This window comes from Melanotaenia boesemani, assembly GCF_017639745.1.
Source record: "Melanotaenia boesemani isolate fMelBoe1 chromosome 2 unlocalized genomic scaffold, fMelBoe1.pri SUPER_2_unloc_2, whole genome shotgun sequence".
NCBI lineage: Eukaryota > Metazoa > Chordata > Actinopteri > Atheriniformes > Melanotaeniidae > Melanotaenia > Melanotaenia boesemani.
This window is the reverse complement of record NW_024580583.1, coordinates 23899-95987: the sequence shown is the minus strand read 5'-3', so window position 1 is coordinate 95987 and position 72089 is coordinate 23899. Positions and strand designations below refer to the sequence as shown.

Here is a 72089-nt window from a genome sequence, read left to right as displayed (position 1 = left end):
TTCACATTCCCTTGCAGCATTGACAAGTGGGATGTTCAGCAGAAGCTCAAATCTGTGAAGAGATTCAAATGCAGATGATTTGGTGCTCATTTTGGATTTTTTATTTTGTAGGATATAGGTAGGATGTAAAGTAGGATGTTAAGTTATAGGCCTAGTAGGCTGGATCTGTGAGGAGTAAGAGTCAGTTAGGTGTTCATGTGACAGTATAGGCTTAGCGAGAGATCCTTCAGCATGCTTTACAAGATTTCTCCTCTGTCCAACCCGATGAGCTTCTGGAGGTTCTTGACAATGATGCTTGCAGAAGAAGGGTCTCAGCAGACACCCTTAAAGACATTGTACTAGAAATTTCCCTCAAGGAGCTTGTGCAGAAGCCGGTGTTTGTTGTTGCTGCTGGAAGGACATCACAAAACCTTGGATCAATCTAAATAACGAACAGCTGACAATGATGTATGCAAACCTTAAAGCGACATCTAAGAATGTGTTAAAGATGTTGAGATTCCCAGCAGATTTGAGAGCAAAGCAAAAAGAGCTTGAACATCATCTTAGAAGATATATTGGAGAACTTGATGAAGAAAAACTTGGGAGGTTTTTGAGATTCTGCACAGGGTCAGATTTGATTGTGTCAGACAGTGTAACTGTGGAGTTTATAGTCATGTCTGATTTCACTAGACGGCCAATTGGTGGCACCTGTGGAAAGTTTCTGCAGCTACCTGACTGCTACGAACGTTTCCCAGACTTCCGTGCTGAGTTCAATGACATCCTTGAGAGCAATGTTTAGGTGATGGACATTATCTAGGACACAGTATGTTGCTTCATAGCCATGGCTGTAGCCATATTGTTGCCAGGCCAGGGTTTCTAAAGCAATGACAAGGACCAGTTTTTCTTAAGTGATATATTTCTCTTACTAAGTTACATGGAACCTTTAGATGAAGCTTGTTCAAAGCGTTCACTAAGTTCTCTAAGCTGTAGGATGTTATCATTTGCTCTGTGAAACACAGAAAACATGTTAATGTCATACAACGTGTCATGCATGGTGGAGGGTTTTTGGTTCTGGAAATGCTGTGATTGCCCACAATTAGGGAGAATTCTCTAAACGGAAATGGTAAATGGTCTGTACTTATATAGCGCTTTTATCCAAAGTGCTTTACATATACGTCACATTCACCCATTCACACACACATTCACACACTGATGGCGGAAGCTGCCATGCAAGGCGCTAACCACGACCCATCAGGAGCAAGTAGGGGTTCGGTGTCTTGCTCAGGGACACCTCGACATGAGCTCTCCGGGCCGGGATCGAACCGGCAACCCTTAGGTTACAGGACGACCACTCTACCCATTGAGCCATGCCACCCCAGTCTTGTTCTTTGCAGAGAGGATGGAGCTCATAACTTTGCTTTCTTTTAAACAGCCCACCCTGGCCTAGTCCTGTTATCACACTGTTTAGACTTTATTTTGTAAAATAGAACTGCATTAATGGCTCCAGATAGCAGTGCCTCCATTTTCCTTGGCAGTTAAAGGTAAAACTGTCATGCAGGAGAGTTTCATCTGACATTTTCGCCCTTTAAAGGTTGTTCATTTCTTTATTTGTACATTTCTACAAAGATAAGATGTGAATGGCATAGTTAAGTTTAAAAAGGAGCTATTTACTTAAAAACTGTGGCCAAAGACTGAATGCTGCTTGTCTTCAGGTCTCCTGGATTCACACTGCACACTAAGTGAAATGGAGAAACAAATTCTGTGTGAAATTCTTACAACCTAACATGCACAGGCATTTACAAATGAGTTAGTAAGCAAAGTTGTTCCATTTGGCGGCTGAGGAGGAAATAACCTGCAGTTTAAGAAATCTCAGTCTTCCTACAGTCTTACAAGACAAACTGTTTTTGTGAATGTTCAGTTCATTTTTTCATAAATATGTTAACAGTAATACATTTCCTAATTCAGTATGTTTACATTTCTGCATATTTATTTCATTTCATAGACCCATTGTAAATAAATTGGAAATGTAAGTGGTCATGCACATTAATTTCTTATAGAATTTGTACAGGTTTTGTTATTTTTCCATAAAACCTTTACTTATGGTAACTTTATTATGGTATATTAAGTATTGGTGATTTAAGTGTTCATTAGATTTTTCTTGCGTTTTGTATTTGAAAGGCTGTTTAAATGTTTGTTGGAAACACTAAGCAGAGGTATTTTGTGGGTTAGTCTTTAACAGAAGTTGACGAGAGAATGTCCATGCTTTGATATTAAAAAAGAAAGAAAGAAATTCTATTTAATCTGTGTGTGTTGTTTTTTAACAGTTCATCAAGTTAAAGGTGGATTCACCGACGCGGAGGCGTGAACCGGTTGCCTCCGTGAAGTCCTTTATTTTATGATGATGGCCACCTCGGAGGGCATTATCCCGCTTATACCATGGTCCATTAAGAAAGAAAAAATATTAAATAAATTATTAATGTGTTAATGTTGTTTTTTACCAGTAAAATTGTAAGTTTTTCATAAGAAGCGGCTGAGTGGACTATTTTGTTGTGACGCTTTGCCAAGGTAACCGGCTCTGACACAGAACCTGCAGCTCGGTCGGCTGCAGTTATGTTACGTGACAGAATCATTTCAGAGGCGGGTTCAGCTCTTACAGCTTGTGTGTGTCCAGAGGATGATGCAACATTTTGTTTCAAACAGTCAACGTCCACAGATAGTTTCCTACATGTACAGTAACCAATTCACTGAGCCTGACCAACTCAGCCTTACCAAACCAGCTACTAGTGCCTCACTCTGCTCTTTCCGCTCTCTAAATGAGGACGAAGTCTCTAAACTTCTAGTCAGCTCAAAACCCACAACCTGTCCTCTTGATCCTGTTACCTCTGACATCCTGCAGAGCATTTTACCTACAGTCAAATTTGCAGTAACTCATATTATCAACTCCTCTCTTAAATCCGGTGTCTTTCCTTCTGCCTTCAAGCAAGCTCGGGTTACCCCACTGCTGAAGAAACCCACACTCAACCCAGCCCAGGTTGAAAACTACCGGCCGGTCTCATTGCTTCCATTCATGTCTAAATTACTAGAGTGTGCCGTCTTCAGTCAGGTTTCACAGTTCCTCCAAGACAACAACCTGTTTGATCCTATGTCTACAACATCAGGAGGATCAGACCCTACCTGACTGAACACACAACCCAGCTCCTGGTCCAGGCTCTGGTCATTTCACTCATTGACTACTGCAACTCCTTACTGGCTGGCCTGCCTGCATGCTCAGTTAAACCTCTGCAGATGATCCAGAATGCAGCAGCACGTCTGGTCTTCAACCAGCCCAAAAGAGCTCATGTCACTCCGCTGCTAATTGCTCTTCACTGGCTTCCAGTTGCAGCACTCATCAAATTCAAAGCTCTGCTTCTGGCTTACAAAACAATAACCCAAACGGCTCCGGTCTACCTTCACTCCTTAATCCAGAGCTACACTCCCCCTCGAAAGTTACGCTCTACCAGTGAAAGACGCCTAGTGCTCCCACCACAACGTGGCGCAAAATCAGTAGCTAGACTCTTCTCCTCTGTTGTTCCCCGGTGGTGGAACGATCTACCAAACTCCGTCCGATCCGCAGAGTCCGTATCCACTTTTAAGACCAAGCTAAAGACTCAGTTGTTTAAGGAGCATTTCCACATTTAGCTTAACTAAATGAGTCAGAAAGATTTGTCCAGCTTTTTGGCTCAACCAAGTACTGAAGAAGCTGTGTGCACTCATGCCCAAGATGATATTGTGTGATGAAATCATGCACTTATGACCAAGTTGATATTGTGTGATGAAATCATGCACTTATGACCAAGTTGATATTGTGTGATGAAATCGTGATCCTGTATTTAAATAAAATGACTAAGAAAAACAAAAATTATATGCACTGCACTAGCACTACATGACAGCACCTGGGTCCAACTGGACTCAAAAGCAGTCTGACTATCACTTAGTTATGACGTCCCATCTTGTTTGAATTCATGCTTGTGTTGTTCTTACTCTCAAATGTAAGTCGCTTTGGATAAAAGCGTCTGCTAAATGACTGTAGAATAGAATAGAATAGAATAAAATGTTCAATAAGCCTGCAGGCTGCTCTGATCTGGCGTCTGCTGCCCAGCGTCTGAGTTTCTGTTGCCACGGTTACCAACTACCATTTAGTCAGCACATGCATGTAAAGGACAGAGGGGGCTTGCTGAATAGGTATATTTTTAAAATAATTCCATTTCAGATGGAATGTCGCGTCAGCTATATTCTGCCTTTTATTTAATATATTATAGAGAAGTTTGCAAAAATGATGCAAAAGTTTATGAAGACAGGACATAGTGGCCGTGAGAGCTCTACTAACTGCAGCTTAGTAAAACACATTCAAACAGATAAATGATCAGTAAATTAAGAATAAATTTTCATCAACTTGACTGTACAACAGACAAGCTGGTGTTATGCTCCAGCCTGTTGAACTCTCTCTGCTGTCATACACCAGGGCCATTTTTACAGAAATAACACCTAAACACAGTCAAAGTAAAATGATGCAAAAGAAAAAAAAACAGATAGAGACAATGTGTTATGTGTGTTTGGTAAAATGTAAGAGTTAACAGGTCTCAGACTTACTGCGGATGGACTGAATCAGATGAGGAATGACAGGAAGGATCTTGGACCCTCCGCATTCCAGCATTTCATGGATTCTCTTACAGGCTAGGAGCTCCAACGGATGATCAGTTTCAGATAATCCGTCAAAGAACAGTGGCAGGTTGTAATCCAGCTTCTCAATATCCACCTGAAGACAGAAATGCTCATTTGTACATTTATGTTCAGGTATTCTTGGCAAATGTCATTTGCAGGGAAACAGAAAGAGGGGAGGGGGGCAAGAATCCTCATGATGAAGATGTTTTTCTTTTTGAACAAACCACAGACACATGCTTTCAGTTATCAGATTAATGTCATGAAGGCATAAGTCAAGTTTGATGTCACCACCCCGTCGCGCAAAATAGATCAAGAAAACTTTTTTTTCTTTAAGAAGAACCATATTAAAGAAAACTAAATGATATGATCAGATATGCTGAGTCAGCTAGCTTACCATGTAGTGGCAGCCATTTAATGTCAGAATTTACCACCCTGTCACATTTTTAATTGTGAAGGGTTGTGTTTATGAAGCATATTTACTTGTGTATTTGTGTTCAAGCTGAATTATGTTTTCAAATATTAATGTCTAACAAAGGACACTTTACTGGTATGAAAACATACAGTTTTTACAAATGATTTCATGTATTATTGGTCATTGTGTGCATGTTGGCCATAAAAGGGTGGTACAAGAATGACTCCCAGGTCTGAATAATTATAGGTAATATTAAAATTAAAGGTAATATTAAAATATTTTATACCTGAGGTGGGAAAATGTTTTTTTTTTTTTTTGTTTTGTTTTTTTTCTTTTGTTTTTTTGAGGTTTGACCTAAGTTTTGTACTGTGGATTTCTTACCTTTTGCCCTTGATGACATTTTACTAATTACAAAGTGGTAATGGTACCCATTTCATGGAATGACTAAACTAACAAACTGCAGTTCCACCATCAGCCAATAGAGGGCATGTAACTGGATTATTCTATGGTGCCATTTGAGTCCTCAACATTTGATGACATTAAAAATCCATAAAAATGTGTCCCACTGTATTTTAAAAGTTCTAAGCTGTTAAGATATGTGTTCTTAATCACATAATAAGAGGCAATGCTCATTTTAAAGAAAAATATACAATCTTTCATCATCTTTAATTAACACATGGAATATGCAGGAGACATATCAACAAATATATATATATATATATATATTTTAACAAATGTTTAATTGTTTTCAGTATAAGAGGGATGTTCTTGATACTATGAACTATATTTATTAAAAGAATAAATATTATCTTTATTTAAAAAAATGACAATATGAGTGAGTCCTTTACTATAACTTCTGCCCCCATCACACTTACTTTTTAGTCTGTAAAGAGTATACTCTTATTTTACATGGCATCACAAACAGAAAATGACATCATGTGAGCCTAGGATCCAAGTTCAAAAGCAGACAAGGTCCCACATTATCTGATATTTGATGTTATTATAGGTTGAATCGGGTCCGTCAAGCTTTATGTCACCACCCCAAAACGCAAAATAGATCAAGAAAACTTTTTTTTTTTCTTTAAGAAGAACAATATTAAAGAAAACAAAATGATATTTCAGATTGAAATCAGATATGCTGAGTCAGCTAGCTTACCATGTAGTGAAATGGCAGCAAATTAATGTTGAAATTTACCATCCTGCCACATTTTTTATTATGAAGGGGTGGTACTGATGAAGCATTTATACCTGTGAAGTTGTTTTAAACTTGAGTTATGCTTTCAGATATTAATGTCTAATAAAGGACACTTTACTGGTAAGAAAACACGCAATATTTAGAAATTCTTTAATGTATTATTGGTCATCGTGTGCCTATTGTCCGTGACGGGGTGGTACAAGAATGACTCCAAGGTCTGAATAATCATAGGTAATATTAAAATTAAAGGTAATATTCAAATATTTTATACCTGTGGAATAGTTTTATTAAAAAGTGGAAAATGCACATAGTAATTTTCAACTTTTCTACATTGTACTTGATGTTTTCCAGCCTAGAGTTTCTGACAACATGTGGCAACAGACTGATTTCAGCCAAACTGCAGCTGGACAGCAGCTGGATGCAGATCTGATACACAAAGTCTAGAAATGGAAAGTTGTGTCCATCAGACCAACACAGCGGATTCTGGGATGTTCTGCTCTCTTGGTGAAACAAGCTAAACATTGTCAGTCAGCACTAATCTTTGTAACGTCAGCTCTTCATGAACTTTCTTTAAACTTTGTGTCTATGAACAAACTGAAGACGTGTTAAATTTCTAGCGAGGAGTAAATGTGGGGCTTTGCTCTGGAATTTGACTGAGATCTAATAATGAGGGAATCTGGTGCTCTACAGAGATGCCGATCACCAAAGTCTGGACAACACAGCTTTTAAAGAAACCAACTGCTGACTTTTCACATACTTTTCAGTTTAATGTGTAAATGTCGTCTTTTTGTGCATTTTTACTGAATTTTATTTGAGTTTTTTTCTTTTTAAACCAATAAAAACCTCTTCAATCTGTCTGTCTCTGTCTTAGATTCAGAGATGGACTGAAAACACTTGGTGTGCTGGACTAAATCCAAGCTCAGCTCTTCTGTGCTGGTCTCCTGCAGCCTCTCAGCTGATGTGGCTGACAGTCTTTTCATTATCCGCCATCTCCAGCTGGCAGCAACAGAAGCTGCTGAGGAAGTTCTTCCTTTCTGGAGACACACACAGAAGTAAATCCATGGAATTTGACCATTTCTTCTTCTAAGTGAAATATTTAGCTGCATCTGGTCATTGTGTGTCAGTTTAGAATAGTAAGAGATGTTCTGCTTTCTGTTTATTGTCCAGTTTCTTTCTTCCTTTTCCACCAGATGAGGAAGGAACAGAAACTGGGAACGATCCTCGCCTTTTCCACAGGAGCCAACACTCCTTCACCGAATGGGTTCTCTCCTCCACAAAGGAGGAGGATTCAGGAAGCTGCAAAGCTGCCGCTGCAAACAGCTGCACTAACTGCTTGAAGCTACGCTGCAGACCTCATACGGAGACCTTCAGGAAAACAGGGGCTCTGCGGTGGGCGGGACCCTTGGTTTTAGCCCAGCGTAATATGTGTACAGGTCTGGATCAAAGTATTCTGTGTTAAGGTCAAGTTCATGTTCAGTTAATGACACAAAGCAACGTGAAACTTTTCTTCTTTTCTCTTGTTTTTATGTGGTTTTGTACAATAAATACAAACCTGCTGCATATTTGTCAAACTGAAGTTAATAGATGTGAAGAACGGTTCACATTTTCAGCTGCTTTCTGCAAGTAATGTTGAAATCGAACTTCACTGCAGCTTTTTAGTCAGACACTATTCCACTTTTAAATTTATCTACAGCTCACTATTTTCCTCTTGATTTTATCGCCTGCTTTTCAAACGGATCAACCAACAAACACTTTGAAATACTTCTTCTTTTGTTTGTTTGCAGTTTTTATGTTTTGGGAAAAGTTTTAGGGTTCATTAAGTCTTACTGCCTTTATTTTTACTGTACAATGACGTAAAATCCACATGAGCCACTAAGTGAAAGAATCTTCTGGCTTTGCAACAAACTGGAATGAAGTTTACAATAAGACGGGGTCTCCCAGGCTGCTCATCAGGGGCCATTATCCTGCAGGTTTTGGATGTTTCCGCTGCAGCACACCTGAATCAGGTTAATGGCTCAACATGCTTTGGCAGAACTTTAAAAACAAGCTGCTGAGAAAAGCCATTTAAAGTGAATTAGGTGTGCTGGTGAAGGAAATCTCTTAAAACCTGCACAAGTTCAGCCTTGGAGGACTGGAGCTGGACAGCCCGGCAATGACGAAGCAGAACTTTCAGTCTGATGAAACTCACATTTACATGAAACTTGTGTGCTTCTAAATGATCTGTATAATAACTGATTTCTGGATAACAATTAGAAGAAGTTCATGGATGTGATTTAATGTGATGTGCAATCCATTTCCTCTTACATGAACGTCTTCATGAGCGTCTGAGTGCAGCTTCTATGAAATGTAGATGGACACATGTGGCATATTGTACAGTAAGAAGGGCAGCTCATCTGGTAAGTTCTACATATTTGTGCTGCTTTGTGAACAATCTGAAACAAGCTTCTTCTAGCGGCTGAGGAGGGCTCTATTTTTCTCCTGCATAAAAGCTGAAGCTTTGTTTCTGTGGGTCGTTGCACATGTAATGTGAAATGTTTGTTTCTGCTTGACTCTTCAGCTGTTAGACAGTTTTTCTCCCAACTTCTAGTCTCACATCAGAGTCCACAAATTTAGCATTAATGATGTTTTTGTTTTAGTCTTTCTATTCATCAAAGGATGTTAAATGTTAACGTGATTATTTCTTTATGGCAGTTTAGTGAGGTCTCCAGAGCCAGAAGCTTCAATAAAATGTTTCCTGTGGGACTATTTTTCATACCAGGAACCTGTATAAAAGAAATATCTTTCAATGTCAACATGGAGGTTTGAGCTTGGAGTCACATTTAGAGACAAAGTTTCTGAACAGACCAATAAAAAACTTGAAATGGAGCCATTACAAAGCTTGGCACAGTGTTATTTGACTGGAACTTTATGAACTGGATGATATTCATTTTCTATTTGTCACATGATGGAAAACTGTTAAAAAGCTTCTCAGCATCAATCATATGGATAAAACCAGGAATTCCTCCTTCCAAGAAAATGCACAAGGCTACAGAATAAATACACCATGATTTCCATCATCTTCACATGGATGAAGGTGCTGAAGAGAAGACGTTGTGGCATCACTGAGAGGAATATTAATAGATGAATAACAATATTATTGTGTGGAACTGCTGCAGGATCATCGTTGCCAAAGCCACTAAGGTAAAAGTGCCCTTCATACTTGGGTTTTGTGTTCCTGCATTGTTGTTAACACCCTGCTGCCACAGCTGAAGAGGAGTTTGTCCTCCTTGTGGTGAAAGACGTGGTTATTCCACCCATTCTGAAACTCACTGGCAGCCCTTTGACTTGGTGGCAAATAGATGTAATGAAGACAAACGTAGTTCATGAAGAGAAACTAGTACACCTTGCTCCTCCATAAAACTGAACAGATCAGCAAAATGAAACCACACAACTGGATTCAGTTCTGCCCACAATCTCTCAGTTCTTCTGCTCTGACCTGCCAGTAACAACGCCGTCTATTTAATCCTCTCCTGTGATGCATGAAACGGCAACACCAGTGTTTTCCAGTCCGTCATCACGTCTCACTCTAGATGCTTTTCCAAAGTTCTGATGCCACAATGAAAAGGGACAAAACACTTGAGGCTCTGCTGCTGTCTGGACCAGCGAGGTAGATAATGGTCCAACTGAAGCATCAACACAGCCGTGAAACATCATCTTCAGTCTCACCAGCGTGTGCTTTCCATCCATGTGCCTGAGAGAAAGTCAGATCAGTGATTTATTAGTGGGAAAAGCAGAACAAGGCCCAGATTATACATCACAACTTGAAGACAAAACTATTTTAATGGCATTTTTATGTTGTTCTGTGTATTATTACTACACGTGGACATGCTTAGCGAGTCTTGTTAAAGGACTTCCTGGTTTGAGAGTCACTTCCTGTTCAGGGAAGAACTTCCTGTGTCAGTGAAAGTGAGAGACACCAAGCAAACAACAAAAAGGGTTAAATACACAATATGTGTGTCAGAGGAGAATATATATGTGTGTGAGGACAATATATTTGTGTAAGAGGGTAAATGTGTGTATATGTGAGAGGAGAATGAATCCTGGCCTCTACGGCCTCATAGACAGGTGAGGTAGACGTGGACAGACAGGTGAGGTAGACGTGGACAGACAGGTGATGTGTGGTCAGCTTCCAGATGAAAACAAGACTGATGGAGAAAAATCTGACCCTTCAGATTCAGATGAAATGAAGTCCTGGTCCAGGTCTTTGCAGGTCTGTTAATGAGTCCTTCATCTCAGCCTGGTGGGTTAAAGTGTGGAAACATGGAGACATGCAGGACGGGGTCCTGAGGACCAGGATGGAGAAACACTGCTGGAGAACATCTCAGTGGTGCAGGTGAGGCTGTTAAAGAGGAGGAGGAAGGTCTGATGTTGCTCCTCCTACCTGTAACCCCTCCTACCTGTCCTCCTCCTACCTGTCCTCCTCCTACCTGTCCTCCTCCTACTTGTCCTCCCTCCATCACAGGTAGAAATGTGACTCATTCCAGGAAGCAGCTCACCTGTGTATCAGTGGAGATTCTTCTTCTTCTTCTTCTCTGAACAAACTGTAAGTGTGAACTTTCCTCTTTGTTTCTGGAATGTTTGGAGAACGTGTTCACTTCTGATTTCAGCTCCAACTTTGATCTCTGCTGTTTGAAGACAAATCTACATGATGATCAGATTATTGATTATTGATCCTGGAATCAAAGTGTGGTCTGCAGCAGTAAAGTGGGAGCCATCAGCTTCCTGCTGCTTCCAGTGAAACATGGATCCTTGGATCAAACTGCTTTAGTAGATAATGAGGCAGAAATGTTGCTGCAGAACAACTTGAACTTTGAGCCTCTCTTTATGTTTCCAGTAACAGGAGTCAGAGAAGTTTTACAAGCTTCATGTTGCAACATCATTTCCTTCATCATCGTTCACCTTCATGTTATTTCAGAAACATCCGTCTTTTCTGTTTCATGTCTTCTTAAAAACCTCCTTCCATCTCACAAGCAGCCAGCAAGGCCTCCACCTCCACTATGTTTTACATCTACTTTACTTAGAGCTGCCAGAACACGTCCATTTATCTGTGGATCAGTAGAAATAAATTCATCTTTAGCTCATTTTTTCAGCTAGAAAAAGCTGGATATTTTACACTTGTTCACACATGACAGTAAACTAAATATCTGAAGCATTTCCAGCTAAATAAGGTGGAAAACATCACCTTCATCTCTAGAAATGATTCACACATTGTAGAAAACAGTAAAATGTCTGAAAGATGATCAATATTCTGGTGAATAATGAAGCAGTTTGGATGTAGTTTTAATCTAAATTCATGTGTAATCAGCTGAAGTGGCTGCAACCAGTCCCAGCACCAGGAGAAGCTAACAGGCCGAGCAGCTGCTGGTTGCCATGGATACGTGGCTCCTGTCTATCAATGAACTTTGACTTGTTTATAAGAGGATGAATCCCGGTTTAATCATTCATTATGTGGCTTTTATGAAGCAGATTAGATAAAGATGCTATAAAACATTTTCTCCTCTACTAAAGAAAAAAACCTTCATGCCGACACGTAACCCTCATGTTCTGTTAGAAGAAATTACGTTGGGACTGTTATCTACTAAACTTCCAGTTTGAACTTTAAGCTGTAATAAAATGATGAAAGATTCTCATTTTCAGTTTATTTTCTTTTCATTTATATCATGATTAATGCATCAGCATAAAGAATTAAGATGCCAGTTTTGACCAAACACCACTAGCAGCTTTATAGAAAAACACATTATAATTAAATATTGTAAAAACTAATTAGACCTGCATCAGTATAAGAAACACCAACTGGCCCATCTGATAGACACATGAGAAGATTCATTTAGTTTCATTATAAATTTTTTACTAATGTAAGATTGAACAAAAACTTGTAAAAACCAGATGTGTAGTGGGAACTAAAAACTGCAATAAAATCATCACAGATTAACCCCTTGATGCCTGTTGATGTAAATTTATGAGAAACCCCTTCTGGCCTTTATTTATTTTTTTGCTTTTATTCATTTATTATTTTCATTTATAAATTGCTATTAATTCATGTTATATTTCATAGTATTTTATTTTATTCCAGTCCTTTCCTTTGTGTTATATTTTCCTGTCTTCATGGTGTTTTTATATAACTGTAAATGAATTTGGGTGTTAAAGAGTTAATATTTAGTCACTTTTTGCATGAAAGGATTCTCTACAAAAATTTATCAGACTGAGTTTAATCCAGCTGCAGATGATGCCTCTGGAGACAGAGAGAGGAGGGTTGCTGCAGCGGTTGCTAGGTAACGGTCTAGGTCTTGTCTCATTGCTGGAATCATCCGAGCTGCTGGAAGTTGTTTATTTATGCAGTTAAACAGCTGATACATGTTCCTTTCGTCATGTTATTGTTTAACCACTTTCTAATGTCTTATTGTCCAAAGGTATCAGTCTATACTAATAACTAAAGCTAAGCAATGACTGAGCCACAAATACTCTGGTAACTTAAAGAACACACAAACACAACTTGCAAATATCTCTAGAAGTAAATTTTCTCACAGCTGAAAAATGACAAGAACTGATTCTAACTACCAGTAAAGTAACAATAATAAAAATAAATTCTAAATAACATAGCAGCTGATCTTTGTACAGCAGATGATGGAAAGGAGGATTTCAGTTGATGTTCAGATGAATGATGTGTGTTTCCTCTGCAGGTGAAGGTAGAAAGTGTGTGTGAGCTGATGTGAATCCAGCATCATGGATCAGGACAGAGAGGAGGGAGTCCCTCCCTCTAAAACCACTCAGAGGTGAGATGTCCATCTCTAACTGTCCATGACTCTTCTCCATGTCAGAGATCACAACTCACATCACCAAACATCTGGATTCACAGGAACCAGCCTGGACCTGGACCTGGACCCAGCTGTGTCTCCATGAAGAGCGACTGGTCGAGGGAGAAACCTCCTGATCTAAGATCAGACCAGCAGTGAGTATCAGAGTTCAGTGGATGTTGGATCAGGTTTCAGATGAAAACCAGTTTCAGGTTCATCATTTCTGGACGTCTCTGCTGAGACGAATCTGCAGCATCATGATCGTCATGTGATAGATTTGATTTGTCTTCCAGATTCTTCTGCAAACTAAATGTTGAACAATTTCAGAATTCAGCTGTGAAAGCATTAAACCATCTTAATTCACAGGAATCGACCTGGACCTGGACCTGGACCAGGACGTGGACCTGGACCTGAGCCCAGCTGTTTGTCCTTTAAGAGCGACGGGTCGATGGATTTTCCTCTTTATTTTAAATCAGAGCCACAGAGGTGAGCTGTGTGAAATTGTTGCATCAGATTAGTTTTATTCCATCTTGTGTTTAAACTCAATAATAATAATAATAATAATAATAATAATAAAGGATATCTTCAGTATTTAAGGTGAAATATCCAGATGAAGCTCAAATAATAAACATGTGAGTTTTATTAAATATTTCTTGTGAGCTGAGAATAATCAGGAGGATTCTGTCTCAGTGCAGGAAACATAGAATCTCCATAATTTAACTTTCTCATCTGTGGAACGTAGAAGCAGACGAGAGTTTTTCCTCCTCTGGAAAAAGGAAACAGATTCTGGACGTTTTCCAGAAGTTCAGGAGATTCTCTGAACCTCGGTTACTAAGTGACCTGCAGTCAGTTTGGCTCCTCACAAACACACCAAACTTTTTCTTAGTGGAAAACTCCAACATCAGACACATTTATACTGGGAGCGGTCCAGTCTAACCAGTCTAACCAGTCTCATCCAAGCACACACTGGCTGTGGCTGCCTTGCTCCAGGGCACCTCAGCACAGAGCTTCATGAAGGTGTTGGTGAGAGCTTCCTAAAAGCTGAAAGCAGCTTCTCCATGTGACAGAATGTGATGTGATTCTTCCTGATTCCTCCACAGAGTGGACCAGCAGAGCTCAGAGCTTCCCAGTGGTCAGTCTGCCCAGCAGCATCAAACACAGCTGGACTCCATATTTATGGTCTGTACATGTACAACAACTACTTTTCCATCTCTTCTGTCCACATCATCTCCATGCTGACCTTTGTAGACCAGTGGATTGTCAGTGTGTCCAACATGGATCTGATGTTTGGCTCCATGATTTCAGTCTGATTGTGTCCTTCATATCGTTTCTCTTCCAGCTGCTGGAGGACAACATGATCACTTTCATGAAGAAGGAGCTGAAGAAGATCCAGAAGCTACTGAGTCCAGATTACCCAGAATGCTCAGTGTTGGAGGGGGAGGATGAGGAGCAGAGGAAGAGCAGCAGAGAGGCGTTAGTGAAGATCACAGTGGACTTCCTGAGGAGGATGAAGCAGGAGGAGCTGGCTGAGCGTCTGCAGAGCAGTAAGAGGATTTCTCTAAAGATTGAAGCTGCTGGATAAATGACACATTTACTGATGTCTCAACACATGAACATCACATATTCACATCCTCATTCCTCAGAGGCTTCAAATCTTTACTGACTCTTGTTATTTCTTCTTTTCTTTCAGAACTTCTGGCTGCAGCTTGTCATTGTAAACTAAAATGTTGTCTGAAGAAGAAGTTCCAGTATGTGTTTGAGGGCATCGCTAAAGCAGGAAACCCAACCCTTCTGAACCAGATCTACACAGAGCTCTACATCACAGAGGGAGGGACTGCAGAGGTCAATGATGAACATGAGGTCAGACAGATTGAAACAGCATCCAGGAAACCACACAGACCAGAAACAAGCATCAGACAAGAAGACATCTTTAAACCCCCACCTGGAAGAGATGAACCAATCAGAACAGTGATGACAAAGGGAGTGGCTGGCATTGGGAAAACTGTCTTAACACAGAAGTTCACTCTGGACTGGGCTGAAGACAAAGCCAACCAGGACATCCAGTTGACATTTCCACTGACTTTCAGAGAGCTGAATGTGCTGAAAGAGAAAAAGTTCAGCTTGGTGGAACTTGTTCATCACTTCTTTACTGAAACCAAAGAAGCAGGAATCTGCATCTTTGAAGAGTTCCAGGTTGTCTTCATTTTGGACGGTCTGGATGAGAGTCGACTTCCTCTGGATTTCCACAACAATGAGACCCTGACTGATGTTACAGAGTCCACCTCAGTGGATGTGCTGCTGACTAACCTCATCAGGGGAAAACTGCTTCCCTCTGCTCGCCTCTGGATAACCACACGACCTGCAGCAGCCAATCAGATCCCTCCTGACTGTGTTGGCATGGTGACAGAGGTCAGAGGGTTTACTGACCCACAGAAGGTGGAGTACTTCAGTAAGAGGTTCAGAGATGAGGAGCAGGCCAGCAGGATCATCTCCCACATAAAGACATCACGAAGCCTCCACATCATGTGCCACATCCCAGTCTTCTGCTGGATCACTGCTACAGTTCTGGAGGATGTGCTTAAAACAAGAAAGGGAGGAGAGCTGCCCAGGACCCTGACTGAGATGTACATCCACTTCCTGGTGGTCCAGACCAAAGTCAAGAAGGTCAAGTATGATGGAGGAGCTGAGACAGATCCACTCTGGAGTCCAGAGAGCAGGAAGATGATTGAGTCTCTGGGAAAACTGGCTTTTGATCAGCTGCAGAAAGGAAACCTGATCTTCTATGAATCAGACCTGACAGAGTGTGGCATCGATATCACAGCAGCCTCAGTTTACTCAGGAGTGTTCACACAGATCTTTAAAGAGGAGAGAGGACTGTACCAGGAGAAGGTGTTTAGCTTCATCCATCTGAGTGTTCAGGAGTTTCTGGCTGCTCTTCATGTCCATCTGACCTTCATCAAGTCTGGGATCAACCTGCCAGAAGAACAACAAACAGTCAGTTTATCCCCATTTGTTAATAAACCAGATTCAAAAAATATCCATCAGAGAGCTGTGGACGAGGCCTTACAGAGTCCAAATGGACACCTGGACTTGTTCCTCCGCTTCTTCCTGGGATTTTCACGGCAGACCAATCAGAGACTCCTACAAGGCCTGATGACACAGACAGGAAGTAGCTCACAGACCAATCAGGAAACAGTCCAGTACATCAAGAAGAAGATCAGTGAGAATGTGTCTCCAGAGAGAAGCATCAATCTGTTCCACTGTCTGAATGAACTGAATGATCGTTCTCTAGAGAAGGAGATCCATCAGTTCCTGAGATCAGGACGTCTCTCCACAGATAAACTATCTCCTGCTCAGTGGTCAGCTCTGATCTTTATCTTATTGTCATCAAAAGAAGATCTGGAGGTGTTTGACCTGCAGAAATACTCTCCTTCAGAGGAGGTTCTTCTTAAGCTGCTGCCAGTGGTCAAAGCCTCCAGCAAAGCTCTGTAAGTACATATATAGCAGGATGTGGAGAAATATACTGCTGCTGGTTTATAGGACAGGATGTGACAGAGAACTACTTGTCTTACTTTTGCTGCTCCAGTTTGCTGCAGATCAGGTTTGGTTCTGAAAGCAGAGATTCTAAGAGGCTGAAAGCTCAGCCTCATAGATATTTGAGCAAGTCAAAATGATATGGGTTTTGGAACAAATTTATTTGTATAGCACATTTCAAAGAAAATTCAAAGTGCTTTACATAAAACATTACAGCTAAATATAAAAAATATTAATATGCCAAAATAAAATAGATTAAATGCAAAAAGTAAAGTTCCAGTGTGTGGAAAGACAATATTACAAACATGATTCCAGCTTAGAACAACCAGATGTAGATTTTGACTTCTAAATAAAAACTAGTGAAATGCAGCAGAGAACAGGTGGGTCTTTAACCTGGATTCAAGTAAACTTAGTGTTTCAACTCTCTTCCCTGAGCCGCCACCTTACCGTGGTGGAGTTTGCCTGTCCAAGTGGCAGTTCAGAGTACCCACCCTTTTTGGAGTCCTTGGAGGAGGTTATAGAGATCACTCCTTCCTGGGACTCTGCTGGGGGACTTCAATGCCCATGTGGGCAATGACAGTGAGACCTGGAGGTTCGTGCTTAGGAGAATGGCACCCCTGATCTGAAACCGAGTGGTATTTTGTTGTTGGACTTCTGTGCTTGTCATGGATTGTCCATAACGCACACCTTGTTCAGGCATAAGAGTGTCCAGATGTGCGCTTGGCACCAGGACTCTGGTCCGCACTAGGCCGCAGTTCGATGATTGACTTTGTGGTCATATCGTTGGACTTGTGGCCACATGTCTTGGACACTCGGGTGAAGAGAGGGGCGGAGCTGTCAACCAATCGCCACCTGGTGGTGAGGTGGCTCAGATGGTGGGAAGGATACCAGTCAGGCCTGGCAGACCCAAGCGTGTTGTGAGGGTCTGCTGGGAACGTCTGGCGGAGTCCCCTGTCAGAAAGAGTTTCAACCCCCATCTCCGGCAGAGCTTCAACCATGTCCTGGTTGAGGCAGGGGACATTGTGTCCAAGTGGGCTGTGTTCCGTGCCTTTATTGTTGAGGCCTGTAGTTGCGGTAATCAACTGCCATCATGAACTGCCGGTCATCAAGTCAAACTGAGGAAAGAGTCCTATCGGGCCTTCTTGGCCTGTGGGACTCCAGAGGCAGCTGATGGATATCGGCAGGCTAAACAGAACGTAGCTTCGGTGATCACTAAGGCAAAACTTGGGCACGGGAGGAGTTTGGAGAGGCCATGGAGAATGACATCCGGACAGCTTTGAGGACATTCTGGTCCATCATCTGGCGGCTCAGGAGGGGAAAGTAGTGCTCCATCAACAGTGGGGATGGGGGGCTCGATAAGAGACGTTGTGAGGCGGTGGAGGGAATACTTCGAAGACCTTCTCAATCCCACCAAGACGTCTGCCGATGAGGAAGCAGAGTCTGGGGACCCTTGTGCTGGCTCTCCCATCTCTGGGGCTGAGGTTACTGAGGTGGTTAAAAACAATTCTTATGGGGGGTCCTCTGGGAGTATGGAGTGCCTGACCCCCTTGTATGAGCTGTCCAGTTCCTGTACGATCGGTGTCAGAGCTTGGTTTGCTTTGCCGGCAGTAAATCAGAATCATTTCCGGTGAGGGCTGGAAGTATGCCCTTTGTCACCGATGCTGTTCATAACTTTTATGGACAGAATTTCTAGGTGCAGCTGAGGTGTTGAGGGGATTTGGTTTGGTGGCCTGAGGATTGGGTCTCTGCTCTTTGCGGATGATGTGGTTCCGTTGGCTTTATTGGGCCGTGATCTTCAGCTCTCTCTGGAGCGATTCACAGCCGAGTGTGAAGTGGCTGGGATGAGAATCAGCACCTCCAACTCCAAGACCGTGGTCCTCAGCCAGAAAAAGGTGGAGTGCCTTCTCTGGGTCGGCACTGAGGTCCTGCCCCAAGTAGAGGAGTTCACGTATCTCTGGGTCTTGTTCACGAGTGAGGGAAGGATGGAGCGGGAGATCGACAGGCGGATCAGTGCGGCATCTGCAGTGATGCAGACTCTGCATCTGTCTGTCATGGTGAAGAGGGAGCTGAGCCAAAAGGCAAAGCTCTCAATTTACTGGTCGATCTATGTTCCTACCCTCACCTCACGAGCTGTGGATAGTGACAGAAAGAACAAGATCGCAAATACAATTGGCCGAAATGAGTTTTCTCTGCAAGGGGGCCAGGCTCTCCTTTAGGAAGGGATAGATGCTCATGATCCAGGAGGAGCTCAGAGTAGAGTCGCTGCTCTACTGCTCTAGGTAGGTAGGTAGGTATTCTCTGACAAATGTGGTCCACTTTCTTGGTCTTAGTAAGGACTCGAGCAGCAGTGTTCTGAATAAGCTGCAGGTGTGTAATTGATTCTTTTAGGTAGACCTGTAAAAACACAGTTACAAATCAAGACGACTAAAGATGAAAGCATGGGCTAGTTTTTCCAGGTCCTGCAGAGACATCAGAGACATCTTTTACCCTTGATATATTTTTAAGGTGATAGTACGCCAACTTTGTAATTCCCTTAATGTGTTTCTCGAAATTAAGGTCTGAGTCCATCAATACACCCAGATTTCTGGCCTGGTTGGTGGTTTTTAGGTGTATAGATTGAAGTTCTGTGGTGACCTTTAATCGTTTCTTGTCATGGTTGCTGCTCTGCTGAGCCTACAGCTCCTCATCACACTCATCTGCTCCACCTGGTGCAGCCCTGATTACTCACTTTGTTCACCTGCTCCCCTCCCTACTTAAGCTCACTCCAGTCCTTGCTTCCCTGCCAGATGGTCAGCATTGTTTTCCCTTGTTGATGTCCAGCATTTACTCTTGTTGCCTGATTCCTGTGTTTGACCCAGTTACGGCCCTTGGACTTTTCTTGCCTCATCCCCTGTCGAACTGCTCCTGCCTTGTGGTCTCCTGGATTTTGACCTGTTTTGGAAAGACCACGGATATTCACCTGCCCCAGCTAAGTAGTCTGCCTCCTACCCCTGTTTATGACTCTTGGCTTCTTAAATCTCTGCTTGTTTGGATTGTGGATCATCCTGACTGTTTCTGGAGTCCTTTCAGGATATTATTCCCTGCTTTACCTGAGGAAGGCGCCACTGCTTCCTACAGGACCAAACCCTGCTCATCTCCTCCATTACCTGGACTGAATAAATTACTTTCTTGGAATCTATCACTGTGTGTGGCTGAATTTCCGGGTCCTCAGGGAGACACCATTACAGTTTCTCTTTCGCGCCAAAGTCAATCACCTCAGTTTTGTTTTTGTTTAACTGAAGAAAGTTCAGACACATCCAGACATTAATCTCCTCAATGCATTTACCAAGAGCCTGTACGGGGCCTCAGTCTCCTGGTGACATTGTAATATATATCTGTGTGTCATCTGCATAGCCATGGTAACTAACTTTGTTTTTCTTTATGACCTGTGCCAGTGGGAGCATGTAGATGTTAAACAGAAGAGGCCCCAGGATGGAACCTTGGGAAACATGTTATTTTTGTCTGCTCAGATGTAAAATTACCTGTTAATATAAAATACTTTCTATTCTCTAAATAAGATTTAAACCAGTGTTGTGCAGTACCAGAGCGGTAATATAATATTACAATATAGTAATATATTGTGGTTGACTGTATCAAATGCAGCACTGAGGTCCAGTAAGACTAAGACTGACATTTTTCCATCACCTGTGTTCAAACATATGTCATTAATTACTTTGGTCAGAGCCGTCTCAGTGCTGTGGTGTTGTCTAAAACCTGACTGGAAGACATTGTAGCAGTTGTTTTGTGTTAAAGTTGTTTAGTTGATGATAAAAAAAAAAAAAACAGCTTTTTCGGTTATCTTACTTAGAAAAGGAAGATTTGAGATCGGCTTGTAGTCGCTCATTTGTGTCTTGTCTAGATTGTCCTTTTTTAGGCGAGGTTTGAATACAGCTGTTTTTAGAAGTTCTGGGAAGACGCCTGAAATTAAGTACAGGTTCACAATCTGTAACAGATCTGGCTCCAGAGTCTTTGAGACCTTTTTGAAGAAACTTGTGGGCAGGATGTCCAAGCAGCAAGAGGAGAAGATCAGCTGACATAAGATGTCACCCAGATCTTTGCTGTTAATGGGATTAAACTGTGTCATGGTGCTTAAACTGGTTTTCAATGGACACAGTATGTCTGTTGAACCTGCTGTTGATAAACCAACTGCTTGTCTGATATTTTGGATTTTTTTCCGTGAAAAATTTGGCAAACTCATTGCAGGCCTTGGTGGAATAAAGTTCAGCTGCTTTTGACACAAGAGGGTTTGTTAACCTGTCAACAATAGTGAATAAGACCCGAATATTATGATAGTTTTTGCTAATACTGTCAGAGAAATAGGACTTTCTTGCATTCTTCAGTTGTAGATTATAAGAGTGACGTTTCTCTTTATACATGTCATAATGAACCTATAGATTTGTTTTTCTTCATCTGCGTTCGGCTTTCCGACACCCTCTTTTTCCATTTTTCACCAGTGTGAAATTTCTCCATGGGGTTAGTTTGGTCGTAATAGGGACAGCTCCTTCATCTGGCAGGTGAAGTCCAGGAGGGGTGGGAAGGATGGGGAGAGGGAGGGTGACCTGGATGGAGTATGATGAGATGAAGGGGGTGGGTCCTTGTTGAGAGCTTTGGGGTTTTCTTCAGGTGGGGGTTGAGATGGTTTTTTTCCTAAGGCTTCCTCTAGGCCAGGGATCACCAACTCCAGATCTCTTGAGCCAGTGTCCTGCAGGTTTTTAGTATCTCCATACTGTAGCACACCTGACTCAAATAATGGATCGTTAAGAGGCTGGTGTAGACCTTGACTATTGACTATTTCATTTGAACCAGGTGTGTTGCAGCAGGGATGCAGTGAAAACCTGCAGGACACTGGCTCAAGAGGTCCGGAGTTGGTGATCCCTGCTCTGGGCTCTGTCTTATCACTTTGTTTTGGTCTCTCTTGTCTGTTGTTCTTGTCCAAGGGAACAGAGTGTCTGTTCAGAAAATAAAACAGGTTGGAGGCGAACAGCTTAACTCCTGACCTGTTCAGGCAGAATCCATCCATCTTTAAAAAAAGTGCCTGCGGTCCAAGAAGTTAAACTTGTCTATGAAATTAACTGGATGTGTGGTACATACAGCTGACAGCCATGTATTTAGACTAAACAGCCTACTGAATCTCTCCACTCCTCCTCTGATTGGAGGGAGAGGGCCACTGATGAATATCCGGGCATCCAGACAACTGATCGTATCCAGCAGTTCAGTAAAATCCTGCTTCAGCACCTCAGATTTTTCTTTTCATTTCTTTCTTTCTTTTTCTTTCAACATTATTCAACTCCACATGCAGGATGAGGTTTTCCACAGTTGGGTATGCCACCACAATTTGCGTAATTTTGCCTCTCACATCTGATACCATATCCTTGAGAAAGCACAGTACTTTTGTACGTTTTCCACACACATTTCTCACATCTTTCACACCGAACTCACCAACAATCAGAGTCTGAGGCCCAGCTGTTTGCTTTTCTTGTCGCCTTTTACGTTCTGAGTTATTCTTTGGTCTAACCTCGGTGTGTAGGGAGATTTCATTCCGATCATCAGATGTAGATCCATAATCCTGTAGAAGTGGAGCAAACCTGTTCTGTAATTGCATGTCCGGTTGTTGTGGAGAAGATTTATTAGTTTTCTCTCTGATAACTGGCCACGACAGTGTCTTGCTAATGAGAGGGGTTGAGGAGGTGCTTGGTCTGGATGGTAGAGCAGGCCAGCCGGTTGCGTTGCTAATCTCAGCAAACTGGGCTCTGTCTGTTACTCGTCCTCCCATTCCCTGTGAGATGATTTACTCTTTTGCTTTGCACCAAGAACATTCCAGGGAGGACTATCAGTGAAAGAGTTATTACCTTGTACATTGTCCTCCTTTTTCTTTCCAGCTAAGTTTGTGCTAATTAGCTGTGTGTTAGCACAATCTTGTCTGTGTTTTTTTTATTAAAGGCAAGGTTGTTTAATTTCCACACAATCCATTCACTTCCATATTCACCTCAAGCTGTTGAATCTTTGTTTCCAGCATGTTGATCCTCGGTAGAAGTTTGTGATAGTCATCTGTAGAGAAGGGGGGCATCTTGCAGCTAGTTAGCTTTAGCTCCTGAGTAACTGTAGATAAGGCTTCTGGTGTTTGTAGGCTATGCTGATGTGACACTGACAAGATTGTAAGTCTTAAAAAATAGTAGTATCCAACAAATCTACCATGAAATACAGTCCCAGTGATTAATGAGTATCCAGGAGCCGTTGCTCATACGTTTCGTGAGTAGAAAAATAAGAATATTGGCAGAAAAATGCAAGCAGAGGGGAGAGTAAAGCAACAAGAGTCAATAGGGGACAGAAGCAGGAAGCAGAGATTATCTGTAGTAGTGTGGAAATCTAATAATCTTGCCAAACAAACTACTTGTGAAAGTTTTACTTTGTTTCTACTCTGGCTTCACACTGCTGCATGTCATGATATTTTTCTTTTGTGTTCCTCTCATGCTGTGACTGTATCACTTCCAATAGAACACAATTTGTTGCACCTGCAAAGATATTAAAAAAAACCCCAAAGAAATCAGATGTGTGTGTCTACATGCACTAAGATGTCAGAGAATTAGGGATAAATGGAGGTGTGTTAATATGATTTCTTATAACCAGATTATCTGATAAAGGATATCAGATTATGCTGTCTACATGATGACTTGATTAATCTTGTTAACTCCAGGAATCAGATCATGATCAGATTGTTGGTGTGCATGTAAACAGGCTCATTGATGGTGTGACATAGTTCCGCCATCACACCATCACAAAGCTCATGATGGGCTGATAAATACTAAACTCTATTTCTCACTGATCTGATCTGAAGTCAGCCCATCATCACCCTGATAGATTAGTTCTTGAAGTACATGATGTACTTTGTTGTATAAATCAAATGTTCAGACTGCCACCGATTCTCTGGAAATTCTCAGCCACCATGCTGAATCCTTGTTCTCTCATGATGTCGTTGAGCATTAAAATCAACCACATGGACACGATAACAAGGTTAGAAACCTGATTTTCTCTACAGGTGGTCCTTCAGTCTGCATCAACCATGAGGGCTAAATATGTTGTCATTCATATTATTTGTGTTTTTCTCTGTAATGTTGTCTCCAGGCTGAGTGCGTGTGGTCTCTCAGAGAGAAGCTGTGGACCTCTGTCCTCAGTCCTCAGCTCCCAGTCCTCCAGTCTGACAGAACTGGACCTGAGTAACAACGACCTGCAGGACTCAGGACTGAAGAAGCTGTGTGGTGGACTGAAGAGTCCAGATTGCAAACTGGAAACTCTCAGGTCAGGATTCACCAAACCGAGACTTTAAAATGAGTTTTTCTTAATAATTAATAGAAAACCTGTGGAAGGTGTTAGTATGATTGTCTCTAATTTAGACCTCTTGCACCATAAGAACTTACCAGAAGCAGCAACTGCTCCCACATCCTGAAACTCTCAGAAAATGTTTAGGTCAAACACTTAAAATTCACCTGCTGACTGAAAATAGATGCTTGAAAATTTATTTGAAATGTGGAGTTTGAAGGATTTAATACAAACTCAAACATCTTGAGATAGAACCGAAAACTGAACATTAGACTTTTTGTTTGTTGTCTAGCTGGTATCTTTCTAAATTCTAAATTAAATTTCCCTTTCATTCCAAAGCTCCATGTAGTTTATTTCTTTGATTTAATTGGTTATTCCCAAAATGGCCTTAACAGATTTCCTGTTTACCCCATTAGTTTTAACTGAAATTAATTTAACTCCACTCATTAATTTAGTTCATTTTCCCATATTCCAACCTCATAAAGTTCACAACTATTATCTATCTTATAATCTTTGTTTTGGTTTTATTTCATTATTCTCCTGATTTTACTTTCCACCAGTCTGCTTTATTTTGCTATCTTTTTAAGCTGGTTCACCCTCTTGGCAGCTGAAGGCCGAAAGAGTCTCTAAACTGATATTGGTAATTTAATAATTTCTGACATTTCTTACTGATTGCTGTTAATTGATTATTGGTGGTTAATAAATTGATTGCATTATTGTAATTCGGCATTGTTTCAGTTGTTATTATGAATGGAATCAGGGTCCCTTCAGACATTGAATTTACTACTTCAGATGTGAGATAGATTGGATTAAAAATCCATACTTTCTATATTAAAACCCAACTCACGGTTTTCTCTTCTGGGCTGTGAAAGTTAAATCAGATTTAAAGAGAAGAGTGGTGCCCCCTTACGAAGCAATTTGAAAAAAACAAATGATCCCGTTCCATGAATTTTAATATTAATTTCTAACATCAAAAGTTTACATTAATATCGAGGCATTACGCTACACCAGTTTCTAGTAGACAATCACTTTTTGGAATGACACCAGTAAGCAGTTAATGGTCCCATGACCACTGTGTTATGATGTAAGTTTGTGCCTGTCCAGGGGGATATGGAGATTATTTTGCCTTTACAGCTTCTAACTCTAAGACTGATGCCACTATCATTGGTTAAAAAAAAAAATAAAAAAAATTAATGGCTTGGCAGACATCTGCACCATCTGAGTGCTTCTAGACTTCCACATGTTTTAATCAGAATAAGTAGAGTCAGAGGAGCAGCTTCTCTCTAACTCCACCAGGCTGAATGAAGGAGGATTGATGCCTTTAAAAAGATGAAAACATTATTGGTGGATCTCTGTAGAAACCTGGAAATTTGATATTTGTCACAAATTGAGTCATGAAGTCATAAACTTGGAACAAATGAAGACACAAAGCCAATAATGTGAGACAGGTCCAGTTTCTCTGAACATCTGATGACGTTCAGCTTTAGTTTCACAGCAGTTCTCTCAGAGTTTCTGTCATACGTGTTGTTTTCTGCAGCCTGTCAGGATGTCTGATCACAGAGGAAGGCTGTGCTTCTCTGGCCTCAGCTCTGACCTCCAACCCCTCCCACCTGAGAGAGCTGGACCTGAGATACAACCATCCAGGAGACTCAGGAGTGAAGCTACTGATGGCTGCACTGAAGGATCCACACAGACTCAGGTATGGAAAAGCTGCTGCAGCCACACAATGTCTGATAGAGGAGGAAGATCTGCAGACATTTTCTCTGTCCTTCACTCAGTCCTGCTTCATGCTGGATATGAGTGTTATATGAACCATCACACATGTAGGAGCCTTTTTCCTTTGCTCACAGCAGATATGTGAGTAGGAGAGTCTCCAAGGAGAACATGTGCAGGAACAACAGTGATAACTGTCTGTTGCTCAGAGTTTCTTCAGTCTGGAAACATCTCTGCAGGTTAAACGGACATTCTGTCATAGAAACATCTTTTCTGTCCTCTGACCCTGGATCAGACACAGAGATGCTCCAGGAAATGTTAGCTTAGCTTAGCTTAGCACAGATATTTATAAAAGCGTGTGAACAGTCATGTTCTTGTAAAGTTCTCTTTATAAATCAGTCCATGTGGAAATGTGCACGTGTTGATCAGACCTGTATTCCTACCTCTGTATAGATACATTTAAACACATGATGGATGAAAAGCTTCCCATGAATGATGATGCTCAGTGATTCTCCCACTTACTGGAGGCTCCTGATGCTGAATCACAGCAACAGACCCACAACATGAATTTAGATGAGACACATATAGAGCAGGAAGTATTCTGGTCCCTGAAGACTCGTTCCCTCTAGATTCTTTCATTCATGTCGTCTTCTGTTGGTGCCGCTGCTCCGTGCAACGTCACACATGAGTGTCGTTGCAGTTTTTATCAGTTTCCTTCAATTAGCTGCACACAGCTGATCACAATGATGGAGACAGTCAGTGGAGCCCCTCCCCCTGATCTGATCTGAAAAGAGGAGTTAGACAGGAAAACACAAGTTCTTTACTTCTTCATGCTCCTGAAGTCTGGCTTAGTGTTTGATGATCTGGACTCATAATGAGGACATGAATGAAAATGACTGAGAGAGTCACTGGATTTCTGTCCAGACTTTGTCACTTTACACTCAATATTCACTCAGCAGTCACATGACTTAAATGTAGGTTGTTTCAGCAGAAAATGCAGCGTCATGCTAAAGATTTCAGACCTGCCGGTGGACTGGATTCCTGTGGGACTGGATCAGGAGTCTTCCTGTATCAGTGCTGCTGATCAGTGGTGTAAATAGATGATAAGGACCTACTGGAGCCACTAGGAGGCGGAGTAGAGCCCTACTGTCCCGTAGGAATGGACTGATAACCACTGATAATGCTGCTTCAGTCATGTGATAACGGCTGGATCGGGTGCTGGAGGAGGTGATGGAGATGGCAGTGTGTGGGTGTGTGTGTGTGTGTGTGTGTGTGTGTGTGTGTGTGTGTGTGTGTGTTGTGATGAAGATGATGATGTTACATCAGGTTTCCTGGTTAACGTGAAAGGACTCAGTATGTTCACAGCTGATGTTGAGGAAAGATGAGACAGACTTTCCTGAATCCTGTCACATCCTGTATTTCAGCAGCTGCAGCTCCATGTCTGACCACCAGAGGCAGTCTAACCTCTCCTCTTCACTCAGGACTTTAGAGCTTTGATGATCCCATGCTGCTGATTCAGTAATTCAATCATCCATCAGATGATCAATCAGCTTCAATAACAGTGTAGATGTTGGAGTCAGTAGAAGCTGGTGATGTGGCTGCACTTCAAACTGGAAATGAATCAGCAGACTGGATCAGATGTGGAAGAAGTGTGGTGAGTTGATGCTGCTGATCCCTCTGATTTGTTCCTGCTTTAGAAAGAAATGTGTTTGTGTCCACACAGCAGCAGGATCTGCAGGAATAATGTGAGGGAACAAATCCTCAGTGTGATGATGAAGCAGCTGTTAGTGGTCAGTAGGAAACAAGCCGTCACAGCTCCAAACACACACATCATGGCCTCAAACAGAGTCTCTGACAGTCATTTAGCTTCATGTGCAGGAAAAGAAGCCACTTTAACATTTCCCAGCTGAGTCACAACAAAGAATCTGAGCCAATCTGCTCTGCAGAGGAGATTATTGTCAGAAGCTGATCAATAAGACTTCAGCGCAGAGAGAAGATGCAGCTTTTGGTTAGATCAGGAGTTTCTGCAGAGTTCTTCATCTGTGAAGAGATGAAAAGGAGAAGATGGTTGAAAGAAGAAACTGGGACTTCCACAAAGCAGTTTTCTTGGTGTGGGTGTGGACCAATCAGCTTCCTGATTCTGCTCCTTCTAGTCTGGAGATGCTCCAATCAGGTGGACGTGTCCAGATGTTGGACTGTTCCTTTCTCAGTGTAGAACAAAGTGTGTATGAGAGCCATGTAATGTCCATGTTAGCATGCTCTGACCCCCCTCCTCCTTTCAGGGTGGAGCCTGCTGGAGAACCATGGTTGAGACCAGGTCTGAGGAAGTGTAAGTGTGTTTTTCATTGGATTCATCACATTCAACCATCTTCACACTGTCCCATCACTCATTCATCAGTCAGCATCAAAGTGTCAATAGATCAATAACTGCAGCTGGATTGTGTTTGTTCTCTCCATCAGATTCCTGTCCACTCACCATCCACATGGACACAGTGAACAGAAACCTCAAACTGTCTGACAACAACAGGAAGGTGACACGTGTGAAGGAGCTTCAGTCATATCCTGATCATCCAGACAGATTTAACTGTCCTCAGCTGCTGTGTGAAAATGTTCTGACTGGTCGCTGCTACTGGGAGGTCAAGTGGAGAGGAGACGTTTTTATATCAGTGAGTTACAGAGAAATCAGCAGGAGAGGAACAATAGACTGTAGGTTTGGATGGAACCATCAGTCCTGGAGTCTGAGATGCTCTGATGGTAAAGGTTACTCTGTCTGGCACAATGGCATAGAAACACGCATCTCCTCCTCCTCTGTCTCTAACAGAGTAGCAGTGTATGTGGACTGTCCTGCTGGCTCTCTGTCCTTCTACAGAGTCTCCTCTGACTCACTGATCCACCTCCACACCTTCATCACCACATTCACTCATCCTCTCTATGCTGGATTTGGTTCCTGGTTTTGTTCCAGGCCTGGTTCCTGGGTGTCTCTGTCTTGAGTGTAAAGACCGAACACTTCAGAAGGTCTTTGGTTCCTACAGCTGTCAGATTTTTTAATGAACCTGCAGCTTTTTGTTTGTTTTGTTGTTTGTTTTGAACCATGTTTTAGTATATTTACATATTTAAGTTTTTATCATGTTTTTCCTCTTTGTAAATGTTTGAGATGTTTAGTGGCAAATAAATTTCCTTTAGGCGATGAAAAAAGCTGATCTTAAATAAAATTTTCTTTCTGTTGTGACTCTTATTGAATCTGTTTCTTTATGACGATGATGATGATGATGATGATGATGCTCCAGTGAACCAGTAGATGAGAGAGATTCTGTACTTTTCCCTCCGAGACATGAAGAAGAAAAACTACCAGCAGCATAATTTCAGGATGAATGTTATTGTGTGAGTTACATCAGCGGCTAATTTCCAATGAACAGGAGATGAATGAAAGTGGCCTCCAGTCAGGGCGACTATATTTCTAATCACATCATAAGGGTTTGCTGCCTGTTGACAGGCTGATCTGATCTGCAGTGATTTAATAACTCTGAAATCCATCTCTTCTTCCTCTTTATCTTTCCGTCTTTTTCTTCTCTACTCGTAAACTCCTGTGTTCCTAAGAGGAAAACAGGATCCAGGTCCTTCTTCACAGGTGGAAACTGAACTGTGTCCAGGTCCCACTGGATGGGTTTAATGCTGGATGGATCAGGTCTGCTGGACCACCACAGCATCCAGATGATGATTGTAGGAGCCAAATTATTGTGTTATGTTTTGATGGATTTATATTGTTTCTGAATGGCTGTTATTTGTTCTATTTGCTAGTTTATGAGATAAAAATGTGAAGTATTAGGATTTGAATCATGAGTTGAACTAAAGTAATGAATTGTTTATTTGATTGTTTACTGTTGCGCATGGTTGATGCCGTTTCTCATCTCCGCCCCCTCTTTATGAACAGGTGACTGCAGCACCTGGGCTATATTAGTGTTGGCTATTGGGGCCAGGTGAGCTCTCGGTTTCAGGCACGCAGCTATACAGTTTTAGACCGCGGCCAGCGTTGGTTATTTTTGTTTTGTTTTGATAAAAAGAAAGAAAGATGCCTGCCAGTCACGTCATGGTGCGGTAAGAAACGCTAACACTTTTGGAAATAAAATCATTGATCCAGAGGAAAGAAATGTTTGGACTTCATGATCATTTGTTTTGAACCAAAGAGCGCTGGAGCGCGTCGAACTTGGATGCATGTAAGCGGAGAGCAAAGAGCGTCTTTTATAAGAAAAGAACGCGCTATTATTTCGTCTAAAACTTAACTGCCTAAGGGATGTCAGCAGCTTGTAGTGGAGTCAAGCGGGACACACAGTTCAACTCTGCTTTGTAATTGTGGAATACGTGTACATACACGGAGGATCTTCAAACTTTTGTCTGCCAACTGGAATCATGAATGAATGAGCTTGTGGACACGCCCACACAGGAAGACGCTGTTAAAAGAATGATCCCGCAACAAGTCCTTGAATTCAAAGGAGTGAGCACTCAAACACTGGTGGTAATCAAACAACCACGACTGACTAAACTTGGAACAGAATCCATGAGAGGCCTTGTGACGTTTGGAATAAATAAATAAAAGAAATGGATGAAGAAGTGTAGGCAAAAAATCTGTCCAATATTCAGCCACAAGGGGGTGATGTTGAGTCATGTACTGGAACGGAAAATGAAAGTTTGACGGAACCCGAAAAGGAAAAAAGGGTTATTAAACACACTGCAAAAGGTTTGGAGTTGTTTTTGATGAATACTCAGAAATCAAGAAACTCAAAATGCAAACAAACTAAAATACTAATGGAAACAATGAAAAAGCTCATGCAATCAGATGGAAATGCAAATAAAATAAGACGTCATTTAGAGGAAATGAACAGGCTTTGTGATGAAGCATATGAATGTCAAAATTCACTGAAGGGTTTTCTGCCTGAAAATGAATTCGAAAAGCAAACCCAGTGGCTTAAACAAAGAATGGATAAGTATACTGCTTTGGGACAGGATGCGCAAATATGGTTGGGTGAATGTAAACAACCAAAGGTTTGTGATGAACATCAAATAATTTTACCCTCCATTATTGAAGGTGACAAGCAACCCAGTGTTGTAAACTCGGACATTGGACCGAGTGACAGCGTTTCAAATGCTCCAAAATCAAAAGTCAAATCTAAGTCTCTTGCATCAAGCACGTCATCAACATCACATGCTCGCATAAAGGCAGAAGCTGAAAGAGCTGCTATCATGGAAAGGTTTGCAGCACTAAGTAAAAAACATGAGCTGGAAGCACAACAAGAGCAATTAAAGAAAAGGCAAGAACAACTGGAATTGGAAACAGAACTTGCAGCTGCAATGGCAAAAATCAATGTACTGGAGGTCATGGGATCGAAACTGGGCTCTGAAGCATCCAGTGGAAAGGATGGGATGGCTTCTTACTTCAGAAAGGGAGCTGCTCAAGCTGCACATGCTCATTTGGAGCAGCCACAAGTGGTGAAACCAAAAGTACGGAATGGAACACGATCACCATATGTCAGCACTCAAGGGATGCAATACCACTTACCCTCTGGCAGGCCTCCTGATCCGCAGTATTCACTGAGACAAGACCTGCAACTGGACCAGAAGTCTGTTGTGCAGCAGCGCACACATGCCATGGTTGACAGGCCCAACATCATATCCAGACAAGAAAACAATAAAGCACACAATTTGACAGAGATCATGGAAAAACAAAACAGAATAACAGAAGCTCTTGTAAAACAACAAAACATATCATTGTTACCTTCACTCACCATACCAGTTTTTAGAGGTGATCCACTGGAATATCAGTTTTTCATGAGGGCTTTCGAACATGGTATTGAGGAGCGAACGGACAACCCTAAAGACAGACTTCACTTTTTAGAGCAGTTCACAACTGGCCAAGCACAGAAGCTGGTGCGCAGCTGCCAGTATATGCCATCAGGAACCGGATATGTGGAGGCAAAAAGACTGCTGAAAAAACACTTTGGAGATGACTACACAATTGCAACAGCCTACTTGAATAGGGCATTTAGCTGGCCAGCTATAAAAGCGGAAGACGCTGAAGCTCTAAAGCGTTTCTCATTATTCCTAAATAGCTGTCATAATGCTATGAACACTGTGGACTATATGGAGGAATTGGATCATCCAGCCAACATGAAAGTCATTATCTCCAAGCTTCCTTACAAGCTAAAAGAAAAATGGAGACTTAAAGCTTGGGAGCTACAGGACCAGACCGCAAGGAGAGCTAGATTTGCGGAGTTGATGCAGTTTGTGGATAAGCAGGCTCAAATTGCATGTCATCCAGTATTTGGCAGTTTAAAGGAGATTGCTCCAACCACAAGAGGGAGCTCCTCTGCGCAACAACTGCCAAGGTCCAGCAGGGAGAGCAAAAGTGGTTTTGTCACCAGTGTGACACCAGTCACAGAACTCACAGCAGGAGGCGTTGTTGTTCACGGCCCATCTGCTACAAGAAAATCCGACAAACTTTGTTTATTTTGCAATGAATTTCACAAACTTAACTCCTGCTCCCAAATTAAAAGGAAAGCCCACAGAGAAAGGCTGGAGTTCCTGAAAAAGAAAGGAGTGTGCTTTGGATGTTTGGAGGTGGGGCATATGAGCAAAGGATGCTCTCAAAGACTGACCTGTCAAGTATGTTTCCTCAAGCACCCCACCATTTTGCATATCACAAACAGTAAGGCCATAACAAACCTTCAAGACAAAGAAAAATCTATCACAAGTGGTCTGGTGGAAATAAAAAGCCAAATACATGGGCCGAGTAAAACGGGGGCCGGTGTATTTGAATCTGTCCTGGCTATCGTTCCTGTGAAAGTAAAAAACAAAAGAGATGATAAAACAGTCTTGACGTATGCCTTCCTAGATCCAGGCAGCACTGATTGTTTTTGTACCAAGGCGCTTCTCAAACAGTTACAACTGACTGGAAAAGCAACTGACATACTGTTACGCACGATGAACAAAGAGCAAGTCGTCAAAACAGCTACTGTGTCCAATTTGGAGATATGTAGCTTGGACAGCAGTGAATACATTGATCTTCCTGATATTTACATGCAGAAAGAAATCCCTGTACAAAAGGAAAACATTCCTACAGAAAAAGATTTGGAACAATGGCCATATCTGAAAGAGGTTAAGCTCCCACAAATTGATGCAGATATTGGTTTACTGATTGGCAGCAATGTTCCCAAGGCATTGGAGCCATGGAAAGTCATAAGCAGCAAGGAGGATGGACCATATGCCGTGAAAACTGCATTGGGTTGGACTGTAAATGGTCCTTTTCGAAAAACCAGTGTCTCAAAGACTGGTAAACAGATTGTCATGGCTTGTAGGATTTCTGTTGTCAAGTTGGAAGAATTGATGCAGCAGCAAATTGAACAAGACTTCCCAGAGCGACGGTATGAAGAGCATCTTGAAATGTCACAGGAGGACAGAAAGTTCATGGAAAGTGTCTCAAAGTCCATAAAATTGGTAAATGGACATTATAGTATTGGACTGCCGTTAAGAAAAGGAGACACCAAATTTCCAAACAATCGCTGTGTCGCTGAACAGAGGGCACTTAATTTGAAAAGGAAGTTTGCAAAGAACAGCAAGTTTTATGAAGGGTACAAAATGTTCATGATGGACATGCTGAACAAAGAATTTGCTGTTAAATTGACACCTGAAGACAAAGCTAAGACAAGCCACAGTAACAGAATTTGGTACATAGCACACCACGGCGTGTACCACCCAAAAAAACATAAACTCAGGGTGGTATTCGATTGTGGTGCTAGCTGTCAGGGTACCAGTCTAAATGATCACCTATTGCAAGGTCCTCACCTGACCAACAGCCTTGTTGGTGTGCTCACTAGATTTCGCCAGAAACCTGTTGCCTTCATGGCTGATATTGAAGGGATGTTTCATCAGGTCAGAGTCCCTGAGGAAGACTCTGACCTGCTAAGGTTTCTTTGGTGGCCCGACGGAGATTATAGCAAAGAGCTTGAGGAGTACAAAATGGTTGTACACATATTTGGAGCTACGTCTTCTCCAAGTTGTGCGAATTTTGCTCTGCGGCAGTGTGCAACAGACAATTTGGAAGAATTTAATGTAGAAACCACCTCTACAGTGCTTAGAAACTTTTATGTCGACGATTGTCTCAAGTCTGTAGAGAGTGAGGACGAAGCCCTGGTCCTTGCCAAGAACCTGAGCACTTTGTGCGCCAGAGGAGGCTTTAAGTTAAACAAGTGGATCAGCAATAACAGAGCATTGATTCTTACCATAGACGAGGAGGACCGAGCCAAGGAGGTCAGAGATCTGGATTTTGACCAAGACATCTTGCCTGTCGAAAAAGCGCTAGGTGTACAGTGGTGCATTGAGACAGACTCTTTTAAGTTCATGATTCAGCTCCAAGATAAGTCACTTACCCGGCGTGGGATCTTATCAATGGTTAGTTCCGTTTATGACCCTCTTGGAATGCTGGCCCCAGTCATTCTTCCTGCTAAACAGATCTTGCAGGAGCTCTGCCGTTTGAATCTTGGATGGGATGAGATTATTCCTGAAGGTCTCCGTCAAAAATGGTTTACCTAGTTGAGAAACTTGAGCTTTGTGGAAGACTACAAGGTGAGGAGATGCCTCAAACCTGATGATTTTGGTCAACTTGAATCTGCACAGCTTCATCATTTTGCTGACGCGAGCGAAGGTGGCTATGGCACCGTCTCCTACTTGAGGATGTCAAACAAGTATCAGCAAGTTCACTGTGCCTTTGTTATTGGCAAAGCTAGAGTGGCTCCTCTAAAGCCTGTAACTATCCCAAGAATGGAGCTCACAGCAGCCACTGTAGCAGTAAGAATGGACCGGATGTTACAAGAAGAGCTTGAAGTCCCTCTTATGCCATCAGTCTTCTGGACCGACAGCACTTCAGTGTTGAAATACATAAGGAATGAGACATCTAGATTTAACACCTTTGTCGCTAATCGAATCGCAACTATTCGATCTGCTTCCAGTGTTTCTCATTGGAGATATGTGAACAGTGGCCTGAATTCTGCTGATTGCGCTTCAAGAGGGGTTTCTGTCCCCAGCTTCTTAAAATCGGGGACCTGGATTTCAGGCCCAGAGTTTCTGTGGCTACCCGAATCTGATTGGCCTAAGACACCAGATTCAGATTATACTCTCACTCCCGAAGATCCAGAGGTTAAGATACTTGTATCAAACGCTGTCATTGTGAAAGAGAGCGCAAGCGTTATCGATAAGCTGTTCTTATGGTACTCTGACTGGCACCGTCTTAAAAGGGCTGTGGCCTGGATTCTTCGTGTCAAAGCTATACTAAAACTGACAATCTCAAAGAAAAAGGATTTCCCTAGGAATAAAAGGAATAAAAGGGACATACAAACTCTATCTGTGCAAGATCTGCAAGAAGCAGAAGTTGCAATCATTAGTTTCTGCCAGGAGACAAACTTTGCTGATGAAATGACTGCCTTAAAGAAAGGACACGCAGTGAAAACAAGCAGTCATCTCTGCAAACTGTCACCAGTTCTTCAGGATGGCCTGATAAGAGTCGGTGGCCGATTAAGCAGGTCTGCTATGCCGTCGGAATCCAAACACCCTGTCATCTTGCCAAAGAACCACCAAGTGACACAGCTCATTATCAGACACATCCATGAGAATGTTGGACACAGTGGAAGAAGTCACACTCTGTCACGTTTGAGACAAAAGTTCTGGATACCAAGAGCCATCTCAGCTATTCGAAAGATAATCTCCAAATGTGTCATCTGTAAAAAAATAAGTGCAGTGAAGGGTGAACAATTCATGGCTGACTTACCAAAAGAAAGGGTCAGTCCGGATGAACCGCCTTTTACCAACACGGGTGTAGACTTCTTTGGCCCATTTGACATAAAGCATGGAAGATCTACTGTAAAGCGATATGGAGTCATCTTTACCTGTCTCAATATTAGGGCAGTTCACATTGAGATTGCACATAGTCTCAACACAGATTCCTGCATCAATGCAATTAGGAGATTTGTCTCCAGAAGAGGCCCTGTTAAAGTCATGAGGTCAGACAATGGGACCAATCTTGTCAGAGCAGAGCGTGAACTGAGAGAGGCTGTTCGAGCTCTGGACAACTCTAGAATTCAAACTGTCGCTTTAAAAAAAGGCATTTCTTGGCTGTTTAACCCACCTGCAGGATCTCACCATGGAGGAATCTGGGAGAGACAAATCCGAACTATCAGACGGATTCTCAGTGCTCTCCTACACCAGCAAACATTGGAAGATGAAGGACTTGCTACCTTACTTTGTGAGGTAGAAGCTATCGTTAATGATAGACCAATCACTACAGCAACCAATGACCCCATGGATTTGGAACCTTTAACACCAAACCATCTACTACTTCTCAAAACAGAACCTTCCATTCCACCTGGAGTGTTCAAACCAGAGGATTCTTACAGCAGGAGGAGATGGCGTCAAGTTCAGTACATGGCAGATGTATTTTGGAAGAGATGGATAAAAGAATATTTGCCTGAACTACAACAAAGACAAAAATGGACAAGGAAAACACAAAACTTTGACAAAGGGGACATCGTCCTAATCATTGATGATACAGCTCCAAGAAGTTCATGGCTTATGGGCCAAATCACAGAAACCTTACCGGATGCCAATGGGCTTGTTAGACAAGTGCAAGTTCAGACCAAAACCAGCACTCTCCGTAGGCCTGTAACTAAACTTGTTCTTCTTATGGAGGCTCCATGTCGGGACTGAAATCCAAACAAGTACACACATGCCCCCCACAACCCCCCACGAGTCCCTTACACACACATGCACACATTCTTGGACGATTTTGCTTACTGCCCACAAGGACCCGTGGACATCGTAATGGACTTTAAAAAAAAAAAAAAAAAAGGACTTTGGCTCCTAGGTCTTATTTTTGGTAATTGACATTCGTTCCTACATGCCAATTAGGGGCTGGAATGTAGGAGCCAAATTATTGTGTTATGTTTTCATGGATTTATATTGTTTCTGAATGGCTGTTATTTGTTCTATTTGCTAGTTTATGAGATAAAAATGTGAAGTATTAGGATTTGAATTATGAGTTGAACTAAAGTAATGAATTGTTTATTTGATTGTTTACTGTTGCGCATGGTTGATGCCGTTTCTCATCTCCGCCCCCTCTTTATGGACAGGTGACTGCAGCACCTGGGCTATATTAGTGTTGGCTATGGGGGCCAGGTGAGCTCTCGGTTTCAGGCCTTCAGAGATGCTTTGATTTGATCTTGTTGCTTCTTTCTTTCTAAAATAGCTCTAACATACCTCTAAAACACACCTGCAACACATTTACCCCAAAACAAAGAACATCATCATCAGCATGTTCTTCAACATGATGACGACGGTCCTTCAGAGATTGGCCAACAGCAGCTTTTAACAGCAATGGAGACATAATGATGGAGTTGGTGTGTGTTACGACCCCTGGTCTACAGTCTATGGGAGTATTGCTGTCTGGTTGCTTCCTGGTGGTTTGAAGCAGCTCCAGCTGGGGACGCCACTCCCTCTGACCATTGGGTAGTGGTTCACTGCTGCCGTGAGTACGCCCACTTCTACATTGTGCCAGCTGGATGATTGCACTGTCCCTGCCTTCGTCTTCCACAACCAATCCAACAGGTCAACAGTGACTTCAAAAAGGAGGAAGCACCTGCAATCGGGGCAGCTGTGTTCCATTCGGCCCACAGTTTGCCAGGCTGGGTTTTGGAGATTAATCGCTGGACTTTAGAGCGTGATAATATACCCATGGGGGTTTGTGAGCTTAATTCCTGTCCTGTTTGGTTGTGTACACTATTGTGCTTTTTGAGTTCGTGTTGAATAGAGACTCTCACCTCTTTTCTTTTGTGTGAGTAATTTTGAGTTGACGTTTTGATATAGTTGACACTCTCACCTTATGTGAGCAGCTTTTGAGTTGCTGGTTTTTCCTCATTTATGAAGAATCTGACAACTTTCCAGCCTTACATTTAGAGGATGGCTGCTGTATGACCCATTTGATATACTGACCACTCAGTCGTCCATCTGACATTCTGCTTCCCCTCCTCACCAGTTGGTGGCGCCAACACACCAAATCACTTCCCACTGCCATGAAAACAGGAGGAAGTCATTTCATCTACAATTTACAATAGTGCTTCCCAACCTATATTCCTTGAGGACCCCCTTCATGCAAATACTAAAAAGCTGTGGCCCCCCTGCCCCACCCCGTGCTGAGCCCATGCTGGTTTCATGCTTTAATTAGCAAGAATGTCACCATAAATACTGGATTCTGGCTGAGTCCTGTCCTTCCATTAAGCCACAAATAAACATTTAGCCTCACTTTTCCCAGAATGCCAGTTCCATGTGAGCGAAATGCCCAGATGATCAAAACAACTTGACCAGATACACATTTTTAATCACAATGGCTCTGATTGGTCAAAGCCTCGCGGACCCCTGTGCCCTTTGAGGGACCCCTTTAGGGGTTCCCGGACCCCAGGTTTGGAACCACTGATCTACATAACAGCTGATTGTGACCAAAGCGCGATGGAAGAATCAGAAAAACCTGTTGAACAGCATTGTATGTTATCTTGGGGGTGGTGGATGAAAACCTGTGGGAAGAGCTGCACTGCTACACTGAACCCAAACGATGTTTTATCACCACTTGGACACAAATCAGGAAACAGCAACTTCCGGCTCTCAGAAATCCCGCAAATTACATCCATTTCTGTCTGTGGGACGTTTTTCTAGTTTAGTTTGTTAAAATATTCACTTCAAATCAAAAGTGAAAAAACAGCCTGATTTTTAGTTTTTAGATTTATAAAAGAAGAATAAAAAACAGCTGATTTATTTATTGATTTCTGATGCAGCTGGGGAGGGAAGTCATGGTGTAGATGTGGAATTCTGTCAGTGATTGATGGGAAAACTTAACTGTCAGAGACGTCACAGGTTCACATTGATAGAAGTAGAATGGGATGTATTGATCCGTGATGGATGCTCCTCCATCTGACGGCAGCTTGCATCCGTTGCTGGACTGACTGGACTGAGTCATCCAGTACAGAACAGCTCTGTACTGGGATGCCTCTTGGACCCACCAGTGGAGGTGTTAGGAGAGAGGATGATGATGATGGCTAAGCTCTCATCCATGTTGACAGCCCCCCTCCCCCCTCCTGAACACCGACAGCCCTGCAGAGCTCCTTCAGTGACAGACTGCTGCACCCAAAGCATGGAAACCAGTACTGCTCCCAGTAAACCACAAACACACTCAAAAAAAGCCAGTAGAACTTCTTAATGTCCAGAGACCTGCATGTTAGGCTGGTGTGAGTGTGTAAACTCTCTCTAGGAGTGAGTGTGATTGAATGTTGGTCTCTCTGTGGTGGTTCTGTGATGGACAAGGACCAGCTCCAGCCCCCTCGCCACCCTGCATCTGAATAATCTGTTATCTCCAGATAACCAGAGAAATGAGCCCGTTATCACCAGAAAACGCTGGTAAAAAACATGCCAGCCCGGCTGCTCTCCGCTTCCTTACACACCTTTTATTCTCATTTAATTCTAATTTACTGCTCAATCTTTTCTATTAAATTCTTTTTCCTGTTTTAATTTGTCGCTGCCATGTAATTTTTATTTCCTCTTTCCTTTCTCTTCCAGGCCCCTGATCTGCTGGGCCAGTCGAGTAAAAAATTAAGCTTCCCTCCTCAGCAGCGCCTGTTTTTATAAGGTGAGCATTTATGTGTCAGTTTTCCAGCTTAGCTGTGCAGTAGACTCTCTTTCTGAGCAGAGGTGAACACTAGTTTCACATCTTCACTGAGGATTCAATTATTAGACTCTTGAACTGCTTTCTGCTGCATTTCTGTTGGAAACTGTAAATTCTGGGAGCCAAAAAGGAAGTTTAGCTGGAAGCTCTTATGAAAGTCCACACATGGATGAATTTAGTTCTTTGTAGATGTGATGTTTAGGAAAGCGTTTGCTTCTTACACTAAATGTGTTCAGAAGCAGATTTTAATCTGCAGACTGGATGAAATCACACAGCAGGTGCAGTTTATAAAATGGGAATAAAGAAGCTGCTTCCCAGCACCAAGGACACAAAAAGTACAAAATATTTCCACCAGAAATGGAAAAGAGAAACTTATGTATGAGGAAAAGTTTCAGTTTAAACACAAAGTAGAAGTAAAGAAAATGTTTCATGTCATTTAGTGTTTTTTTTAGGCTCATAATTCCTGTGGCTCTCGTCATAAAGTTGCGTCTAAGAAGTGTTTAAACACATGGTCAGCATTTGGTTTTGTTCAACATTTTAACTGTGCTGTGATAAATAAAACCATTTTTGATGCATTGATTCTCATCAGATTCTATGGAGATGAGCTGCGTCTGGCCTGGAAAACAGGCAGCAGCTGCTGATGGAGGCAGGAACCCAAAATAACTGTCAGAGGTAATTCCATCCTCTTTAATCTCATTCTGATCCAATAACATGCTGCTGTTAGTAGATGCTGCTCTGCTGGTATTTTATTGCTAACTTAAATCCTGTTCTGGGTCTGTTCATGACGTGACATGAATTCTTTAAGAGGATGTAACTGCAGACAAGATGTCCAACCATGGGGGACCAGTTTAAAGAGGACATTGTCCTGGTTGACAGGAAATATTACAGGCTGAGTGGACGTTAGTCCCAGTTTCAGGAAATATTTCAGCTTATATTACTGTGTAAGGAAATGCATTGGAAGCATTTAAATGAGCCATTGAAGGGTTTACAGTTTTTTATTTAATCCTGGAGGTAATTTTATGTCTCTGTAAAAGCAGCTAATTTAAAGTTTTGTGGACATAAAATGGTCTTTAACCAGCTGACATGAAAACCAGAGCTGAATGTGAGATATTGGTGACTTCCACCGCTTTACAGACTATTAAACACTTTCAGTCACGCTTCATTATAACAAAAGAAAATGTCAGAATTTAGTCAGATTATCAGCAAAGTTGCACTTTTTTTAAATTGGTGTGAAATGGTGTGAAATGACTATGAATAGTAGACGGCTTAGATTTCTATCAGATCAGGATTTATTATTATAAAGAGGAAAAAACGATGCAGGATGAAGCTGAGGATCAAGTGCATTAAGACGACGGCACCACCTCAAGCTTTGATCCAGTGGAACAGGTCTGATAATCCGGATTAAGATGTGCTGCAGGACTTGTTAAAGTCTTGCTTAGAAATGAGGTCTGTCACTTAAATACTGAGACAAAATTATCTCCAGAAGCTGGAAAGCTGCTCTGGTATCAGACATGTAGAAGACTGCATCTGGAGGCAGGACAACATTTCTGCTTTCAGGTCAGAGCCTCTAAAAGTTGCTGCAGTTTGTTCTTCAACTAAATGATGTGCACAAAGTTCAGCTTCTATTTTCATGGATCATTTTCTTCCAGATTTGACACCTGCTGTTCAACAGTGTGTCCATGATCTGCCATCTTATCTGCAGCTGCTCCCTCACATTTTCATGCTGATCTGCTTTGTATCAGTAATCTGGATAAAAACCACATCAACATGTCTGTACTTCTTCACAACATCAGATTAAATCCAGGAAAAGATTCAAGCTGTCTCATCTATTGTAGTAATTGGCAGGAATGAATCGTTTTAATGATCCAGTCTGTAGAGTCGAAGTAAAGGCGAGACATGACATGAATCTTTTTATCTGATAGAAGATGTGTGACTTGGAAACTCTGAAGGCTGAGCCCTAAAAATAAAAGCTAAAACTCAAGTTTCTCTACTGGAATAAAAAGCTGAAGCTACTGAGTAAAGGCTGGATGAAGGAAGTGGGATGGAAATGAAATGTTCTGCATGTGATAAAATAGCAAATGCTGCATCTTCATCCATCTTCAGCTGTTTCAGGTTAAATGAAACTCACATCTGTTAGAACTTGGGTGGGTGGGTGGGGGGGGGGAGCAGCACTTTGAAGACTCAATGTTGGTCAGAGCTGCGTCTACTTTACTGTTGTTCATCTGGTGGAACATGGCTTGTTAGACTATGATGGGATGTGTGATCTTTACTCTGGATTTAATAGGTTTTATCTCCACTAGTGTCAGACTGGTCACCTTGTTGTTATTCTGGAAGAAGCAGAGGATTGTTGTGTAGATCTCTAAGTAGTTTTATTACCTTTTCCTCAAGCTGGCAAACCAGTCTGATCCCAGTTTGCATGTTTGTGCCATAATGTAAGAGCTTGTTGGCTAAAAGAGTCGTGGCAACGTTGCCATTACGGTTAAAAGCTGAACTCATACTGAGGACTGGAAGATTTGCTTCTGGAGGTTCAGTATTGATCATAAATGTGTCTCACTGACCTTTGTTCAGGTGGAGAACTCTGGAAGAGTAAGTGGATATTTGCAGCAGAACGTCCTGGTTCTGCTACTTAGCACAGAGGATGGTTTAGTGCTAATATTGTTGTTCATCAGCAGCATGTCGGCTTCTCTAGTTCACCACTCCCAACTCTCTGATATCTGATATCTAGAACTGATCCTATTCTACAACGAACACAAACACATCTGACCTGCAGGATGTGTCGTTTCATCCTATCAGTCAGAATTACAGAAGAGGTGATGTGAGCTAAACTCTAGATGCTAAATGGAAATGTAAAATGGATTTACTCTGGTCACATTAATGTTCCTTCATGGTTTCTATGTTAGAAAGCAGAAAGAGGTTGGGGTCCCTGAAATGTCTCATTCTTACACATGCAGCTGCAGCAGCTTCTAAAAGCTGTTAAACATCCCTGAATACTTTGTAGTAATTCCAGCTGGATGGATAAAAGCAGGAATTTCATTGTGGGGGGCTTATTTAACAATATCTAGTTCATAAATGGCAACAAATATATTGAATGTAAAAGTGTGAAACCTTCATGAAGCTGGAAGGAGTTTGTAAACCTGCATTTGCTTAAAAAGCACAAAGCAGCATTTTTCCTGCTTTCTGTACAAATCCTCATCACACAATGCAGCAATCACAAGATCAGACGTCTAAAGGCAGGAACACGTTAATCCCACTTTTCATTCCTACAATCCTTCCTACACATTCATATACGCCTCCATCTGTCCATCTGATGGCTTTGGACTCATGTTGGAGTGTGTGCATTTTCATTCAGATCTACTAAACGTGAGTCCTTTTCCTGGTTTTAAATGCTGCTATGTTGCTTGGCCCCTGTGCCGTGGTTTGATCCCTGGCTCCTCCACCATGGTGAACCATTTCTCCCTGAAGACCACATCAGTCCGTCCTTAACGAGTCCGTTTGTTGCTCCTGCATCGTTGCTGTTTTAGAAGAATGTTGGAGCAGAAACGTTTTCATGAGTATTTAGCTGGACACACATCAAGCTGTTAAACTGACAGCTTTTCAGCATCTGTGAACGGCTGTATGAGACACTAGAAGTGGATTTTCTGAACCAGAACCTACACAAACAAGGCCAGTGGTCCTGCTCAGCTAATGGGAATAATGGTAGAATGCAGCACTTCATATCTGAGGGCTCAAGAGGTTTGACCATTTTCTATCCTTTTCTACCTGAAGATGCAGCAACAACTCCTGATTGAAAGATGTTCAGCTGTGCAGCTGCAGAGATGAGGGAACGTGTCAAAGGTTCACGCTGCTAGTTGTGTGTTGAGAAGACGAGATCCAGCTGCTTTCAAGCCTTGTAGAAAGTAAAGTGCTCGTGGAAAAGGAGTGTACTGAGTTCCTGTGGATGAACGGGATGTTTGGGATGTGGAAGTGTCCCACAGAAGGAGAGTGGTGGGATCATCATGTTCTGAGACTCGCAGATGTTCAAGTCCAGGAACAAAAGCTCAGTTCAAGCTTGGAAACTGTGGATCTGTGAGATCGGAGTAAAAGCATTTAAGACCAGGACCTGAGAGGCCCACCAGACTTCTGAGTCTAATAAAACCTGCTGATCTACTGGATCAAAGGCGGCACTAAGATCCAGTAGAACCAGGACTGGAAGTTTCTGTGTGTCCAAGTTCCACCTGAGGTGGTAAACAATGTTTAAAAGGGCGTCTCGGTTCTGTGGTTGGTCCTAAAACCAGATTCAGATTCTTCTAAATATTCTGTTTATTCAGAAACTTGTGTAAGTGAATAAAAAGAACTTTTTCTATCATGTGAGTTAAAAGCGGTGAGTTGGATACAGGTCGGTAGTTCTCCAGAAGGTTTGGGTGTGAATTCCTCTTCTTCAGAAGGGGCCTCACCACTGCTGTTTTACAGGCAGATGGGAAGACGCCCGTCTGAAGGAGGACCTCACCACGTCTGCAAGCTCACGCTCAAAGAAAGCATCACATGTTTAAAGTGATGTGGGAATGGATCTAAAAGGCAGCTTGTTGGTTGAGGAGGAAACTGGAGCAACATCTCTGCATCAACCAGGACAAACTCTCCAGTGTTTCCTCGGGTAAAAACAAAGCTTCAGGTCTGTTAAGATCAACATGTCGCTGAGATAAAAACTGGATCTAATAGCATTGATTTTACTTCTGAAGTGGTCTGCAAAGTCCTCACATGCAGCATGTGATGCTGTCATGGAGGACTTGTTCAAATCTGGGTTCATTAAAAGACGTGTTGTTTTAAAAAGGAATCTGGGATTATTTTTATTGTGTGGAATCAGATGAAAAGTGGAGCGTTCTGGCCTGTTTCACTGCTTTATTGTAAACTCTGACTTGTTCCTTCAAACTTTCTAAATGAAAAGTTCATCTTGATTTCCTCCGTTTCCTCTCTGCTCTCCTGCAGCTTCTTTCCAGGTTTGTGGTTTCTTCGTTTCTCCGCGATGGTGTGAGTTTGGATCTTCTAGTTCTGGTTTTAAGTGGAGATGCAGCATCAACGGCTGACTTCAGTTTCCTGTTAAAATCATCTCCAATAAAATCACACTTTTATTCTAGTGTAGCTTTAAAAATGTGTGTATAAAGAATAAAACGTGTTGCTGATGTTGTGGAATTTTTAGTTATCAAAGATCACACACTAAGTGAGAATCGAACAAAGTAGTTTTATTAAGAGCCGGCCGGCAATGAGAGTCACACAGTCAAAGGAGTTTGTCTGCGAGAGTCTGCCAGATACAAGTGAACTTAGTTAATATACCAGGCATGAGCTGATAACATCACAGTAGGAGGTCATTGTTTTAAATTTCTCACATAGCTGTTAACAAATGTTACGGAGTGAAGGGTGCAAAGGAGGAAGCTCATTAAACTCTCAACATCTGTTGAGGGGATGAGAGAGGGGGGAAGGTGTGAGAAGGAGTTCTTATCTAGATACACAGACATACAAAGTGTAACCTACAAACTATAAGGGTATATATTGTAAATTTTCCATTACAATCCACCCCTTTGATTAAAATGCAACATATTAATCACACATAAAGAGGTTAAATTTTCCAAAGAGATTGATAGATCTTCCACAGTCCATGCTAGTTCCCCAACCCCCACCAGGGCAAAGCCATCCTAAATCCTTTCATCTGTGGAGAGAAGATACCGCGTTTAACACGATGGGGGTGATGAAAGGGTTCAGGAAAAGGCCGCAATGTACCATTTGGGGTTAGAGTAAACGCAGAGACATCAGGGAGCAGATAAGCCAGATAACATGTTCCAGACCAATTGACAGGAAGGTAAATATAAGAGTGTCTGCCACATGTCCAAACTATGTTCTGAGGACATCCAAAGCCGGTATCTGATGGGATATAAGACCAAATGGTGTTAAGAACAGAATTATTGTACATAGGAAGGTCAGGAAAAGGTAAGAGAGCTGTAAGGTTAAACACAACAACTCCTGAGGCCCACTCTGTAGAGGGAGAACTATCAGGGAATAAATCACGAGGATTTAAAGTGAACGGGTCAGAGCGTTTGGGGCAAGGTGAGGATATACATGAGGCTGAAATGCTACGCTGACAACCTAGAGTGTGTCCTAAAAAGAATAGTGCATCTGTCCCATTTCGCTGAAAACAAAGAGGTGGAGAAGAATATGGATTTGTACGATCCCTTAAGCGGAAGACAGTTCTGGATGAAACACAAGTGGAGTTTGTGTTGCTGGAAAACTCAGCTGGTCTCCTCCAGGAGAGGGGAGGGCGCTGGTGTGGCCAAGTAATGTTCCTAGGGTGTAATCTATTACCCATGATCAGAGTCCACAAAGTGGTATTCAAAGGGACTGGATATGGAATAAAAACTGATTGAGTGGGTGTGGCATGCGGCACCAGTCCACAAACATAGCAACTGTCATTTGTCAATTTATGAGCAGACAAATTGGCAACTTGCCACCAAAGATTCTCAGTGTGATCATGATGCTGAAGGATGTGGTTATCTCGGCGGTGCCTCCTGAGGGAGGGTGCTTCTGTCCCCTGCAGTCGTCTGGCGGGTTGGGACGAAGCTGGGGTGCGTTGTGTCAGGTGAGGTCCGGTTGGATCCAGGTACCAGAGGAGGGAGGTGATAAGGATGAAGAGGATGACGCACGACCATCCCCTCACGGCAGTCTGGGTGTACTTCATGTTGTCCCGTGGAGAATGGACCATCTCGCACGGGGCTGACCTCAGGGATTATTCTGCCCTGTGGTTGAGAGGTCAGCTGGAGTTGGGGTACTTTGAAACCTTCTACAGTGGGACGCGTGAATCCACGTGGACCTTTCAGCGACCTTCACGGCTGTATGAGTGACCAACAGGACCTGGAAGGGACCCAGCCACCTTTTAGACCGCCAGTGCTTTCTCCTCGTCTCTCGAACCAAGATCCAATCTCCCGGAACCAAGGAGTGAAGCAGATCTGATGCTGGGCGTGGCAGGGCCTCTTTCACCACACTCTGCACCTGTGAGAGAACTTTGGACAGATTTTGACAATAAGCAAGCATGTTACTTTCACAGTATGTTGTAGACACGGAGAGTCCTGGAGGATCCAGACCAGTGTAGGGAGGTCTGCCAAACAGAATCTCAAATGGACTAAGATTTGTCCGGGCACGTTTCCTCATTCTCATGTGCATAAGAATGAGTGGGAGGGCTTTTGGCCAAGACAGTCCTGTTTCTTCACAACATTTAGCCAACTTACCTTTTAAAGTGGCGTTCTCTCTTTCAATTGCTCCGCCTGATTGCGGGTGATAAGCACAATGAGTCTTAAGCTGGAACCCCAATAGTCCACTTACCTCTTTCAGGGCCGCATTTACAAAGTGTGAACCATTGTCAGATGAGACCTTAACTGGAATCCCCCATCTTGGAATGATTTCGGTCACCAGAGCCTTAGCCACGACTGAACTTGTGGCATGCTTTGCTGGAAAAGCTTCAACCCACTTTGACCACATGTCTACCATAACTAGACAATATTTCTTACCTTCTGCAGGTGTTAACTCAATGAAATCCATCATCAAATGATCAAAAGGCTGATTAGGTGGTGTATGACCAGCTGGAGGGCAGGCAAGAGGGCGGGCGGTGTTATAGCCTGCACAGATCAAACATTTTTTGCAGTAATTTTCAGCCACCACAGTGAAGCCTTTTGTGAACCACAGAGATGTTGTGGAAGATACCATCCCCCCTTTTGACACATGGTCCAACCCATGTGACAACTTAGCAAACCAGGGGAAGAAATGGCGAGGAAGGCAAGGTTTTCCATCAACAGAGCGCCATACACCTGCAGAATCAGGGGTGCAGGAGTTAGCCTTCCAGACAGAGCGTTCCTCTGGAGTAGAAAAAGACTGGATGTCCTGCAGAGAACAGGGAGGAGAGTGATCCTCTTCTGTGAGAGGAGAAGAGGTGAGAATGTGCGGAGAGGCTGACAGAGCTGCCTGCTTAGCAGCCTGGTCGGCCAAGGCGTTGCCACGGGCAACAGAGGAAGTGTCTTTAGTGTGAGCTTGACATTTCACTACAGCGACATCTGAAGGAAGAAGAATAGCGTCAAGGAGAGCCGCAACCTGTGTGGAGTTCAAAATAGGCTTACCATCAGATTTCATAAAATTACGGTGACGCCACAACGCACCAAAGTCATGAACTACACCAAAGGCGTAACGCGAATCGGTATACACAGTCAGGGACTTACCTTGTGCGAATTTACAGGCCTCAGTGAGAGCAACAAGTTCAGCTGTCTGAGCAGAGAATTGTGAAGGGAGGGAGCCAGAGAAGAGAACCTGATGTTCATCACAGACAGCAAAACCCACTCTGTTCTTACCAGAATGGTCTCTGAAGGAGGAGCCATCACAAAAAAGAATGAGATCAGAGTTAAGAAGAGGCTCATCAGATAAATCTGGTCTCGGAGTGCAGATTTCAGACAGAACAGTCTCACAACAGTGATGAACACCATCTTCTGCGGTAGGAAGAAGAGTGGCAGGGTTAAGTGATGTACACCGTTTCATAGTGATGTTAGGCATATCGAGAAGAACTGTGGTGTATCTCAGCCATCTAGCTGCAGACAGATGAGAAGTCTTTTGTTCGAGCAAAATGATGGATACAGAATGAGGAACAAAAACAGTTAGCTCACTGTATCCCACAATGTCACGTGATGCAAGTACAGCCTTCTCACATGCAGCCACAGCTCTCAGACAGCCAGGAAGACCCGCAGCAACAGAGTCGAGCTTGGAAGAGTAATAGGCCACCGGGCGCTTGTGAGAGCCGTGCTGTTGAAGGAGAACAGAAGACATGAAACCATGTTTTTCATCAACAAACTGAAAGAAAGGTTTGGCTGGGTCTGGCAGAGCCAGGGCTGGAGCAGAACACAGCGCTTGTTTCACAGACAGGAAAGCCTGCTCAGCCTCCGGGGTCCAGAAGAAATGGTCATGAGCAGATAGATTCTTACCATGTATACAGGAAGTCAGGGGGGCCTCAAGTTCAGAAAAATGTGGAATAAAGGCCCGACAAAACCCTACCATACCTAGAAATGACATCAGCTGTTTCTTGGTAACAGGTTTTGGTGCTTTCTGAATGGCCTCGATCCGTTTAGAGGTCAGGGCCTTGGTGGTGGCAGAAATGTGATGCCCTAGAAAGATGACTTGAGGCTGGCAGAACTGTAGTTTACGCAGACTGGCTTTATGACCCTCAGAATGAAGATGGAGGAGGAGGGCCAGTGTGGCCTCCTCACACAAGGAGGCAGAAGGACAGCAGAGCAGAAGGTCATCAACGTAAGTTAATAAAACTACGCCCTGTGGAAGCTGCAAAGAAGAAAGAGAATCTCTTAGTACCTCATTGTAGATTGTGGGGGACTCACAGTACCCCTGGGGAAGCCGGGTCCAAGTGTATGGTTTCCCATTGAACTCAAAAGCGAACCAGAATTGGCTGTCTGGATGAACAGGAACAGATGTAAAAGCATTAGCCAGATCTACCACGGAGAAATGTGTAGCAGTAGGAGGAATCTGCGACACGATGGTGTGGGGGTTGGGCATCATAGGGGCCCGTGAAATAACTGCTTTATTGACAGCTTGGAGATCTTGGACAAAACGCCAGTCAGGTTTGGCTGGTGGTTTACGTGGTTTCATGATTGGGAAAATAGGAGTGCGAACAGGGGAATTTGGACAAGAAACAACAATACCACTCCTAAGATGTGAATTGAAGACAGGTGTAATACCCTCCAAAGCTTCAGGTTTGAGAGGATATTGCTTCTGGCAGGGGCGGTAGTCAGATTTCGGAGTGATGACTACTGGGGGGCAGTTCTTAACCAGGCCCACATCATGGGGAGAGGTAGCCCACAAATCAGAGGGAACCTGAGAGAGGGCTGGGGGAACAGGTGGCAAGGGTGAGTCAGCAGATAAACATGTCAGAAAATCCTCATCTACCAACTGAACACTTTTCTGGCAATGAATCACAGAGAGCATGCTCTGCTTAAACACACCCAGCCTTGGAGAAAACAAAACTGCTGAGTCATGAGTGGATTGCCACCGAGACTCTCTGAGAGCAGTAGCAACAAAGGGGCCCAAATCCTTCCACTCAGTCGAGTGGGACTTGGAAAGAGACACGTGTGGGTGTGTGTGAAGTTTAAACAACTTCTGTTGGTCAGAGGTTAGTGAGACAGACAAAACACACATACTTTCATTCCAAAACATACATGTCACAGTCAGTTTGTCAGAGCAGTCCCTAAAAAAGATTTTTTCATACTGCTGATCTGGCCCATCAGGACAGATGTAGGATGTGCAATGTAATTCCCTCTCCCCCATCACCTCTGCCCCAGGGGAGACTCTGGCTCTGCAGAGGGACAGCCAGTGTGAAGAAAGAGGGGAGCTTCCCATTTTCCACTGATAAGCATAGCAGGGAGCTCTTGGGTTATATTTAACCATCATTAAATCTTTTTCCTCAGTGTCAGAAGATGAACATGATATGGTCAGCCCCTGAGACCCAGAGGAAATCTGAATTCCCAGTTTGCACATCAGATCACGGCCCAGTAAATTTACAGGACAAACTTTGGACAAAAGAAAGGAATGTGTAAATGGATGCTCACCTTGTACTGAGCAGGTTAAAGGTACCGTGAATTTTTCTTTGTCATGATGGCCTCCAGCAGACACAGAAATAACAGTCTTACCACTGAGTGGTGGAGTGGGATTTAGGGTGCCTGTCTTAAGAACTGAGTGAGTTGCACCACTGTCAACCATAAAAGAAACTGGTTGATTATTTACAGACAATGTAAACAAAGGAAAACGTTTATAAGCTATAGCAGCTAAATGAGTGTATGTGTGTGTGTATGTGTGTGTGTGCATTTCACTTCCCTCAACAGTTGCTGCAGCGAAAACTGTGGTGGGTGGAGAAAAAAGCTCCTCTGGAGTCCTGTCTCCCGGGTCCGCCCCTCAGTCAGCCTGCTGGTATTCCTTCTGGTGGGTGGGCCCATTATCCTGAGGGCAGTTATCCTTCCAGTGTCCATATTGGCCACAGCGATGACACGGCCCATGTCGTTGTGGGCAGTTATCCTTCCAGTGTCCATATTTGTCACAGCGATAACATGCCCCACGCTGTTGTTGGTTGCCGCCCCTCTCTCGTCTTCCTTTGCCCCTTCCTCTGCCTCTCCTATCTCTATTGGATTGTGGCTGATTTTGGGAGGTGAACAGAGTCAGGGCTGTTGACATCTGTTTTTCTTTCTTGGATTCAGCTTTTTTCTTGTTTTCATCCATGACATCTTGTGCGTGTTTTGCTTGACGTTGAAGCTGAGCCAGTCTGGTCTCATGTCTCATCCCCACATACTGTCTCTTCACCACTTCCAACATATCTCTGTTCATACCTTCAATGATGGTCTGACAGAGAAGGCGTTCCCATGGTCCTGGAGTGTTCCCCAGTTCTCCTGCAGGGCGCTCCAAGCCAGAGTGTCTGGTGAAAACAGTTTCACAGCGGTGTAGAAAAGCCTCCATGCGCTCATCTGGGCCCTGTATCAGATTTCTCAGGGCAGTCAGGCTTCCTCGATTAGGGAACACAGTCTTTATGCCATCACAGAGTGTGGTGATGGCTTCTCTGTAAGGTCTGTTCGGCTCATCGTCCCAGTTTGGATTTTTCAGGCCGGTGTCATCAGGAGGGAGGTGGGGACGGATCTTAGCCAGATCACTAGCAGTGAGCATTTTAGCAAGAATTTTTCTCAGTTCAAGTCCAGTGGGGCGGTGTTCACGGCAGAAAGCTCTCCATTCCTCGCTAGCTTTCTCACCATCTTCAGTGGGGTCAGGAAGATTTTTAGCATGTTCCATGATTTCAGAGGGGGACCAAGGGCGATAAACCAATATGGGGCCGGTGGGTCCTGATACTTCCACCATGGGGGCACTAAAAACCTCAGTGTCTTCATCTTCAGCAGTATTTTGTCCCAAAAATAGGCCCTTTGCAGTCTGTCCAAATTTGTAGAAAGGGGAGGTTGCTGACACCTCCGGTCCGTAGATCTTCCCGGACTTGGTACGTGAAGGGCTGGTCATGTCTGCTGACGGTCTTTCGGTTCCCCCTGTAGCTTGGCCATGGTTGGAGTCAGCGGGACCTGATGTCTCATCTCTCCGTCGGTCCTCTGGACGACGCTGCTGAGGCTGCTGGGGCTGTTGTAACACCGGGGGACAGGAGTCCAGATCTGGATCCACCTTCAGCGCCTGTAATCGTTCCTGCAGTGAACGATATGGAGAGGGTTGTGAATGCCCTAAATTATTATTATATGGTGGAGGTGCACTAGACAGGGATGCATTATCCCTCCTGTTTCCTATATCTCCAGTCATATCTAATCCCCCACCCATTTCTTTAGTATTAGCTTTCCTAACCCTACATTCGCTCTCATTTTTCCACATTTCAATGCATTTATTATGCCGTTCCCACTTCTCTACATCCGTTGCCTTGATTTTCTTTTTTTTCTTTTTCTCATCCCAGTCCTTCTGTGCTTCCTCATTCAGCTTATCTAATTCCTTCTTACTCAAACTCCCGTTCTCTGGAAAACCATGTTTCTTTGTCCAGTAAGTCATGCAGTCTGTGCAGTCAGGTCCATATTTCTTTTTCATATCTCTTAAAATTTGGGAGTCCCATTTACTCTCCTTCCCCGTCACAGCTGTGTTTCCCATTTTCAGCTAGGACGTCTCCTTGCTGGATTTTCTCTCGGTTTTCGGGTCGCCCAAACCCAGGCACAAAAATTGACTAAAACGCCTATTATTACCACCGAAGTTTTCACCTCAGTGCCGGACTAACTCTACTCTACCGCAATAGAATAGTAATCTACCTTGCCTCACAAGATAGCGGGACCCTGCGAAAAGGAGCAGTAAATGGGAGTCTGATATGAAAACTTCTCACCGTGTGTGATTCTGGATGCTGCTCCACACGCAGACTTCGTTCTGGATATCAGTGGTGTCTGAACGGAGTCCCTCCCGCCGTCCCCTGATGGTTAAGGCTGACCCAGGGGCTGAAGTATCCTTCAGGATGATCAATCACGGGTTCTGGTCCTCCGGTCAGTCACTCAAGATATCCTGCCGACAACGCCAAGAATTGTTGTGGAATTTTTAGTTATCAAAGATCACACACTAAGTGAGAATCGAACAAAGTAGTTTTATTAAGAGCCGGCCGGCAATGAGAGTCACACAGTCAAAGGAGTTTGTCTGCGAGAGTCTGCCAGATACAAGTGAACTTAGTTAATATACCAGGCATGAGCTGATAACATCACAGTAGGAGGTCATTGTTTTAAATTTCTCACATAGCTGTTAACAAATGTTACGGAGTGAAGGGTGCAAAGGAGGAAGCTCATTAAACTCTCAACATCTGTTGAGGGGATGAGAGAGGGGGGAAGGTGTGAGAAGGAGTTCTTATCTAGATACACAGACATACAAAGTGTAACCTACAAACTATAAGGGTATATATTGTAAATTTTCCATTACACTGACTAAATATGAGTTCAGCTTTTCTTCATCTCCTCACAAATGGTCTTGGTGATGTGCATGTATCTGTCCAGCTGGGAAGCCAACACCTCCACATTGGGAAGTTTGGGAAGGAAGGAAACTTGTGCATCTCTTTGAACCTCCAGGAGGAGAGGACAGATTAGTGGTGCAGCCTGAACATGACTGAGTGGGATCTTTTCAGGCAGGTGTAACACCTGCTTCTCAGCGAACACATGCAGTGAGGTGGCGGCCAGCTTCTCCACGGCATCCAGGAAGACGTGGAGCTTCTCCAGACCTTCCAGAGTGTCCTTCAACACTTCAGCAGCTCCTTCTCCAGCTCTGCACGCTTGCTGTCTGCAGACATCTGAGTGAATCTGCTCTTCATAAACTCCAGGAAGGCCTTACCTTTATTCTCTGCCTGCTTCATATGGCTGAACTCTGCTCCATTTAGTCAGCTCTGTCTTTAACTCTGTTCCCTCCCTTCCTTCCACTTAGGATCCTTTTCACACAATTCTCTTCTTCTGCTCATGTCACTGAAGGAATCTGAGGCCAAGCTGCACAAGGTTTTCTTTACTTTCTGTCTGGAGGACAAAAATAAATCCTGTCAGTCTTTTTTTCTGCTGTAAAAATCTTTGTGTGAAGAAAAGGAAAAGAAATGAACACTGGGAGAATTGCTCCCAGCAGATTTCACCGGTAAAGATGTGGAACATGCAAACATGGGAAAGACTAATTCTCCCCTTTCTGCTCATATCAGACGTCTGCTTATCACATGATTTCAGTTTGAAGTTTGTTTCCATTTAAAATGAGTTTCCAGCAACAAGCTGCTGTTTCAGGGGTGAACTAGAAGTGTTTTCATTTGTTCTCTGAAGGTCTTTGTCTTCAGAATAACGAAGCCTAGACTGGCCCAACCTGCAGCAGCTACATCTCCACATCTGGAGGAAAAGATTGACTTTTCTTCTCATTCTGGCTTTTATCTCAATAGATCAAAGTCAGGAAGCAGATAACAGGATAAAGGAGCTTATCTAGTAAAAAGCAGCTTAATGTGGAGAAACCAGCATCAGAAGGAATATTTGGAATCAAGCCGCTCTCGTACAACTAAACAGCATAAAAATCTCTGTGGAAAAAGTCTTTGTTCCAATGAAATTCTTGCTGCAGAGAACAGTTTCTTTCTGTGTTGCACTAATGTGAAGGTTCCCAGTTTCCACTGCAGCCAGTAGAAGCTAAATAAAGCCTAGAAGCTAATAATGGATGAAGTGGTAAAAACACAGGAGCGTTCCTGTTTCCATCTGATGTTTTCATCTTAAATCAGCTGCTGCAGCTGTAAAATGTCTACAAATATACATCTGCTATATCAGCTCTGATGTCTGATGATGCTGCAAACACTTCACTTCTCTGCTCATCACTAAATAGATAATAAATAAAAGTAGAGACTCAATATCCAGCACAGAAGAAGTAAACCTTCTTCTTTACAACAACACTGTTAAAGTTTAGATTCTTTTAAAAACGATCCTCACTGCTCATTTAATACATGGCAGCATTCATTTAATGTTTCTATTAATTATTAATCACCTTTAAGAATTTGGTGAAGTTGTTTCTAGAAAGAAAGGTCATGTGATTAGTTAGAAAAACAAGTTCAGATATAAAACTTGTTTAAATCAGGGATTTGTTCTTGATATTTTTCCTTTTTTTCTATTTTTCCCTCTTTAATGAACCATAGAACTATTGTATGTAAATGTTTGTATATTCTGTAAAACATCCTGTAATACATGGAAACGCTCACTATTCCATTTTTACACACATGGAAACATGACTCAGCAATATTTTTACCAGGTAAATAAGACGTTTAGAAAGAAGTTTCCACTGCTAGGTCTGCCAGAAATCTGCTTTTTATTCCTGCACATGGATTCTATTATTGGTATCAGGATGCTTTACTAAATGAAAAGTCCAGGAAGCCGTTCTTTCCCAGTATCACTGATATTTCCATGTTAGCTTTGTGTGGATAAACCCTGATGTGCTCGGCTGAATTGAGCTTTTCCATCATCTTGTTCCCACCGTCTGTTCCTGGAACTCAGAGCTCTCAGGATGTGGTCGTCACATCTTAGCAGCGAGTTTCTTCCTTTGAATGTATGAAGACTGAAGAGACTCATGAAGGTTTGAGACCTTCCACTGTGAAGATTATAGCTGCAACATGCTGAATGACAGCAGGTGGAGGACCTTTTATTTGGAGCTAGAAACAATACTTTTGGTTGCCCATAGAAGAAAAACATCAACACACAGTCCTGTTAGCTCAGATGTGTGAATGGAGGAAGAGGAGTCTTCATTGATGGTGATTTGTCTCCCTCTGCTGGTGGAAATGTGAACAGAAGGATGTCAGTTTAATGAACTGATGAAGTAAAGAATTATTAAAATAGAAATAATGGAGCTCTTCTTTCAGATTTTTACTGTTAGTGTTTTTCTTTCCAGTGAAAACCTTTGCTGGTGTCTTCTTATTGAAAGCAGCTGCTACATAAACTTTATGTTCTGATCCTACGTTGAAATATTTCATCCTTGTTGTGACTGAATCAGCTCTAGTGATGCGCGGGTCGGGTTTTTCTCCGACCCGCGGGTCCCGCTCTTTTAAAAAAATTGGACCGCACCAACCCGCCCCGCACCTCCGCTTCTATTTTTTTAACCCGACCCGACCCGCCCCGCCCCGCCCCATTAAAACACATGTTATGATATTGACGAATGCTTTTATTTAGTCTGAGAAAGGTGCATATGGTCTCCTAAATTGGCACTGGAAACTGGCAACACAAAATGTATTTTCATTTGAACGTTAAGCCTATAAACATAAATAGGCAAATAAATAAAGTGTTTTAAAGCGTTTAAGTGTTATAAAGCACATAGCCAATGCTGCTGCTGGTGTCTGCACTGATTACCTTGTTGAACCTGTCCCAAACCTGTGATTTAGCCATTTGACCCTCTTTCTTCTTTTCAAGGACGTAAACTCCCGAACGAATGTTATTCAACACTTCTTCTTCCATCTTTTGTTGCTTGTCTGCTTGGCGCTTTCTGCACCTGCGTAGCCTACTACGCGCCTACGTGGACATTACGTTACAAAACGTGACCTGTGTTTAAATAACTGATAAATATTTTGTCTTACATATTATAGTAACAAAATGTAGACACTGATTAAGGTCTTTATTTTCAGTTTGACAAAAAATAAAATTAATAGATAGAACTAGATATTTCAGAATAGTAAACCACACCAACCCGCCCCGCAGTGAAGCGAAAATTCTTTGACCCGCCCCAACCCGAACCGCGGGACCCGCGGGTTAGGAGGCGGCCCGCGCATCACTGATCAGCTCATCTTTCGTTTAATAAAAGTAAACTTCCAGGTGTTTGAGTCCAGCAGTTTGGCTGCAGGACTCGTTTCCAGTTTTATTGTGTCCTGCAGCAGCAGATGGACTTCCACCCATACTGGTTATTTCCTTGTAGAAACGTGTTGTTGAAACAAACTCTTTAAAAAAATTAACTCATTTCAATGAACTCATTTAAGGACAAAGATGACAAACAATTAAAACTAAAGTTTAAGAACTGTTTCTGAATTCCAGCCAAGAGACTAGAACCAGAACTAAAGGTTTTCAGAGTTTCAGATTCAGGTCCAGGATCAGGTTTCTGTCTCTTTGTGTGGAAACCTCCTGCAGTTTTGAGCAGTTCCAACTGCAACAGCACCAACTGCAACAGCACCGACGGTCATGTGTCGTATTTTTTAACGGGGTCAGTAAACGCGTCTCTGAGTTTTCTTTCACTTCCTCTCAGGTCGTCGTGGCGCAGCAGAATTTCTCAAGTGTATCCGTATGCGGCCTGCAAGAAAGAGGCGTGGCGTATAGTAGGCGTGTCGAGCAGTGACGTCACTAATCGACACGCCCACTACATGGCGTATAGTAGGCGTGTCGAGCAGTGACGTCACTAATCGACACGCCTACTACATGACACGACGACGGTTCTTAAAGGGATATGAGCCCAATTAACTACTAATACAGTTTGAACGTTATTATAGCTGCTCAAAATTCATATTTGCCCTAATGAATCTATTCAAAAACGTACGACCAGTGCATGCTGACCACGTACGGACCAGTGGGAGCGCGCACGGACCATCTGAGCTCCACAGTGTGTTTCACTGGTCGCCCTGCTGCAGGACTTAATTAATATTAAAGTCGCAAATTATCCTACAAAAGCTGGCATTACTTCATACTCAGAAAAATGTATTTTCCATTAATCAATAGGGATCAATAAGGAAAGTTTTCTTTGACTCTCAGGAAAAAACAATCAGGACAATAACTAATGAGCTAAACAATAATAAATAGATAAGGTCAGCAGTTGTGTGTAAGAGCATAATTTGCAGATTTATTTGAAAAGGGGGGCCTATGTTGTAATATTATGAATGTGAAAGTAGTAAATTAAAAAAGTAAAAGAATGTCTAATGGCAGTAATTTTATTAATCCTTAATGGCTCCCATGCTTTCTCTCTTGACATCAACAGGCTCGTCGGCAGCATCAGCTAAACCTGGGCTCTGGAAAGCTGTGGGCCTCTCCAGTGGAGCTCAGTTGCTGGTTCTCTCTCTAACCTGTAACACCTCTTGGTCTTTATTTGGAATTCTGATGTGAGCATCTCCTTCCAAGGTCTTGGCCTTTTTGTGACAAGCATCAATTCATTTCTAATGCTTATGAACTGTAAAATGTGTTTGTAGTGAAGCAGGAGATCTTATAACATTAATTTGTAATCTGTTACTTTATGTACATGTTTTTTTTTTATGTATTCATGTGAATGGCTCTGTGAAATGTAGAAAGAATATGGTCTAACAAAACAAAATATATAATAAAATATTGATTTCTTTATCTTTTGCATGTTTGTCCCACTAAAATGTTTCAGATCACCATAAAACTGTAAACATTAGACAAAGACAATATAAGTAAACACAAAATGCAGTTTTTAAATGAAGGTCTTTGTTATTGACAAATTCTCAACAAGAAATCACTAAAATAGAACCTGCCTGACAATGTAAAGTAATAGTGGGAGAGGCCCGCCGACCAAAATGACCCAAAAAGCACAACTAAAACTCATCCGAGAGGTCACAAAAGCCCCCAGAACAACACCCAAAGACCTGCAGAACTCACTGGACTCAGTTAAGGTCAATGTTCATGACTTTACAATAAGATAGGCACTGGTGGTGTGAGTGGCAGAGGAGGCAGCTGAGGCACTGGTGGTGTGAGTGGCAAAGGAGGCAGCTGAGGCCCAGGCGGCATGAGTGGCAAAGGAGGCAGCTGAGGTGGCATGAGTGGCATGGGTAGCATCGAAGAAAGGTGAGGCACTGGCGGCATGACTGGCTGAGGAGGCTCCATGGTCACTGGTGGCATGAGTGGCAGAGGAGGCAGCTGAGACTATGACTGCAGGGACGGAGGAGGCTGCAGTATTGATGGAGGAGAGAGAGAAACAAGCATATACTGTATTTAAACTGAAAATTGTGAGAAATGAAGGTGCATGTATGTTAAAATATAAAAAATATCTAAACAAAGGAATACCTAAGGTTACCACATTGCTGCAGGTGTTAAGATGCCTTATGAAGAAGTCCTGTGTGGTGACTGTGCGGCCACAATACAAGCAGTGGTGGTGTGGCGTTTTAACACAGCCACGCAGGCACCTGAATATTTTATAACCTGCAAACAAATACAAATTGCATTTAAAAACCATTTGTGCATGAAATTCTTATACAGTATATGTTCACTAATACAACATATATGCCACCATTGGTATAAAGTACATATTTACAACACTGCAAACACATGCATGGAACTCTCTGGATTTGAAATTTAAACATACCTCCATGATGGACAGCTGCCCTTTCATGAGTTTGCACATGTGCAAAAATATTTGCATATTCACCATGTTTTTGACAAACTGCACATTGGTATTTTTCATTTTCACAAATCACTGGAGGTTTACCCCCAATGACAATAGTAGGGTGGAGCTGAAAGCAAACATAAACATAAATTTGAGCACACAACTCCATCAAAAACACAAAGGTCATGTAACCTCAGGATCCATTAACTATGGTCAAATCATTTCTGTTACTCCGACCAAAAAACATGTTGATGGCACACTCTCAGAAGAAACCCATACAAATTGCTTTCTCTGCACTTCTTTGTACATGTTGTTTAGTAAGCAGAGTCTGAGGCCAGTTCATTTGTTCAGGGTAATGTGCATTTATTGATTGAGAAACAGTAACTTTTATGGCTATAGCAAGTAGTGTTTGACTGTACAAACAACTTTAGCAAAACTAATGGTAAATCAGAAATGCCTGCGGACAAGCTGTCAATTAACTGATATGGCCAGTTCATGTCACCATCTAGGTGATAGTAATAATAATCAAATTTACCGGTATAATGCTATAAATTATTCCCTTTTAAGTAGAATAAAACGAATATGATGTAACGTTATGTTGCTTATCAATATGGCTAATAACGTTCACTCCCTCTGAAACTTTTGAAACTCGTTCTCGTTCTCTTTATCCACTTATATTTTATAATGTAGATAAATATTACTTGCTACGACAATATAAATATAATACACTGACACTTACAGTCTGCATACGGTCCTTCATTCTTCTTATTTTTTTCTTGTTTTTTGGCGGGTGCCGGAACCAACGTTCAAGGTTAGTTAACTTCCTGTTTATTTTTTTTTTGTAGCTTTGGCGCATTTTACATCTCGCGTGGTTTAACGTGATTTCCCTCTATTTAGTGGGCGTGTCGAGTAGTGATGTCACTAAACGACACGCCCACTATTCGACACGCCTCTCTCTTGCAAGCCGCAGACAGACCCTACTCGAATTTCTCCGTGAATCCTCCATCTTAAGGTAAAACTGAAGCTATTTTTTACGGTTTAATTTATCAGACTGAGGGTCCAGAACAATCCAGAACCAGGACGGAGGAGAAGTGGTCCAACAGAACCACTGAGGAGGACATGAGGGAACAAAGACCAGAACTATCTGAGACCAGGAAGCTGTGAACGAGGAGACTCGAAGCAGATGTAAAAAAACAATATATAAAACTTATTAAGAGCAGCAAAGTTACCGGAAATCAGCAACTATACGTGTGAAACATGGAAAGAAAGACATGTCAACATATTTCTTTAATGTTTGATTATAAGTGTTTATTTTAAAGTGGACATGTCATGCTTTTAAATCCTTCCTTTTCACATGTAGATCATTAAGTAGTGGTCTAGACAAAGTAGAACCGCAATGCTTTGGTCTGAATACCTGGTTATTCTAGCTAGGCCTGTCACGATAACAAATTTAGCTGTACGATAAATTTTCTCAGAAATTATCGCGATAAACGATAATATTGCGCAGAGCGCTAATGTGTCATTTTGAGACCATTCTCAACTAATATAGTGACATATGCCGTAATAATGCAAGTACACATTTTCAAAGGTCAATAAACTAAATAAATAAAAGCGCCTTTTTCACTGTTGCATCTTCAAATAAACTCCAGACAAGTAGACAAGCATGCCGGTTTTAATGACGAACCAAACTTCAGCACTTTACATCGAACAAAAACCCGTGTTCTTCTTCTGCTCTTCAAAATCTACTGCTTGTGAAACAAAGTCATTCTGCCCTCTGTTGGCCTTATAAGTAACTACAACCCAGCAGTTAGCTGGGATACCACATTCACATACGCCGGGACACTGGCCCAAAAGTTATGCGGCCCACTGGGAATCCTCCCAAACCTCTCGATTAGCCGGCATTGCTCTTAATGTGTATTTTGTCATATACGGTAGTATATAGGCTGATTCTATTTGCGTAATGTGCCTGCGGATTACAGGGGTTATTACGGTAGACCAGGAAGTGGGGGCTTTGTACTGACGTCGTAAGCTAGAATGTGTGTGTTCTGCTTACATGTGGGAAGCAGCGAAACAATAAAAGAGGAGATGCTTGCATCTATTATTTACATATTTCAGCATGAGAATCGGAGGTTTAGCGCGAGAGCGTGAGAAGCCACTTAAATACGCAAGTCTCACGGCCATTGCGTGTTGGCAGCCGTGCAAAACAAATGCGGCTTACCGGCTCGTGCTGCAACATGCTGCAGTCAAGTGTGACACTAGAGAGATCACTCCGCAAGAAACCAGAGCGTTTAGTCGAAATACTCCATAGTGAAACCTATTGTCATACACAGTCTATGGTAAAGGGGGGACGAAAAAAAATTATCGCGGCCGGCAAACTTATCGTGCTCTTATTTTCTTATCGTTCAATTAATTGACTTATTGCTTATCGCGACAGGCCTAATTCTAGCTCCACACACCCCTTGTTAACCCTGTCCTGAGGCGCGTCTTTAGAGGGCCTTGTTTTGGTCTCATGAGGACAAGGCCTGAATGTGAGTGAAGCATTTCATGTCCCGCCTCCCTCGCAGAGACTTCCAGGGTAGAATCTAAAACCTGCAGAACAGTAGCTCACAAGGACCGGAGTGGGAGATCCCTGCTCTAAACAAACCCCGCTGCTGGACTCTACTACGGAACAGACAGCAGTGATCGGATTACTGAGGGTGAAAACTACATAAACATATTATTGCTGCACATACACGTTTGTTAGTGAATGAGTTATTATGTTAATGTTGATTTAAGTGATGATCAAGTCATGTTTGACAATAGATTAAATAAGTGTAACCAGCACAATAATTTCATACATTTTTGGAGGGAAATATTAATCTTAACCAACAAGCTACGATTTGGCCTCCAGAGAAAAATGGACTTTTTAAAGATGGTTAGAACTTGTATATAAACAAAAAAGACCCAGGCCCACAACAAATGACAGGGCTTCAAGTGTTCCGGCACCGTGCCGGATCTCCGGCTTTTCACTATGATTCAGGGGGAGGAAAAAACAAACAAACAAACAAACAAAAAACTTAACTATGGGTTATAGTGGTTGAGACTGAATTGTAGAAAATGAAATGAATTGAACAATGAACAATGTTAAAGTCGGAGATTACAAGTATTTATCTTCGAAAATAAGCAGAACTCGCTGCTGCATGTTTTCAGTGTTCAGCAAATAGTGACAATAGCCTATACCACACTTCGTTTTCTCCGCCGAGTTAACCTGTAGCGTTATTTCCGAGTGATCTTGAACGCAGCATCCAAGCCGATGCTTGTTTGAGACTGAAATCAGATTTTTCAAGAAATGGAGAGTAAATTCATGAAGCCAGGGAAAGACGTCCTAATTGACAACGGCCTTCGAACCAAATGGCGCTGGGCATGGATAGAAGGGGTGGAGACGGCAAGCTTTTTGGGAGCTGGTGCCAGAAACGAAGAGAGCCGGGTAGGCCTACCTGTTTGTGTTGTGCTCGAAGACGCTGGTGTATGCAACTAGTGGCAAAAAAGTTCTATGACGCCACGAAGGAGACCCCGGCAGCAGTTCGCGCTCTCCAACATACAAGTCGTTTGTCAGGTGTTGTGTCCTAAAGTGAATGTTTGCCAAAAATTGATTATACGGCCGCGGGAGCGCGCGCTGCCTGTTAGCATCGTTTCGCTCAGCTTCTCTCTGTATCTGCGGCTCTTCCTCTCGGTGTAAAACCGACATAGTACACGAATGCAAGTGACAATATGTCTAAATTAACAAAGAAAGTATGATTTTGCAAGTGCTTTAACGGATTTGTTAACACTGCAGATGAAGACGTGCTGTAATCAGAAACGATATCCAGGCATGTTATACTTAAGTACTTAAAAGTACTTTGAAAAATCATATACTACATAAATATAGGACAGAAGCATTTTGATGTATGTATGCCTGAGTGCTAGTATGTGTATGTATATGTACGTGCATGCCTATGCATGTATGTATCTGTGTATATTTATAAATATATACATGTATGTGTATATACATGTGTATATGAGTATGTATATATAAGTATATGTGTGTATGTGTGTGAATATATGTATGTTATAAACATAATTGTAGAGTATGAATCTGCTGAATGGCGGCTATTATGTAACATATATGAGTAATTCCATTAAGGACTGATAGGTAACTGATAAATTATTTATTGGTGTATTGTGTTTTACAAAGGGGCAGGCATTATAAGTTTTCTTCTTCCTGCTCCTTTTCAAGCATGGTTGTGCCTTAAGATGTGTTTTTGATTTGTTTTCGTAAAATTCTGTGTTGCTTGTGCATAGCCATGTGAGAAATAAATGACTAACTAACTAACTAAATGTTGCTGCTTCACTGTTTAGGTGTCAAGCAATAAGGAAGTAGATGCCATTCATCTGTAAAACATGTCTCACCTGAACAAACTGGAGCCATTTCAAGCAACATTTTTTGTTTTATTGACAATTAAAGGGCCCATGAACAGCTATTGATATGTTAAAACGATTATTCTGAGACCAAATTCCACCTTAAAAGAATAAGAGGTGGTGTAAGGTACTACTCGGCCAGTAGTGTGCACAGTTTAACTCTTGATTGTTATCAGACCACTTTAATGTAGATTCTGCATTTTATTAACAAGAAATACTCTAATAAATAAAATAAGTCATGAACATCAGTGGAAATTAAACTTTGTAAATCAACACACAAATCATATCCTTACTGGACTTTACATAGGCCTACGTTATAAACTAACATGAGACAAACGTATGACAACTAAACAGTGAAGCAGCAACATGCCTGGATATCGTTTCTGATTACAGCACGTCTTCATCTGCAGTGTAAATAAATCCGTTAAAGCACTTGCAAAATCCTACTTTCTTTGTTAATTTAGACATATTGTCACTTGACTTGTAGTTTAGTGTATTAAATTGTATTTATTTGTTTTGTATTTCCTATAACCTAATTTGATATTGTTTTGTACAAAAACAATGGAAATGTTGTAATTTAAAATTGTTACCTAAAGTTCACTGTTGCTCTGTAACTTTTTTTTTTTTTGTATAAATGGCCCTTAACTAAATTAAATTACTGTTAAATTAATAATTTAAAATAATTACCCTGACTGAGTTTTACATGTCCTGTTAACATTATTACCTTTACTTTCTAAAATTCACATTAAACTGTAGGTCATCTAATGCTCTGCCAAGCACAGTGGCAAAAAGTTGTTTGCCTATAGTGTGTTTGCATCCGATCCACTACACCTCCTCTCCCCGGAAAAAAGCTCAAGCTCAGGATTTTTTTTTACTTTAAGCCCTGCAAATGATATCTGTAATCTATTTCACCAGATGCCATTGTACACCATTATCTTTGACATTCAGTCCATTTTAATTGTGAAATTTATGGTCACATGAAAATACCTTCTGTCTTCCCTTCAAAAGAGATGAAGCACCTGCATCCATGGCTGCCACTGGTTTGAGTTTGGGGATAAAAAAATCTAAGAAAAAAGTCAGTCTTTCCACCAGTAAGCTTGCCAAACTGTGTCCAGCTTTCATAGAGGAGAAAACACACAATACACACAAAAAACATTATTAGAATAAAGAAATATAAATAACTTACCACGAGTTGTTCTGTAGCGCTAGTTTTACTCAAATCCTTCACCTTGTCCTGCCACACGGACACTCAGCGATGGGAAAGTGGAGATTCTGCTTTTTGCTGCAGCCAGTTTCTCTGCACTCACAGGGTAACTGAACAAAGAAAGAAGCACCAGTTATTCCTACAGTCATACAAGCTGCATGTCCTGCTTCTGTAAACTAACATTACTGCAGCATGTAGAATATTCATTACAAACGTGAAACAAAGCAAGGTGAACAGCTGTCCTTACAAGCCACATCTTTCTACCAAATCTCCCACACACGTCTTCACAAGCAGCTTCCTGGATTGACCGACAGGATTTCTCATAGTCTTGAGAATTTGTGGGGCTTTCCTCATCACACGTGATCGTAAGGGTTGAACAATGTTTTTTTTTAATGATTTTTTCTACTTAACCTTCATGCTTAAATAAAGAATCCTCCTTATTCTCCACAATAACATAAATAAACAATGTCTGTGTAATGATATTAAATTAAAAAGTTTGGCGCGCCGGTGCAACCAGTGCTAAAAGTAAATCTGGAGACTATTAATTTAAACCTGGTTTCCAGCTCTCTCTGTAAACCTGGTCTGAACTACCTCCCCGTCTCCTAAGAGGCCCCTCCTGATCCCAGTCTTTCCTTTTATGGAACTGACCACATAGTGGCCCATCAAAGTAAAGTTGCACCACCAGGCTGCACGGTGGTTTAGTGGTTAGTAGTGGTTAGCACCGCAGTCTAACAGCAAGAAGGTTGCTAGTTCAAGCCTCGGATTCTCTGTGTTGGCCCTGCAATGGACTGGTGACCTCTCCAGGATGTACCTACCTTTCCGCTGATAACATGCTGGGAAAGGCTCCAGCTTCCCTGCAACCCGTGATGGGCTGAATGGTTCAGGGAGAATAAAAAGGCTTTTTATGCACAACGCAGAAGACGAACAATTTCATCATATGTCACCGCCTTCATATTTTCATGGGTAATAAGTCAGTTCATCCACAAGTGGGCAGCACCGAATTTGGAGTTCACGTCCATGTTTTGAACCCGGTTGGTGGCAGTAATAAAGTTACCGTCGCTATAAAGTTGTTTCTAACCATCCAACACGCCCTAAACACTCGCATATAGTCTTTCTTCAGAAGCTTGCATAATTTCTACAATTATCATCGTCTTCTTTCTTTTTCTACTTTTTGTTCCCTTCCTGTTCCTCTTCTTCTGTGGTTTGTATTTTCCCTGGTCACATGTCAGCTATTCTGCTCAGCTCCGCCCCTGCAATTTCCGGTGGTGTTCCCCCATCTTCTGTGTCAAGCGACAGATACCTAAGCTCCCAGAAAATGGACTAAATTACAAGCGTAACCGACGCAGAAGATGGATGAAACTGTCCGTCAGTCTACGTATCCGTCTTCTGTGTCGAGTATAAATGGGCCTTTAGAAAGGAGTCGGTTCTTCTTGTTCACCACAAAGAATCGATTCTCAGAGCCGGATCGTTCATGGACGACACATCACCAACATCAGAGAAAATACATTTTAGAGGATTTAAAGATGATATTCAGGATGTGAGTAACACAGGGGTCTTTGGAGAGACCTCATCTGGAGCGTGCACGCACTATACGTGCACTTTAGGTTCATGAGGTTTGGTCAGAAAATGTTTTTCTAGAAACATCCTGCTACTGTCTGCAGCTACACAAGTAGAATCCTCTCATGTAGGGACGGAAAGTTGTTCTAACATCCACCTAAAGCAAAGAAGTGATTCACAGCAACAAACAAACAAAGCTGCTGTCCATCACACTGAGAGATGATCTGATGTATGATCAGAAATAAACACACAGCACCGACCAATGAACGCTTTTCATCAGGAACCTTTATGGAAAATTTACTGTTATTTTAACTTTGAGGGCTTATGAAAATGAATGAATGAAATGAAAAATACTTTATTAATCCCAAAGGGAAATTCAATATTGTAGTAGTAGTAATTTTTTATTTATTTTTTTTTAAAAAAACAATCACATTAATTAATTAAGGGCTTTGTTCTTCAGCCTGATAGCTGCTGGAAGGAAGGATCTTCTGTATCTCTCTGTCTTGCATCGGACTTGAACAAGCCTCCCACTGAACACACTCTGTTGTTTCGTCACGGCGTTGTGTAGAGGGTGTGAAGGATCTTCCATTATCTTCGTCAGCTTGTACAGAATTCTTTTTTTGATGATCAACTCCAGCGGCTCCAGAGTTACTCCAAGCACAGAACCGGCTTTCTTGATCAGTTTGTTAATTCTTTTCAAGTCTCTGGTTCTGATGCCGCTGCCCCAGCAGATTGCTGCAAAGCTGATTGCACTTTCAACAACAGACCTGTAGAACATTTGCAACATTTTGGTGCAGACGTTAAAAGATCTCAGCTTCCTTAAGAAGTAGAGTCTGCTCTGACCTTTCTTGTAAATGTACTCAGTGTTGCTTTTCCACTCAAGTCTGTTGTCCAGCTGAACTCCAAGGTACTTGTATTCCTCCACCACCTCCACCTCCTCTCCCATGATGGAAACACATCTATGTGTGTTCTTGTTCCTCCTGAAGTCAACAATCATCTCCTTTGTTTTCTTGGTATTCAAGATGAGATGATTGTCACCGCACCATTTCACAAACTGACCGACCAGTTCTCTGTACTCTGCTTCTTGTCCATCACTGATACACCCAACAACTGCTGAGTCATCAGAGTATTTCTGCAGATGACAGAACTCAGAGTTGTACTGGAAGTCTGAGGTGTACAGCGTGAATAGAAATGGTGAAAGTACAGTCCCTTGTGGTGTTCCAGTGCAGCTGACCACCATCTCAGACACACAACCTTTCAGTCTCACAAACTGTGGTCTGTTTGTGAGGTAGTCGTAAATCCAGGTGGTTGTGGAGGGATCCACCTGGAATTTCTGCAGCTTCTCACACAGCAGAGCAGGCTGAATCGTATTAAAAGCACTTGAGAAATCAAAGAACATGACCCTCAAAGTGCTGCCTGACTGGTCCAGATGAGAGTGGGCTCTCTGAAGCAGGTATATGATGGCATCTTCAACCCCAAGCCCATTACGGTATGCAAACTGTAATGGGTCCTGAAAGGTGTTCACCTGCTTGCTGAGGTGAGCCAGTAAGAGTCTCTCCAGGACTTTCATGACGTGAGATGTCAGGGCGACTGGTCTGTAGTCTTTTGGTTCAGCTGGTTGTGGTTTTTTAGGCACTGGAACAAGGCAGGATGTTTTCCACAGCACCGGGATTCTTCTCTGACTCAGGCTGGTGTTGAACAGGTGCTGGAGAATCGGACATAGCTGTTTTGAGCAGGTCTTGAGAACTCTGGGACTGACACCATCTGGACCTGCAGCCTTGTTCTGGTTCAGTTTCACCAGTTGTTGCATGATTTGGTTACAGGAGACAGACAGAGTGGAGGTGGAGGCAGAGGAGGTTTCAGGAAGTCCTGATGTGGAGGGAGATGAGGTTGTGTCCAGGTCCTTGACTGAGCTGCAGGGTGACAGAGTGGAGGTGTGACAGGAAAGCTGTGGGCTCATGGAGGGTGTGTGGCTAGTTGGGGTTGAAGCAGGAGGTGAGTTAAACCTATTGAAGAACATGTTCAGTTCATTCGCTCTGTCCAGACCTCCATCGGTCTGATCCTCCTTTATCCCGAAGCCAGTGATCTTCTTCATTCCTGACCACACATCCCTCACATTGTTTTTCTGAAGCTTACTTTCCAACTTCTTCCTGTAGTCCTCCTTGCACTTCTTCATTTGTGTTTTAAGTTGTTTTTGTGTGGACTTCAATAACTCCCTGTCTCCATCCCTAAAAGCTTTCTTTTTGATGTTCAGCAGCTTTTTCAGGTCACTGGTGATCCAGGGTTTGTTATTGGGGAAGTTTATTATTATTTTAGGTTAATTATTTTAACATATTAACACCTGAATTTATTTAGTTTAATAAAAACCAAATAAATAAAATGAAATGAATCAGGCAAATAAAGTAGGATTAATAACAATTATATTAATAATGATAAATAATAGATTATATATAAATAAATACATTAAAAAGAACAAATAAAACTAAATAAATAAACTGATCAGATAAAAAGAAATAAAATATATAAAGACCAGAAGAGGTTTGATGCAACAGACAACAAGGGGATAAAGCCCCTCAGTGTCCCAGGTGAGGTTTTCAGAGGTCTTCTGCTTTCCAGGGGAGCCGAGCTCCCCGTAGCTCCCCGTAATTTCAACCATGGAAATATTTGACTTTTTCCTGCTGAACTTCGTCACACCTGCAGTTTGATGCTGGAACCGCTGATTGAACCACATTCATCTGCTGTTTGACACTAAACCCTCATTTTATTTCTGTCTTTATTCCAGTTTCCAGGAGATTACCAGTAAAGCTTCTCTGTAGAACTGGTCTCCGCTCTGGTCCGAACACTTTCACCTTCTTTGAGTCAAACTGCTGCAGGAAGATTTTCAGTGAAACAGCTGAAATGAAAATTGATCCTAAATGTGGAAAAAAGCTTCAGTGTGAGCAGCTGTGATGGAGCAGATAATCCACCTGTAGAGGTGAAGATTATGAAGATGAGGAGTGGCTGACAGGAAGCAGGTTAACGGATCAGAACCTACAGTGTGTGATTCTGCAGCTCCTTCAGTCAGACTTTCCATCCAAACTGGAATCACTTCATTTTTCCTTCTTTAACTTCATCCTTTAGTTTCTGTTTCTGACAGAAAATGTCAAACTTTTTTTCCTGCTTCCTGTTTTAAATCTTCATCTGATTTAGTTTCACTTTCTGTTCATGGTAATAAAAGGAGGAGAAATGTTTCCTCTTTTGAGGCTGGTCTGCAGCTCCATCCCTCCATCTGGTGTCCTGATAGAAGTCCAGCAGCTGAAGGCAGCTTCCTCTTCCTCACTGCTGTCTGACTGCATCCATCTGACTCTGATATGAAGCAGAAACTCAGAGCCAATCAGAGGAGGAGCAGCAGATGATGGAAAGGAGGATTTCAGTTGATGTTCAGATGAATGATGTGTGTTTCCTCTGCAGGTGAAGGTAGAAAGTGTGTGTGAGCTGATGTGAATCCAGCATCATGGATCAGGACAGAGAGGAGGGAGTCCCTCCCTCTAAAACCACTCAGAGGTGAGATGTCCATCTCTAACTGTCCATGACTCTTCTCCATGTCAGAGATCACAACTCACATCACCAAACATCTGGATTCACAGGAACCGACCTGGACCTGAACCTGGACCTGGATATAAACATTGGCATAGACTAAGATCTAGACCTGAACCTGGACCCAGCTGTGTCTCCATGAAGAGTGACTGGTCAATGGAGAAACCTCCTGAGTTCCGATCAGACCAGCAGTGAGTATCCAGTGGAGGTTGGATCAGGTTTCAGATGAAAACCAGTTTCAGGTTCATCATTTTTGGACGTCTGTAATCTGTAAATATATTAAAATATATGAATCTCTCTATCTATCCATCTATCCATCCATCCATTCATTCATTCATCAATTAATTAATTATCTGGACTTATGCAGAGCATTTCTTGCATTTTCCGCGGCTTTTTCAGCAGCCGAATTACACGAGATACTTGCGTGAATCAGCAAAACCGGGGCCTCATTTGTCTATGGTCACGTGATGTTGAGGAAAATAATATGGACTTCGCATCAGGCTTCATTTGGACACGCCCCCTTTACTCGATGCAGGCTTTGGGGCGTTTGTGTCAGACGTAACATCACTATGTGGAGCTGACACATTTCTTCACACAGTCTTTGCAGCTGCAGCTGTCTGTGATGCAGCAGATTAAAGTTCAGCTCCAAGGTCTTCATCAGCTGGAGAAAGTCCAGTCAGTTCAGAGATCATTAGCTGTGGAAGCTGCCACACATCTGGTGGCTCTCTTCCCTGAAAACAGCTGAGCAGCTTCCTCAGATCAGCTGTGTCACCAAAGTCTTTCAGTTTTGTCTCCTCCTGGTCCGTAAGCCAACGATCAAAGCAGAGACACATCAGCTTCATCAGCTGAGATCTGCTGCAGCTTTCAGGAGAAGATGTGAAGGGAAACTTCTACATAATCTAAGATGGCAGCATGTGTATTGTCTGCTCAGCATCTCTCTCTGGTTTAGGTTGTTTTTAATGGATTTTACTGCATTTATATATTTTAAAACAGCCTTTTATGGGAATGTTTTTAAAATCCATAATAGGATTGTGGACTTTTAGTGAGTCTAAAGAATGCTTCACTATTACCTCTGAGTTGGACTAATAGACCAGAACCAGCTACCTTTTCCTGAAACTTGAGCTAACAGGCCTGAGCCTGCTACCTCCTTCTGGATCCGGGCCCAGAGCCTTAGGCCTGTTACATTCTCCTGGAACCATGGGCAAGCAGGCCTGAGCCTGCTATCTCCTAAAGCCTGGACTGCGAGACCCAAGCCTGTTACATCAGCTGGGAGTCTGGGCTGAAAAGTCTAGGCCTGTTACATCTTCTTGGAGCCTGGGCTGAGAGACCTAAGCTAGCTACATCTTCCTGGAGCCAGAGCTAACAGGCCTGAGCCTATTATACTCTAAATCAGTTAGATTCTTTTAGTTAATTAAAATTCTCTGCTGATGTGCTGTAAGTGGAAGACTATGGCCTTTTTTATTACTTTAATATGTTTAATGCTGGACTGCCTCAACATGTAATGTGAAACAAAGACTGATGATCGTCTTACTCTTACTTCTATCTGGAAATGTGCAACCTAACCCTGGACCTGAGCTGCAATGTATCCAGAGTCCTGCTGATTTTAAATTAGTGTCCAGTCTTAAAATTGTTCATCTTAATGTGCACAGTTTATTACCCCAGATGGACATGGTTAAAGTTTGGGTTAGATCAACAGATGCACTGTGTGACATTGTGATAATCTTTGAGATGTTACTGACAAAACCTGTTATAAATGATGACATTAATATAACTGGATAAAATATTTATCGTACTGACAGGCCTACAAAAGGTGGTGGTGTAGCCATTTATGTTAAATCAAGATTTGATGCCTCAATTGTTTGTCTGAGTCTATTTGTAAGCAAATGGAGATTTTGGCCTTGAATGTGGAAATAGCCAAATCCTCTATAACTGTAGTTGGTTGTTACAAACCTCCATCTGCCTCCTAAGAAGCTTTATCATCCTTAAAGGATCTTCTTTCTAAATTAAAATATAATGAGCTTTGAATGGCAGGAGATTTTAATTGGGATTGTTTAAATGCAGCTTCTGATGAATTTAAATATTTCTGCGACTCTGTTAATCTTAGCCAGTTGATCAATCAACCAACTAGGCCAAATCTTAAAGCCCTGAAAAGTCTACCTTGATTGATTTAATTTTAACAAATGTTCCTCATAAATTCACATCTTTGGGTGTTTTCTGCAATAATTTGAGGGATCATTAAAATTCTAACACTAAAATTCCTAAATGTGAACCAGGCATTATTTCTAAGAGGAGTTTTAAGAAATTTAATGAACAAGCTTTTACCATCATGATCTGTCTTTGGTTAATTGGGGACATATAGATGTGTGTCCAGATGTTGAGCTTGCCTGGACATTCTTTAAGGAAAACTTTAAATAAAATTGTAAATAAACATGCTTCTATAAGGAAATTTAGGGTGAAGGGATGAGAAAACC

At 42.3% G+C, this 72089-nt stretch overlaps 2 protein-coding genes across 2 annotated transcripts; both read right to left on the bottom strand.

The window, feature by feature from the left end:
- Nucleotides 1-44940: 44940 nt before the first annotated feature.
- On the bottom strand, nucleotides 44941-52464 carry LOC121636042. The gene is made up of 4 exons (XM_041979387.1): nucleotides 52384-52464; nucleotides 47300-49369; nucleotides 47003-47110; nucleotides 44941-46498 (listed from the first exon to the last, which is right to left on the bottom strand). Exons 2-4 carry the CDS (start codon nucleotides 49131-49133, stop codon nucleotides 46218-46220), a joined length of 2223 nt encoding a protein of 740 aa, XP_041835321.1. The 5' UTR covers nucleotides 49134-49369; nucleotides 52384-52464; the 3' UTR covers nucleotides 44941-46217.
- A 514-nt stretch (nucleotides 52465-52978) lies between these two features.
- On the bottom strand, nucleotides 52979-59832 carry LOC121636057. Its single transcript, XM_041979391.1, has 5 exons — nucleotides 59584-59832; nucleotides 58824-58971; nucleotides 58526-58660; nucleotides 58155-58408; nucleotides 52979-53311 (listed from the first exon to the last, which is right to left on the bottom strand). Exons 1-5 carry the CDS (start codon nucleotides 59698-59700, stop codon nucleotides 52979-52981), a joined length of 987 nt encoding a protein of 328 aa, XP_041835325.1. The 5' UTR covers nucleotides 59701-59832.
- Nucleotides 59833-72089: the final 12257 nt, after the last annotated feature.

Bases quoted from the DNA above. Each gene is read 5' to 3' on its own strand.
- LOC121636057 (XM_041979391.1), bottom strand. From the start codon at position 59,700: ATGCGCCAAAGCTACAAAAAAAAAATAAACAGGAAGTTAACTAACCTT. The intron at 58,661-58,823 runs GTATGTTTAAAT...ATTTGTTTGCAG, and splicing joins GGCAGCTGTCCATCATGGAG to GTTATAAAATATTCAGGTGC. The intron at 53,312-58,154 runs GTAAAGTCATGA...GTCTGCAGACAG, and splicing joins CCACCAGTGCCTATCTTATT to CAAGCGTGCAGAGCTGGAGA.
- LOC121636042 (XM_041979387.1), bottom strand. From the start codon at position 49,133: ATGAAACCACGTAAACCACCAGCCAAACCTGACTGGCGTTTTGTCCAA. The intron at 47,111-47,299 runs GTGTATGGCGCT...TGATCTGTGCAG, and splicing joins CTGCACCCCTGATTCTGCAG to GCTATAACACCGCCCGCCCT. The intron at 46,499-47,002 runs GTAAGAAATATT...ATCTGTCCAAAG, and splicing joins TGAGTTAACACCTGCAGAAG to TTCTCTCACAGGTGCAGAGT.